General features: G+C 48.0%; 1 protein-coding gene and 2 non-coding genes across 3 annotated transcripts; all 3 read left to right on the top strand.

Annotated features, from left to right (window-relative positions):
- Window positions 1-23,510: 23,510 nt before the first annotated feature.
- On the top strand, window positions 23,511-23,583 carry trnak-uuu (transfer RNA lysine (anticodon UUU)). Its single transcript has one exon. It is a non-coding gene; the product is annotated as a tRNA-Lys (tRNA).
- A 24,767-nt stretch (window positions 23,584-48,350) lies between these two features.
- trnav-uac (transfer RNA valine (anticodon UAC)) lies at window positions 48,351-48,423 on the top strand. Its single transcript has one exon. It is a non-coding gene; the product is annotated as a tRNA-Val (tRNA).
- Window positions 48,424-64,992: 16,569 nt separating this feature from the next.
- Window positions 64,993-70,635, top strand: LOC139252453 (probable G-protein coupled receptor 139; the record flags this gene model as incomplete). The annotated part of the gene is made up of 2 exons (XM_070873430.1): window positions 64,993-65,071; window positions 69,734-70,635. Coding segments are annotated over 2 exons (981 nt in total), but the record flags the coding sequence as incomplete, so codon positions are not given.
- Window positions 70,636-72,089: the final 1,454 nt, after the last annotated feature.

Genomic DNA, 72,089 nt, shown 5'->3' with positions numbered 1-72,089 from the left:
GTTGATGTTACCAGCAATTAACATTTTGACCCAGACCCCGAAAGCACAGTGTGTAAAATGGTTTATGGTTTCAGAGTTCACTTGCAGAGCACAGTAGAAATGATTCAATTATGGAATTCCTAAATTAGCATTTCTTTACTTGTGCAAAAGAAGATTGTGGGTTCATTTATGATGATTCTCGATGAAAGCAATATTAAATTAAAATAAATGCAATCGCCCAACATGGGGCTCAAACCCACGACTCTGTAATTAAGTTTTTCATGTTCGACTGACTGAGCACTCCGGGCTTCTGGCTAACGCTGGATTTAATCGCTCATTGCAGCCAGGCAACTGTTGGCCACCCGGAGCCTGAATACACTAACGTCCCAACAGCAGATTGACTGTCGGAGTGCGACCGCGCGGTGCTTCAGAAGACAGGTCGAAAAAGCAAAGTCACTGATTCCGTCCCATGTGCTCCTCCGATCAAGAATAGCAACACACTAAAAATGCTTCAATAATGGTTAAACCTGAGCTCCACATTTGTCAATTAGTTGACTCGTTGGCCTAGGGGTATGGTGTTCGCTTTGGGGTTGTTACTTGACATTTGCGAGAGGTCCCGGGTTCAGATCTCGGACGAGCCTTCAGTTTTGCTATGAATTTTGAAATTGCATCGAACTTTTGCAAAGAAGGACTTGCATTTCTGCAACACCTTTCAGGATCTCATGACGCCCCAAAGCGCTTTGCAGCCGTTGAGTTATGTTTGAAGTGTTGTAGTGTGGGAAAATGTGTGCCCAAATCACCCCACTCTTTGCGAAGGAGTTCGGTGCAAAGAATCAGGTATCTCAGGGACTTGGACTTTCTCTGAATGAGTTCTGCTTGTACCTGCATTCAAGCTTGAAACAGCAACTGGGCTTCCATCTCACGGAAGCAATGAGTAGCGGTTAGTGAGTAGGTGACCTGGTTGATGTGCGCCGCTTTCAATCTTTGAAATTTCACCAAACAAAGAAACGATGAATCCAACTGTCCCTGTAAGCGACAGATTGAAGGGATCGGTGCTCCAAACAGAGCTGGAACACGCGCAGTGCAGGAATAGGGTCCGCAACATTAAATGTCAGAGTTATTAAGCAGACAATAATTAAACATACACTAACAACTGTACTTACACCCAAACCTTGCAAATGTTAGCCGAAGAACTCAAACACGTTACAGTTCCCAGCTCGGTGTACAAATTGATCAAACATTAATCGGATTCTGAACTATCTGTTCCAAATGCAGCATTTTATATATTTTCCTTACCCCTGCTACGTGACAATTGAAACTTTTAATTGTATTACCGAACACAAGTGCCCAACTTCTGATGGAAGGTCATTAACCTGAAACGTTAACTCTGTTTCTCTCTCCACAGATGCTGCCTGGCCTGCTCAGTGATTCCAGCATTTACTCTTTTTATTCTCCAAACTTATAATCAGAGTATCACTTCCCTTGTCATCTAACTACACTCCTTCCTGAAATGTAGCCTTGTCCTACAAACAGGCTCCTTTCGCACGATTCAGGCATTCATTGGAATTATAACTTCTTAACGATATCAATTATGTGATGTATGTAACTATGTAATACTTGCCACCAGAGGGCGCGACTGCTGGAGTCCTATTGGTCACCTGCCCATACGTACCGGGCCAGTATAAAGGGTTGGCTGCCATGTTGTTCAGGCACTCTGGAATTGTAATAAATAAGACTAAGATCACACTAAGATTAGCTCTCAGTACTCAGCCTCGTGGAGTTCTTCTTTTCACAACAATTGGCGACGTGTAACAGAATACAAACCTTCACACAACCATGGCTGCTGTTGGAATATTGCAGAGATTCATAGAGTGTGAAATAAATGAGGGCAGCAGGCGGATCTCTGCCTGACACCGGGGAAACAGGGAGACAGACCTTGGAGCAAAGGGATATGGATTGAGTCGGCAAAACTAGAGGCATCTGATCCAGGAGATTCGCGGGGCGCGGAAAATCGGGATTTTAATGACTTTGAAAGGAACATTTTTGTTTTGTGCCGTTTTGTTCAGAGAAATGTTTGTGAAAGGAATATTTTGCAGAAAGGAATGCAGCATTTAACATTTTGCCTTTACACTTCTTTCTGGGTGTCAGAATCACATTTTGTTTCAATGTTATTCTTCCAGAAAAAATATTTAATTTGATGTTTAGCAATAACCAGATCCTTGCTCCAAGGTCTGTCTCACTGTTTCCCCGGTGTCAGGCAGAGATCCGCCTGCTGCACTCATTTATTTCATGTGACAGGACACAAAAGTTCAAAATCAACCTGCAGGTGGCCACACATAGTACTTGATAGTCAGGATTACTGAGTGGTCTAAGGTGTTGTGCTCAGGTCACTATCTCATCTCGAGATAGGGTTCGAATCCTATTTCTTATATTTAATCATTCGGCAGAACCCATTTGTTTTGTCACCACCAACTCCTTAAAAGTGCGATTCAGCAGTCCACCTGCTCGCTTCACATTTCCGTCTGACCTGGTGCTGAAGTTTGTTCATTCTTTTGTGGAACGACAATCATATATTTTGCCCTGATCATGTGAGGAACTATTCTCCCGATCTCATTGGGTTTAATTTTGGTAATCTGGTGCTGAAAGTGGAGATGTTTCCGCAGTGTAACGGTTAACACCTTCTAGTTTTTTGAGTTCTTGCTCAACTTTCTCCTTGAGTGCATATGGTACGGAACGGGGCTTGTAGTAAACCAATCTAGCGTCCTTCTGTACCCTGACACTCGCCTTGAAGCCTTGGATCGGACTGCCCGTTTCGCAGAACAACTTTGGATACTTCTTGATGACCTCATCCATTGATGAAAATCTCGCTTCCACACAGAAAAGCTTACTCCAATCCATCTTCAGTGAGCATAATCAATTTCTTCCTTGTAAGGCAGACTTGTCTCCTTTCACTACTATTAGAGGCAAGTTCTGAAATTGATCTTTATATTTCACCGATCGGTACAGTGATACGACCTACCATAGGAATTTACTCTCCCGAGTAGCCTCGCAGACTATCTTGGGTTTCTCCAGTTGGAAATCACGCAATTTGTCGGAGTGCAGTGACTCCGGTATTACACTCACGGATGCACCCGTGTCAATTTCCATTGGCATCTTGAATCCCGCAACATCGATGTGGATTTTGATGCTTTCCGAATCGCTGTCCGTTAACATCCTGTTCCTGATGATGTGTAACTCTAACATCTCCTCGTCCTGTTGTTGTTCTTCCATACTATGTAGTCTCTTGTGATTTCTACTCATAGCTTTGAACGCTGGGCTCATAGTTTTAAAAACAGGTTTACCCTTCAGTCGGCATGCCTTCGCAAGATGCCCAGTCTTTCTGTCGAAGAAACACTCTGCCTTCACGTGTGGACAACTTTGAGCAATGTGTTGTCCCAGGCACCTACAGCATGACTTCGACGCTCTGGCAGAAGTTCCAGTTTTTGAGGCTTTGGGCTCCCTTTTTTATACCTTCAAATGCTCCGATAATGACTCCCCTACCAGTGGAAACAACCTGTCTGCCTCTATCTTGTCTAGTCCTTTCATTATTTTAAATGTTTCTATGAAATCACCCCTCATCATTCAGAACTCCAACGAGTAAAGACCCAGTCTACTCAATCTATCATCATAAACTAACCCCCTCATCTGCGGAATAAGCCGAGTGAATCGTCTCTGTATCCCCTCCAAAGCCAGTATATTCTTCCTTAAGTAAGTTGACCAAAACTGCACGCAGTACTCCAGGTGCGGCCTCACCAATACCCTATACAGTTGCAACAGGTCCTCCCTGCTTTTGTACTCCATCACTCTCGCAATGAAGGCGGACATTTCATTCGCCTTCCTGATTACCTGCTGCACCTGCAAACTAACTTTTTGGGATTCATGCACAACGACCAATCGTGGAGATTTGGAGGCGTGTCCTGCTCAGTTGGCTGAGTGAGCAGTGAGGAGAGCAGCTCCTGTTGTTGCTCCCAGCTGGGCCTGTGAATCAGCCCAGGAAGAGAAGGAAGGAAGGAAGGGGCTTCACCACCAACTTTCACCCAGAGGGAGAGGAGGAAAAAGCAGAAAAAATTGAACAACTTTAACATTTCAACAAAGAGTTGGAGAGAGGGGGAAAGACCAACAACAACATCCAGTGTGGAAGGAGGGAGACTCTACCATGCTACAGGTGGGTGTATTGGTGCAGTCCCTAAAAGACGTTGTTGTATCGGTGGGGGGAGGAAAGAAGACAAGTCGTGGGCCGGAACATCGCGGGTGGTGTGTGTGTGTGGAAGTGTGTGTGGGGGCCTTGCTTACAACTAAGCCTCACACACAATTGAAGCACCCCTCCCCCATTGCCTATCCTGGGATAGCTGGAGCGACCTGGCTGAAGAAGCTTTAATAACCCTATTGAACATCGTTGGGAGTGTGTGCCTGTGTGGCTCCAGCTGCACCAGGTGAAGACATCTTCTCCCCTCACCCGAAGACCACCCCAAAGACTATTTTTGTTTGCCATCTGGGGATTGCACCCACCCACACCTGCGAGGGGAGACATGCCATCGCAGTTTCCCCCCTTCCCACCCCCCACTCACTTTCTCTGTTACTCTCTGTTTCTCCCCACTCTCTCTGAGAGCCATTCCTCCGAAATTGATTGGAAAAATATAAAACAATTAAGACAACTGAGCAGAGGGAGCATGGCCCCTCCCCAATTGTCAACTACGGGAGATGTGTGCCTTGTGAAGAGCTCCTCTGCTCAGTCGATAAACGAGGCCATTTAAAGACCATTAAGGCCTGTGACTTTGGGGTGGGTGTAGCCCTTAAAGGGACCACGTGATGGCGACCCCATCTACGCCGGTGTCAGGGCCAGCTCGGATTTATGCGCAGGCGGCATCCACATCCACGGCACCTCCTGCGCTACCTGCTGCCCTGACACTATTCAGACTTATAACTAAGAAACACGGGGTCAAGACCGACACTCACCCCACAATGAGCATCGAGGAGTGCGTGCGGGCGATGGCTGGGGTAGTCGGCCCCTAGGCCATTGTCGCAGCCTCCAAGGTGTCTGGGAAGGCCGTGTTCTTCCTGGGGTCGGAGCGGGCGGTGTCCCTGGCCCACGAAAAGGGGCTCACGGTGGGCGGGACGTTCCGGCCGGTGGACCCTCTCGAGGCCACAGCGCAGAGGTTCATCATATCGAACGTCCCGCCCTTTGTTCGCGCTGAGCTCCTCCTCCCTCACCGACACCAACTGGCGGAGGTAAGGTCGGGGATTAACCCCATACCGCTCGGCCTCATAGAGAACAGCCTGCGCCACGTGTTCTCCTTCCGCCGCCAGCTTTTTGTCCGGCTGGCGCGGGAGGAGACGACGGAAGGGCATTTTAATGTGGTGCACGAGGGGACTGCCTACCACGTCTTCTGGAATTCGGACGGCGTGCGGTGCCATGCCTGTAGGGAGGTAGGGCATGTTCGTAAGAACTGCCCCGCCTCCAAGGCCGCCAAACCACCGAGGGCGGCCAAGGCTGGCGCCGCCGCCACCCCTCCCCATAGTTGCGTCCGCGTGCCAGGAGCCGTAGGGGCACGGGCATCGTCGGAGGCCTTTGTTTTCACGGCCTCCGGCGGGGGGGAGGGAGAGCGTCCGACCGGAAAGAGGGCACGGAACAGGTGAAACATATAGAGGTGGGTCCCCTCGTAGCGCCAAACAACTTGTTTACCGCGCTCGGCTCAACCCAGTCATCGGCGAGTGCGGGCTGCCCTGAGCCCGTGCCCGAGCCCTTGAACAATACCACAGAGGGGCCCGGGCGCGGGCAAGAAAAGGAAAAGGGGGGGGTGGAGCGGGAGGACCGGCAGACATGGGGGTCTACCTGCCTCCGCGCACCCCCAGGAAAAAAAAGGAGGCGCCACTCCAATGACGTTGAGGGGCAACAACATCCCTCCGTGGAGGAATCAGTGCCCGCCGCGTGTGCCGCGTCCAGCACCGGCGCCCCCAAACTGCGCCGTGGCACAAGGAATCTGTCCCCGGGGAGCGTGAGGCAGTCGAAGCTGCCAGCCTCTGCCTCCCGGGGATGGCGTGAAAGATCTGCCCGTCGTTGGCGGCGTGGGGCCAGCGGAGGAATGCCTTGGCGCCGGGCCGAGCGTCCCGGGGACTGAGGCGGGCGGGGCCGAAAAGACCGCACCTGAGCCCGTCCAGCCAATAACCGACTTCCCCCGGGACTTGCTCGACTCGGCACAAACGGAAATTTTGAATTTTAATGATTCTGTACACGCTGGGCCGGGGGTTGGCGGCGGGGAGGGGGAAGAACAGCAACCCTCGCCCCTTATTTTGGAGCTTAGGGACTTGGTGGTCCTGGAGAATTTCCTAAACCGGGTCTCTCCGTGTTCCCCGGCTCCTGGGGAGGAGGAGGAACCCATTCCGCTGTCGCTTCCCGAACCAGCATCAATTTTAAAAGAGCCCAGTGGGGACTCTTCTGCTGACGATCCTGGGGGTGGGATCGTGGCGGAGCCAGGGCCGGATGGAGCGGCCGGGCCGTTTGCCGTAACTCTTGCGGTCGACGGACCGGCTGCTAGCGGCAACCTCCCGGAGGGGGACGGGGACTCGGTGGAGGACGCGTGAGAATATCTCGAGTCCAGCGCCAGTGAGGTGGTGGATCTGCTCGCGTCCGCCGCTGAGACCCTCCTCATTCCTGCAAAGGAACTCCAGGACTTTTTGGTCCAGTGCCGGGGTCGCCGCGACCAAGCCCGTCTGGCCCTGGAAAGATGGTCTGAGCCGGTGTTGCTCGTCGCTTCCGTCCGCGCCGCCGCTAAAACCATGGCCGCGGGCGGGCCCTTATCAAAAGTTCCTCGCTGGGCTGCTGAAGGAGGGGAGGTCAACAAACGACTCCACTCTCACCACCACAATAGGTTAGGTAGAGGTTGCAGTATGCTTTTGTCATGAAGATTACCATCGCCAGCCTCAACATCAACGGCAGCAGAGAGGCACGCCGTAGATTTAACAATTTTTCGATCCTGTGGGAGGGGAAATATGTGGTGTGCTTCCTGCAAGAAACCCACACCGTTCCGGGAGACGAAGCCACGTGTCTCCTGGAATGGCAATGTGAGCACCGCATGAGCCACCTCACCACCACTTCTAGTGGGGTGGCCATCTTGCTGGCCCCGCATTTTCAGCCGGAGATCTTGGGGGTCGAGGAGCCCGTGCCAGGCAGCTTGCTGTACGTAACGGTTCGCCTGGGGGACGTGCCGTTCCATCTCGTGAACGTGTATGCCCCTCAGCCCGGCCTGCAGCAAACGCGCTTCTTCGAAGAATTTTCCGCTCTTGGCTCCGTTGACGTCGGCGACTGCATTCTCCTCGGGGGGGGATTTTAACTGCACTCTCGAGGCGAGGGACAGCTCCGGTGCCCCGCAGTGCATGACGGCGATGGAGAAGTTGAGGGACCTGGTCGGGTCCTTTGTTTCGGGCGTACGTTTCCTGCGTCCCGGCGTGTTCGGACCACCACCTGGTGTGGGCGGAGCTCGCTTCGCTCCGCGCGAGGACGGGGTCCGCGTACTGGCATTTTAACAACCAGCTGCTGGAGGACGTGTGGCTCCAGGACTCGTTCCGTCGTTTCTGGGCCGACTGGAGAAGGAAGCAGGGGGGCTTCCCCTCCTTGAGTTATGGTGGGATGTGGGCAAGGCTCACGTCCGCGTCTTCTGTCAAGTGTACACGAGGGGGTCGACAAAGAGGCGGGCGGCCAGGGGCGGGCGCCTAGAAAAAGAGCTGCTCAACCTAGAGTCCCGTCTCGGTCAAGTCGTTGGGGACCCGGCCCTTACGGACGGTGTACCAAGCGAAGATAGCAGTGCTGAAGGACCTGCAGCTCGTCGGGTCCCGAGTCGCGTTCGTGAGGTCGCGGATCCGATTCCTGCGGGATCTGGACCGTGGCTACCCCTTCTTCTACTCGCTGGAAAAAAGACAGGGTGTCCGTAAGCAGCTCTTGACGATGCTGGCCGACGACGGCTCTCTCGTCTCGGATCCGGAGGGCGTCAAGAACAGGGCCCGTGAATATTACGGGGCTCTGTTCTCTCCGGAGCCGTCAAGCGAGGAAGCGCGTAAAGTTTTGTGGGAGGACCTGCCGAAGGTCGGCCCGGAGGGCGCCGAAAATCTGGAAGCTCCACTAAGCCTGGCGGAGCTAACTGGCGCCCTCGACCGGCTCTCGAGGGGAAAATCCCCGGGGCTGGACGTGCTGACCGTGGAGTTCCACAGCGCGTTCTGGGACATTCTAGGGGGCGACTACGCGCGTGTCCTGGGGGAAAGTCTGGCGACCGGGGAGATGCCCCTCTCTTGAGCGCAGGGCAGTCATCGTCCTGCTGCCAAAGAAGGGCGATCTCCGCTTCCTTAAGAACTGGCACCCGGTCTCCCTCCTCAGCACGGACTACAAAATCTTCGCTAGGATGATGTCTGCTCGCCTTGGTGCTGTGCTGGACCACATAATCCACCCCGACCAGTCCTACACGGTCCAGGGCCGGACAATCCACGATAACATCCATCTGGTCCGGGACCTCATCCATTATTCCCAGGAGCCTGGTCTGTCGGTCGCCTTCCTATCCCTCGACCAAGTGAATGCGTTCGACAGTGTGGATCACTACTATCTGCTCGGAACTCTGCGTGCTTTCGCGTTCGGGACGCATTTCTTCGCCCGGATCCGAATTTTGTACACCGCCGCGGAATGTCTGATTAAGGTGAACGGGTCCTTGACGGCGCCCCTTCACTTATGGAGAGGGGTGCGCCTGGGATGCCCCATGTCCGGCCAGATATACGCCGTCTGCGTGGAGCCTTTCCTGCGCCTCCTGTGGACGAGGTTGACGGGACTGGCTCTGCAAGGGCCGGGTGTGGAGGTCGTCCTCTTGGCTTACGCGGATGATGTGCTCCTCGCGGTAGAGGATCCCGCTGACCTGCGGAGGATGCGTGAGTGCCAGTAGATTTACTCGGACGCATCCTCCGCCAGAATCAACTGGGAAAAATGTTCCGGACTCCTGGTGGTCAGTGGCGGGTGGACTTCCTGCCGGAGGAGCTCAGGCCTTTTGCCTGGAGCACGACCCATCTCCTCTATCTGGGAGTCTACCTTAGCCCCGACGAGGAAGCCTGGCTGGCGAACTGGCAGGAGCTGGAGGCCAAGGTCACCGCTCGTCTAGGGCGCTGGACAGGACTGCTCCGAGTGCTGTCCTACAGGGGTCGAGCGCTAGTCATAAATCAGCTGGTGGCCGCCATGTTGTGGTACCGGCTGGTCACTTTGACCCTTCCCCCTGCGTTTGTCGCCAAGATACAGAAGAAGCTGGTGGACTTCTTCTGGAACAACAGGAAGCACTGGGTCTCTGCCGCGGATTTGAGGTTGGCGGTCAGTCGTTGGTGTGCATCAACACCCAGCTCGCGACTTTCCATCTTCAGACCCTGCAGAGATACCTTTACTTTGAGCCCCCTCCTAGGTGGCGTGCTCTGGCGATGTAGTTCTTCCGCCAGCAGCACGGCCTCAACTACGACATGCAGCTTCTGTTTGTGAGTGTGGGGGGCGTCAGGACCGCCCTCCGGGAGCTGCATGTCTTTTATAAGGAACTCATCAGGGTCTGGAACAAAGTCTCCACCAAGCGCAGCTCTCCACCGGCTGGAGTGGCGGCCGTCCTGCAGGAGCCGCTGCTCGGGAATCCGTACCTCCACGACCGAGGTTTTTTGTGGCGGTCGGACGAGAGGGCTGTGGCTGGTGAGGTGACCAGGGTCAGGGACCTGCTCGATGGCGGAGGAGCGGGCTGGATGGCGGCATACACGCTGGCGCGGCGCCTAAATTCTGCCAACGTCCGATATGCTGCCGATGCCATCGAGTCGCTACAAAGAGCTCTGGGCCCCGACTCCGTTAGGTGCATCGAGGAGGCTCAAGCACGTGGGGAGATCCCATCCGAACTGACCCCCGTCCGGACGGAATTCCTCATCGGCGCCAAACCCCGGAACCTCCCTCGGCGGCCGGCGCCTCATAACTTGAGCCGCCTCGGGGAAATCCCCTCCGTGCCTTTCAGCTCCGCGCGGAGGGGTTTCCTGTAAGGGCTGCTCCTGCACACTCTCTACTTTGCCATCCTCGCCTGCCGTCCGGACACGCCATGGCGTACCATCTTGCCGTCCGGAGGAGGCGGGGGTCCCCGGTGGAGGGCACTCTACGCAGGGGTCCTCCCACTATTTGTCAGATACTTGGCCTGGAGGGTGGTGCACGGAGCAATGCCGTGCAATAAATGTTTAAGCCGGATCACGGGCTCCCAGGCCGCCTGCAATTTCTGCGGTCTGGAAGAGTCCGTGTTCCATGTTTTTATTGAGTGCACGAGGTTGCAGCCCCTGTTTTGCTATCTACAGGGGCTGCTACTGAAATTCTGGCTGCACTTCAGTCCCACACTCCTGATCTTTGGGCACCCTGTGCGGAGGGGAGCGGGCAGTTCCGAGGGCCTCCTCATAGGACTGCTCCTGGGCACGGCCAAGGGTGCCATCAGCCGGTCCAGACAGCGGGCGGTCGAGGGGGTCGTTCAGCCAGGCTGCCTTCCTCTCTTCCGCACATACATCCGGTCCAGGGTGTCCCTGGAGATGGAGCACGCGGTATCCACTGGTACGCTCGTGGCCTTCCGCGAGAGGTGGGCACCAGAGGGACTGGAGTGCATCATCACGCCCGGCAACAAAATTTTAATTGGATGTTATCTTTTTAAGTTAATTTGTTTTAATTGCCGGTGCTTTTAATGTCCCCTCCCCTTTTATAGGGGGCACTTGGAGAAAGGATATGTTTTTGTGCCCCCCCAAAAAAACCAAAAATACCACAAAAAAAATAAAAGGGCCTGTAAATGTTTGGTGTTTCCCCCAGATCGGTGGGGGCACGGTTTAATGTTTTTTGTTTACTCCCAAAAAGATTTTCCTGCACAAGGACCAATCGTGGAGCTTTGGAGGCGTGTCCTGCTCAGTTGACTGAGTGAGCAGTGAGGAGAGCAGCTCCTGTTGTTGCTCCTGGCTGGAACTGTGAATCAGCCCAGGAAGATAAGGTAGGAAGGGGCTTCACTACCAACTTTCACCCAGAGGGAGAGGAGGAAAAAGCAGAAAACTTGAACAACATTACCATTTCTACAAAGAGTTGGAGAGAGGAGGAAAGACCAACAACAACATCCAGTGTGGAAGGAGGGAGACTATCCCATTCTACAGGTGGGTGTATTGGTGCAGTCCCTAAAAGACTTTGTTGTATCGGTGGGGGTAGGAAAGAATACCAGTCGGGGGCCGGAACATCGCGGGGTGTGTGTGTGTGTGTGTGGAAGTGTGTGTGGGGGTCTTGCTTACAACTAGGCCCCACAAACTTTGAAGCACCCCTCCCTCATTGCCTAGCCTGGGATAGCTGGAGCTACCAGACTGAAGAAACAATTAATCCACCGTAATTAACATTGTTGGGAGTGTGTGCCTGTGTGGCTCCAGCTGCACCAGGTGAAGACATCTTCTCCCCTCACCCGAAGACCACCCCAAAGACTATTTTTGTTTTGCCATCTGGGGATTGCACCCACCCACAGCTGCGAGGGGAGACCTGCCCTCGCAGATTCCCCCCCCCCCCGCTTCCCACCCCCCTCTCTCTTTCTCTGTTACTCTCTGTTTCTCCCCTCTCTCTCTGAGAGCCCTTCCTCCCAAATTGATTGGAAAAAAAAAATAAAACAATTAAGACAACTGAGCAGAGGGAGCAAGGCCCCTCCCCAATTTTCAACTAGGGGAGAGGTGTGCCTCGTTAAGAGCTCCTCTGCTCAGTCTTTTGAACGAGGCCAATTAAGACCATTAAGTCCTGTGACTTTGGGGTGGGTGTAGCCCTTAAAGGGACCCCATGATGGCGACCCCATCCACGCCGGTGTCAGGGCCAGCAAAGACATATGCGCAGGCGGCGTCGACATCTACGGCACGTCCTACGCCTCCTGCTACCCTGCCACCTTTCAGATTGATTACGAGAAAACACGGGGTCACGAGCAACACTCACCCCACAATGAGCATCGAGGAGTGCGTGCGGGCGATGGCTGGGGTAGTCGGCTCCTCAGCCATTGTCGCAGCCTCCAAGATGTCTGGGAAGGCCGTGTTCTTCCTGGAGTCGGAGCGGGCGGTGTCCCTGGCCCTTGAAATGGGGCTCACGGTGGGCGGGAGTTTCCTGCCGGTGGACCCTCTCGAGGCCACCGCACAGAGAGTCATCATATCTAACGTCCCGCCCTTTGTTCCCACTGAGCTCCTCCTCCCTCACCGACAACAACTGGGGCAGGTAAGATCGGGGATCAACCCCATACTGCTCGGCCTCACGGAGAGCAGCCTGCGCCATGTGTTCTCCTTCCGCCGCCAGCTCTTTGTCCGCCTGGCGCAGGAGGAGACGACGGGGGGCTATTTTAAAGTGGTGCACGAGGGGACTGCCTGCCGCGTCTTCTGGACGTCGGATGGCGTGCGGTGCCATGCCTGCAGAGAGGTGGGGCACGTTTGCAAGAACTGCCCCGCCTCCAAGGCCGCCAAACCACCGAAGGCGGCCAAGGCTGGCGACGCCGCCACCCCTCCCACTAGTTGCGTCCGCGTGCCGGGAGCCATAGGTGCGCGGGCATCGTCGGGGTCCTTTGTTTTCCCGGCCTCCGGCGCGGGGGAGGGAGAGCGTCCGATTGAAAAGAAGGCGCGGAAGAAGACGAGATATCTAGAGGCGGGTCCCATCAGTGCGCCAGAAAGTTTGACCACCGTGCACAGCCCAACCCAGTCACCGGCGAGCGCGGGGTGCCCTGAGCACGTGCCCGAGCCCTTGACCAATACCGCAGAGGGGCCCGGGCGAGGGCAAGATAAGGAAAAGGGGGGGGCGGAGCGGGAGGCCTCGGCAGACATGGAGGTCTCCCTGCCTCCGCGCACCCCCAGGAACAAAAGGAGGCACCGCCCCAATGAGGCGGAGGGCGAACAGCATCCCTCCGCGGAGGAGGCGGTGCCCGCCGCGTGTCCCGCGTCCCCCACCAGCGCCCCCAAGCTGCGCTGTAGGCGAGAGGAATCTGTCCCCGAGGAGGGGGAGGCAGTCGAGGCTGCCCAGCCGCTGCATCCCGGGAATGGCGTGGAAGATCTGCCTATCGTGGGGGACGTGGGGCCAGCGGAAGAATGCGTAGCCGCCGGGTCGAGCGTCCCGGGGACTGAGGCGGGCGGCGCCGAAAATGCCGAACGTGAGGCCGCCCAGCCAATACCCAACTTCCCCCGGGACTTGCTCGACTCGGCAGAAACTGACACTGCAGTCAATTCTAATATACATCCACATGCTGGGCCGGTGGGTGGCGGCGGGGAGGGGAAGAACAACAACCCTCGCCCCCTACTTTGGAGCTGAGGGACTTGGTGGACCTGGAGAATTTCCTAAACCAGGTCTCTCCGTGTTCCCCGGCTCCTGGGGCGGAAGAGGAACCCCTTCCGCTGTCGCTTCCCGACCCAGCACCAATTTTAAAAGAGCCAAGTGGGGATTCCTCTGCCGACGATCCTGGGGGTGGATCGGGGCAGAGCCAGCGCCGGATGGAGCGGCCGGGCCGTTTGCCATAACTCGTGCGGTCGACGGGCTGGCTGCTAGTGGCAACCTCCGGCAGGGGGACGGGGACTCGGTGGAGGAAGCGTGAGAAGATCTCGAGTCCATCGCCAGTGAGGCAGTGGATCTGCTCGCGTCCGCCGCTGAGACCCTCCTCATTCCTGCAAAGGAACTCCGTGACTTTTTGGTCCAGTGCCGGGGTCGCCGCGACCAAGCCCGTCAGGCCCTGGAAAGATGGTCTGAGCCGGTGTTGCTCGTCACTTCCGTCCGCGCTGACACTAATTCCATGGCCGCGGGCGGGCCCTTATCAAAGGCGCAAGGCCTTGAGCTGTGCCGACTCAAAAAGCTCCTCGCTGGGCTGCTGAAGAAGTGGAGGTCAACAAACGACTCCACTACCCCCCTCAATAGGTTAGGTAGAGGTTGCACTATGCTCTATTCATGAAGATAACCATAGCCAGCCTCAACATCAACGGCAGCAGAGAGGCACGCCGTAGATTTAACAATTTTTCGCTCCTGCGGGAGGGGAAATATGCGGTGTGCTTCCTGCAAGAAACCCACACCGTTCCGGGAGACAAAGCCATGTGGCTCTTGGAAGGGCAAGGAGAGGTCCGCCTGAGCCACCTCACCACCATTTCTAGTGGGGTGGCCATCTTGCTGGCCCCACATTTTCAGCCGGAGATCTTGGGGGTCGAAGAGCCCGTGCCAGGCCGCATGCTGCACGTAACGGTTCGCCTGGGGGACGTGCCGCTCCATCTCGTGAAAGTGTACGTCCCTCAGCCCGGCCCGCAGCAAACGCGCTTCTTCGAAGAGGTGTACGCTCTTCTTGGCTCCGTCGACGTCGGCGACTGCATTTTCCTCGGGGGGGATTTTAACTGCACCCTCGAGGCGAGGGACCGCTCCGGTGCCCCGCAGTGCATGACGGCGATGGTGAAGTTGAGGGACCTGGTCGGGTCCTTCGATTGGTGGACGTCTGGCGAAATCTCCATCCCGACACCAGCGCCCTGACTTGGGTGAGGCCTGGAGTAGGATGGTCCAGAGTCGACCGCCTTTACGTGTCTCGGGCGTACGTTTCCTGCGTCCCGGCGTGTTCGGACCACCACCTGGTGTGGGCAGAGATCGCTTCGCTCCGCGCGAGTACGGGGTCCGCGTACTGGCATTTTAACAACCAGCTGCTGGACGACGTGCGGTTCCAGGACTCGTTCCGTCGTTTCTGGGCCGGCTGGAGAAGCAAACAGGGGAGCTTATCCTTCTTGAGGCTATGGTGGGACGTGGGCAAGGCTCACGTCCACGTCTTCTGTCAAGAGTACGCGAGGAGGTCGACCAAGAGGCGGGCGGCCAGGGTCGGGCGCCTAGAAAAAGAGGTGGTCGACCTAGAGTCCCGTCTCGGTCAAATCGTTGGAGACCCGGCCCTTACGGACGGTGTACGAAGCGAAGATGGCCGCGGTGAAGGACCTGCAGCTCGTCGGGTCCCGAGGCGCGTTCGTGAGATCGCGGATCCGGTTCCTGCGGGTCTTGACCATGGCTCCCCCTTATTCTACTCACTGGAAAAAAGACAGAGTGTCTGTAAACAGCTCTTGACGCTGCTGGCCGACGACGGCACTCTCGTCTCGGATCCGGAGGGCGTCAACAACAGGGCTCGTGAATATTACGGGGCCCTGTTCTCTCCGGAGCCGTGCAGCGAGGAAGCGCGTAGAGTTTTGTGGGAATACCTGCCGAAGGTCAACCCGGTGGGCGCCGAAAATCTAGAAGCTCCGCTAAGCCTGGCAGAGCTGACCGGTGCCCTCGACCGGCTCTCGAGGGGAAAATCCCCGGGTCTGGTCGGGCTGACCATGGAGTTCCACAGGACATTCTGGGACGTGCTGGGGGGCGACTACGCGCGGGTCCTGGGGAAAGTCTGGCGAACGGCGAGATGCCCCTCTCTTGGCGCAGGGCAGTCATCGTCCTGCTGCATAAGAAGGGTGATCTCCGCCTCCTTAAGAACTGGCACCCGGTCTCCCTCCTCAGCACGGACTTCAAGATCTTCGCCAGGGCGATGTCTGCTCGCCTTGGTGCCGTGCTGGACCACATTATCCACCCCGACCAGTCCTACACGGTCCCGGGCCGGACAATCCACGATAAAATCCATCTGGTCCAGGACCTCATCCATTATTCCCAGGAGGCTGGTCTGTCGGTCGCCTTCCTATCCGTCGACCAAGAGAAGGCGTTCGACAGGGGGGATCACGACTATCTGCTCGGAACTCTGCGCGCTTTCGGGTTCGGGACGCAATTCTTCGCCTGGATCCGACTTTTGTACGCCGCCACGGAGTGTCTGATTAAGGTTAACGAGTCCTTGATAGCGCCCCTTCCCTTTGGGACAGGGGTGCGCCAGGGATGCCCCATGTCCGGCCAGTTATACGCCGTCTGCGCGAAGCCTTTCCTGCGCCTCCTGCAGACGAGGTTGACGGGACTGGCTCTGCAAGGGCCGGGCGTGGAGTTCGTCCTCTCGGCTTATGCCGATGACGTGGTCCTCGCAGGAGAGGATCCCGCTCACCTGCGGAGGATGCGTGAGTGCCAGGAGATTTACTCGGCCGCATCCTCCACCACAATCAACTGGGAAAAATGTTCCGGACTCCTGGTGGGTCAGTGGCGGGTGGACTCCCTGCCGGAGGAGCTCAGGCCTTTTGCCTGGAGCACGACCCATCTCCTTTTTCTGGGAGTCTAACTTAGCCCCGACGAGGAAGCCTGGCCGGCGAACTGGCAGGAGCTGGAGGCCAAGGTCGCCGCTCGCCTAGGGCGCTGGACAGGACTGCTCCGAGTGCTGTCCTACAGGGGTCGAGCGCTAGTCATAAACCTGCTGGTGGCCGCCATGTTGCGGTAACGGCTCGTCACTTTGACCCCTCCATCTGCGTTTGTCGCCAAGATGCAGAAGAAGCTGGTGGACTTCTTCTGGAACAACAGGAAGCACTGGTTCTCTGCGGCGGTCTTGAGACTCCCGCTTGGGGAGTGCGGTCAGTCGTTGGTGTGCGTCAGCACCCAGCTCGCGACTTTCCGTTCACACACCCTACAGAGATACGTTTACGTCGAGCCCCCTCCAAGGTGGGGTGCTCTGGCGACGTATTTCTTCCGCCAGCAGCATGGCCTCAATTACGACACGGAGCTCCTGTTTGTGAGTGTGGGGGGCGTCAGGACCGCCCTCGGGGAGCTGCCTGTCTTTTACAAGGAACTCATCAGGGTCTGGAACAAAGTCTCCACCAAGCGCAGCTCTCCACCGGCTGGATTGGTGTCCATCCTGCAGGAGCCGCTGCTCGGGAATCCATACCTCCACGACCAAGTTTTTAGGTGGCGGTCGGATGAGAGGGCTGTGGCTGGTGAGGTGACCAGGGTCAGGGACCTTCTCGATGGCAGAGGAGCGGGCTGGATGGCGCCAGACCGGCTGGCGCGGCGCCTGAATTCTGCCAAAGTCCGCCACGCGGCCGATGCCATTGAGTCGCTAAAAAAAGCTCTGGTCCCCGACTCTGTTAGGTCCATCTTGCCGTACGGAGGAGGCGGGGGTCCCCGATGAAGGGCACTCTACATGGGAGTCCTCTCAGTATTTATCGGGGATTTGGTCTGGAGGGTGGTGCACGGAGCAGTGCCGTGCAATAAGTTTTTAAGCAATTTCTGCGGTCTGGAAGAGTCCGTGTTCCATGTTTTTATGGAATGCACGAGGTTGCAGCCCCTGTTTCATTATTTAATTGGGCTGCTCCTGAAATTCTGTCTGCACTTCAGTCCCACACTCCTGATCTTTGGGCACCCTGTGCGGAGGGGAGCTGGTAGGTTCGAGGGCCTCCTCGTAGGACTGATCGTGGGCATGGCCAAGGGTGCCATCAGCCGGTCCAGGCAGCAGGGGGTTGAGGGGATCGTTCAACCTGACTGCCTGCCTCTCTTCCGCGCGTACATCCTCGCCAGGGTGTCCTTGGAGATGGAGCATGCGGTGTCCACCAGTCGGCTCGAGGCCTTCCGCGAGAGGTGGGCACCGGAGGGACTGGAGTGCATCGTCATGCCCGGCAACCAAATTTTAATTTGATTTTATGTTTTTAAGTTAATTTGATTTAATTGCCGGTGCTTCTAGTGTCCCCCTCCCCTTTTATAGGGGGCACCTGAAGAAAAAATTCGATTCTGTGCCAAAAAAAAAAAGCAAAACCAAAATGGCATTGTAAATGTTGGTGTTTCCCCCAGATCGGAGGGCACGGTTCAATGTTTTTCCGTTAACTCCCTAAAAGAGTTTCATGCACAAGGTCCCCAGGTCCCTCTACACCGCAGCATGTTGTAATTTCTCCCCATTCAAATTATATTCCCTTTTACTATTTTTTTTCCAAAGGTGGATGACCTCACACTTTCCGATATTGTATTCCATCTGCCAAACCTTAGCCCATTCGCTTAACCTATCCAAATCTCTTTGCAGCCTCTCTGTGTCCTCAGCACAACACGCTTTCCCTCTAATCATTGTGTCATCTGCAAATATTGTTACACTACACTCTGTCCCCTCTTCCAGGTCATCTATGTATATTGCAAACAGTTGTGGTCCCAGCACCGATCCGTGTGGCACACCACTAACCACCGATTTCCAACCTGAAAAGCACCCATTTATCCCGACTCTCTGCTTTCTGTTCGCCAGCCAATTCTCGATCCATGCTAATACATATCCTCTGACTCCGCGTACCTCTATCTTCGGAAGTAACCTTTTGTGTGGTACCTTATCGAATGCCTTTTGGAAATCTAAATACACCACATCCATCGGTACACCTGTATCCACCATGCTCGTTATATCCTCAAAGAATTCCAGTAAATTAGTTAAACATGATTTCCCCATCATGAATCCATGCTGTGTCTGCTTGATTGCACGAAGCCTATCTAGATGTCCCGCTATTTCTTCCTTAATGATAGTTTCAAGCATTTTCCCCACGACAGATGTTAAACTAACCGGCCTATAGTTAACTGCTTTTTGTCTGCTCCCTTTTTTAAACAGAGGCGTTACATTAGCTGCTTTCCAATCCGCTGGTCCCTCCTCAGATTCAAGAGAATTTTGGAAGAATATAACGAATGCATCTGCTATAACTTCCGCCATCTCTTTCATACCCTGTGATGCATTTCATCAGGACCAGGGAACTTGTCTACCTTTAGTCCCATTAGCCTGTCCAGGACTACCCGCCTCGTGATAGTGATTGTCTCAAGGTCCTCCCTATCCACATTCCTGTGACCAGCAATATCTGATATGGTTTTTGTGTCTTCCACTGTGAAGACCGAAGCAAAATAATTGTTTAAGATCTCAGCCATTTCCACATTTCCCATTATTAAATCACCGTTCTCATCTTCTGAGGGACCAACATTTACTTTAGTCACTCTTTGCCATTTTCTATATCGGTAAAAGCTTTTTCTATCTGTTTTTATGTTTTGCGCAAGTTTAATTTCGTAATCTATCTTTCCTTTCCTTATTGCTTTCTTAGTCATTGTTTGCTGGCGTTTAAAATTTTCCCAATCTTCTAGTTTCCCACTAACCTTGGCCACCTTATACGCATTGTTCTTTAATTTGATACTCTCCTTTATTTCCTTGGTTATCCACGGCAGGTTATCCCTTCTCTTACTGCCCTTCTTTTTCACTGAAATATATTTTTGTTGTGCACTATGAAAGAGCTCCTAAAAAGTCCTCTGCTGTTCCTCAATTGTGCCACCGTTTAGTCTGTGTTCCCAGTCGACTTTAGTCAACTCTGCCCTCATCCCACTGCAGTCCCCTTTGTTTCAGCATAGTACGCTCGTTTGAGACACTACTTCCTCACCCTCAATCAGTATTACAAATTCAACCATACTGTGATCACTCATTCCGAGAGGATCATTTACTAGGAGATCGTTTATTATTCCTGTCTCATTGCACAGGACCAGATCTAAGATAGCTTGCTCCCTTGTAGGTTCTGTAACATATTGTTCTAAAAAACTATTCCGTATGCATTCTATGAATTCCTCCTCCAGGCTACCCCGTGCGATTTGATTTGACCAATCAATATGTAGGTTAAAATCCCCCATGATTTCTGCCGTTCCTTTTTCACATGCCTTCATTATTCCCTTGATTATTGCCCACCCCACCGTCAAGTTATTATTTTGGGGCTTATAAACTACGCCCACCAGTGACTTTTTCCCATTACTATCTCTAATCTCTACCCACAATGATTCAACATCTTGTTCATTAGAGCCAATATCATCTCTCACAACTGCCCTGATATCATCCTTTATTAACAGAGCTACCCCACCTCCTTTCCCTTCTTGTCGATCTTTCCGAATTGTCAGCTACCCCTGTATGTTTAATTCCAAGTCTTCGCCACCCTGCAACCAAGTTTCTGTAATGTCCACCAAATCATACCCATATTTCATCATTTGTGCCGTCAACTCATTTACTTTATTTTGAATGCTGCGTGCGTTTAGGTAGAGTGTTTAATACTAGTTTTTAAACCATGATTTTTAGTTTGGACCCCTTCTGCAGCCCTTCATATTCACACATATTGTCCCTTCCTATCACCTTGTGGTTTACACTTACCCCAGTGCTACTCTGCTCTGTTGCCTCCTGCCTTTTGCATTCTTTCTTGGGATCCTGTTCATCTGCGCTCTCACCCACTCTAACTAGCTCAGAGCCCTCTCCTGCGTTCTAAATACTCCTCGCATTGAGGCACCGAGCTTTCAGGCTTGCCTTTTTATTACACTTTAACCATTTAGAATTTTGCTGTACAGTGGCCCTTTTTGATTTTTGTTTTGAGTTTCTCTGCCCTCCACTTTTACTCATCTCCTTTCTGTCTTTTGTTTCTGTCTCCATTTTTTTTCCCTCTGCCAACCTGCATTGGTTCCAATCCCCCTCCCATATTAATTTAACTCCTCCCCAACCGCACTCGCAAACAGGACATTGGTTCCGGTCCTGCCCAGCTGCAGACCGTCTGGTTTGTACTGGTCCCACCTCCTCCAGAACCGGTTCCAATGCCCCAGCAATTTGAATCTCTCCCTGCTGCACCACTGCACAAGCCACGAATTCATCTGAGCTATCCTGCGATTCCTACTCTGACTAGCACGTGGCATTGGTAGCAATCCCGAGATTACTACTTTTGTGGTCCAACTTTTTAATTTAGCTCCTAGCTCCTTAAATTCATCTCGTAGGACCTCATCCCTTTTTTTACCTAAATCTTTGGTACCAATGTGCACCACGATAACTGGCTGTTCGCCCTACGTTTTAGAATGTCCTGCACCCACTCCGAGGCATCTTTGACCCTTGCACCAGGGAGGCAACATACCATCCTGGAGTCTTGGTTGCGGCCGCAGAAACGCCTATCTATTCCCCTTCCAATCGAATCCCTATCACTATCGCTGTCCCACTCTTTTTCCTGCCCTCCTGTGCAGCAGAGCCAGCCACCGTGCCATGAACTTGGCTGCTGCTGCCCTGCCCTGATGAGTCATCCCCCTCAACAGTACTCAATGTGAGGCCAACGTGACATACGCTGCACTGCAGCCCTTCAAAGGGCGAGAAACCACTGAAAACAAAGGATGAGCTCACAAATATTAGGGGCAGTGCAGTCTGGTCAACGTCAAACCCTCCTTTCTTATTCAGCAGTGGCATGAACGGGAGTCAGACTTAACAAAATTTAATTAAAGATACAAATACAAGCAACACTTGAACATCTTTTCAGTGTAAAATTCTTTCACTTTATTTGAAATGCTACTGCGTTGAATCTGAAAATACGCATGTTGGGATTTTATCTTCACTACTGATTGTATTTTGTGTGCACGGCAGGAATAACTGGTGCTGTTAAATTTGATAAAAGTTGCCCCAGATTCGTGGTGTCATCGGCAATGAAGATTTTGAACCATAAAGCTCTAATACAGTGAGTAAAATGGGATATGGTTTTCGAGTAAAGATGCAAAGCACAGGACAAATGATTGAAGTATGGACTGTTCCTGAGTTAGCATTTGTTTGATGGTGCTTAAGAAGGTGAGGGGTTAATTAATGATGGTTTCCCGTGAAAGCAAGAGAAAAGTTTAAGAAGAAACCAGACGGTGCCTGTCAGGTGAGCGTTGCTTGTGATACCTGGTGGGAATGGGCAGGGATTTTAAAGCCCCTTGTATTTCAGAACCTTCATATAGACGAACATCTCGAGCTCGTTGTGCAGGTATCAAGGTGCAACGGTAGTGTGTCTGACTCCAGATCCGAAGGTTGCGTGTTCAAATTACTTCGGGATCACTCATCTTTTGGATATTGTTCTTCCAGAATTAATATTTCCTTTGCTGTTTGGCAATAACCAGACCCTTGCTCCAAGGTCTGTCTCACTCTTTCCCCGGTGTCAGGCAGATATATTTTTTTTATTAAAAAAATACTTTATTCGTATAAAAATTTGTACAGTACATTCAAAAGCAGTTCAGTACATTTAGCTGCGGTCAGTAATCCCATACACTACATTTGGGTGCTGACGGCAGTTCCTGTCGATATATTCCCTTGCTTTTCAGTTCCAGTACAATTCGGTACAATACGGGATACCTTGTAGTACATTCAACAAATTACATCATAAGTGTCACAATGCAGTACATGGAATGGGTGACGGTACACTTACACTTTTTTTCAACGTGCATCACGAAACAGACCTTACATTGTACATGGCACTACATAGGGGTTTACAGATCATGGTGCACCATCTACCCAATAAAGCAGTTACAAGTACGGCCCGAGGGGAGTTTTATACTGATTCCTGCCCCGGGGTTTACCGTGTCAGAAGGGCTTTAATCTGTGGCCCTTCCCCACCCTGCCTTTGCAGCAACTATACCAATTTCAAGTGCGTCCCTCAGCACGTAATCCTGGATCTTGGATTGCGCCAGTCTGCAACACGCAGACGTGGACATCTCCTTGCTCTGGAAGACCAGCAAGTTTCGGCAAGACCAAAGAGCATCTTTGACTGAGTTGATGGCCCTCCAGCAGCAGGTGATGTCTGTCTCGGTGAGTTTCCCTGGGAACAGCCCGGAGAGCACAGAGTCCTGTGTTATAGATCTGCTCGATGTCAACCTCGATACAAGCACTGCATCGCTTTTCAAACTAGGTTCCCTGATGGTCGAGTGTTTAGGGTTTGGCGCTCTCACTGTCGCGGCTCGTGTTCGATTCTCGTTCAGAGAAATTGTACTTCTCATTCAAAAACTTATAAACAAATAGTTCATCATTTTACACATCTTTATGCATTTCCGAAGTAAAAAAAAAGAAGCATTGAATTAAACATCATGAATTAATTCATAAAATTCGATTGTCATATGATATATTTTGCTCTGAGCATATGAGGACATTTTCTCCCGATCACATTGGGTTTTATTCTGGTAATCTGGTGCTGAAAGTTGAGATGTATCCGCAGTGTAGCGGTGAACACGTTCGCCTCACATGCAAATCATAGACACCATCAGAGGCAATCCTTCGGGATCGAGGAAGATTTGCTTCCACTCCCAAAGTGAGTCTTTTGATGGCTGAACAGTCCGATACGAGAGCCACAGACCCTGTTGCAGGTGGGACAGACATATGTCGAGGGAAGGGGTCGGTGGGACTTGTTTGCCGCGTGCTCCTTCCGCTGCCGACGCTTGGTCTCTTCATGCTCCTTGCGTCGAGACTCAAAGTGCTCATCGCCCTCCCGGATGGACTTTCTCCACCTCGGGCGGCCTGCGGTCAGGGTCTCCCAGGTGTCAGTGGTGATGTCGCACTTTACCAGGGAGGCTTTTTTGGTGTCCTTGTAACGTTTCCGCTGTCCTCATTTGGCTCGTTAACCCTGAAGGAGCTCCGCATAAAGATGTAAAAATAAACACGTAAGGATTAGGGGCCGGAGTTGGCCATTCGGCCCCTCGAGCCTGGTCCACCATTCAAGAAGACCCTGGCGGTTCTTCAACAGCAAGTTTAAACATCTGGGACGGAGCCAACAGGCGCCTGGCTGCAATAAGTGCTAAAAACCTGCGTGGGACAGAAGCTTGGCTAGTTCAGTCGGTAGAACATGAGACTTTTAATCTCAGCGTCGTGGGTTCGAGCCCCACGTTGGGCCATTTCTTTTCATTTAATGTTGCTTTCATGGAAACCCTCTGACCGAAACGGCACAAAACAAAAATGTTCCTTTCAAAGTCATTAAACTCCGAAATTTCCACGACCCGCGAATCTCCTGAATCAGATGCCTCTAGTTTTGCCGACTCAATCCACGTCCCTTTGCAATGTTGTGCTCCCACCCGCACTATGCAATGTGCCACTAACTTATCGAATCATGGAATGGTTACAGCACGGAAGGCCATTCCGCCCATCGAGCCCGTGCCGACTCTCAGCGAGTCCCACTCCCCTGCCCGTTCCCCGTAGCCCTGCAATTGTTTTTCCTTCAGACAATTATCCAACTCCCGTCTGAAAGATAAGATTGAGTAAGCCACCACCGCCCTTTTATGCCGTGCATTCCAGATCCTAACCACTCGCTGCTAAATGGCCACCTCCTGTTCCTGTGTGTAAAGCCTGGGAAACACTCGATCAATTATTGCCACATTCACAGCCTTCCTAAATATCGCACCGTAAAACCTTCCATTCTCGTAAAACCAGCTCCTGATGAATCCGCCAGTTGTGTAGGTTAGAGCTCTGGTTATATACCTAACATGACTTTCAGCACAGTGTTTCTGTAGTGTAGTGGTTATCACGCTTGCTTCACACTTGAAATGTCCCCAGTTCTAGCCCAGGTAAAAATATCATTTTGGAGATCTTTTTGCTGTGAAATAAATTCAACACAAGTCGCCCAAGGTTCCTTGTCGCATGAGCACTGGACATTTTAAACCAGTCTCCAACACACAGAGTGAGTAAAGTCAGATAGGGGAGAAAACTTCATCAATGATTCAAAATCCTTAAATAATTAAAGTTCAGTTATTGAAGTTTCCACTGTCCCTCAGTAACATTTCTGCAAAACAACGCTGTCGGTGAATGAATGGGGAATAAAACAAATAATCTTCACCCATCCCTATCTCCCGACACACAGTTTAATTAGTTCCATGTAATTATTTTAAAGATTTTGAATGAAAGAGTTTATTTCTGAATCCGGGCTCCCTCTGTGAGCACCGCAGCACGAAAAGAGCAGGAAACACATTAAAGAGTTCACCACAATTGCTGACATTTCTTAGCTTTTTTCTTGTGTTTTTTCAGCTCTTCGTCCTTTTCAGCTCCTGACTGCAGATATTGCTGTGAATAAACCTGAACACAATGCAATGTCTGTCTCACTGTTTCCCCGGTGTCAGGCAGAGATACGCCTGCTCCCCTCATTTATTTCAAGTGACAGGACACAAAAGTTCAAAATCATCTTGCACGTGGCCTCACACAGCACTGGATAACCAGGATGGCCGAGCGGTCTGCGGTGCTGCGTTTAGGTTACTGTTTCATCTGGAGATGTGGGTTCATGTCTCACTTCTGATATTATTTTTGAACCAAAAACTAATGTGCGATAAAATGGAACAAGAGCAGTCCGGGGTGTATTGTCACATGATGCAAGCTACCTCGGACCCAACAAAGCTCCCTGCACATCGAGCACAGGCTCAGGAAAACCCCGAGGGAGAGGATATCCCGGTCACTGGGCCTTCCAGTAACACTGAACAAGTGCCCGGTCTGAAACTTTCCAGAGTAATAACTTGTAACTGGAGCTTCCAACAATCAGGATGGCCAAGCGGTCTTAGGTGCTGTGTTCAAGCCTTCGCTGCTGTGTTCAGGTCACAGTCTCATCTGGAGGTGTTGGTTTAAATCCCACTCCTGACATTCAGTGTTTTTAATTACAAACTCATTTGTTTGGCCACCACTCTCAAGTGCTTTGGGACATCCTTTGCCTGTTGGCAAATGACCCCACTTCAATTACAAACAATGATATTAAAGTTACTTCTCAAACCGGGAATCGATCCTGGATGGCTGTTGCGAAAGGAATGGTTTTGTGAAGCATTGAAATGTGCCCTCTAAATATCTTGCACTGCTCATTTAAAAACACGGTTATAATTTGTTTCAGTGCAAAAGAAGGCAGGCTCGAAGGGCCAAATCGCCGACTCCTGCTCCTGGTGCTTGTGTTCTTATACAGAGCACAGAACAAATGATCAAATGATCAACTCTCCCTCAGTTCGCATTTCTTTCATTGTGCAAAAGAAGATTATAGGTTCATTAATGATGTTTTCCTTTGAAAGCACCATAAAAGTTTAAGGAAAATAATTCACCCAACATGGGGCTCGAACCCACGACCCGGAGATAAAAAGTCTTAAATTTCCCGACTGAATTAGCCGTGCCTGCTGACGTTGCAGCTTCCTGTCGCTGATTGCTGCCAGGCTCCTGTTGGCATCGCCCCGTGGGTTTATATCTAGCTTCAAATCACGAAACCAGTTCTCCTGAATTTCAAGGCTTGTACGGGGATCAATCTTCAAAAGCCGTGTCATTAACCACAGCTGGGCCGTCAATTTTCTGATCGCAAAGTGCTTTCAGTCCTTGTCAATATCACTTGTCTATTTGCCGGTGTTTCCCGATTCTGTCGGTCTCTCTGGCTCTTTAATCTGTGTGTGGTCACCTGCAGGTTGATTCTCGAAGAATGCCTGTGTTTGTGTCTTCAACAACAATAGAAAATGTTTCTTATATATTTCTTGCGTTCTCTCCAATGCCTTGCTATCCTTCCTAAATTGTGGTGCTCAGAACTGTAAACAGTTCTCTAAATGAGGCCTAAACCGGGATTGAAAAGGTATGGTATAACTTCCTCGCTGGTGTCCTCTATTTCACTCCATATAAAGCCAAGGGCCCTGTATTCTTTTTAAATAACTTAGCAAATTATCTACCCAGCTTCAAAGATTTCTGTGTGTCAATCACTCAATCCTTCTGCTTCCCTTTTAACACAATACCATTCAGTTTATGTTTTATCATATCACCTCCCTTTGGTTTCCAGACCTTACACACAGGTACAGGAGGAGGCCCATTCAGCCCCTTGAGCCTGTTACACAGGAACAGGAGGAGGCCCATTCAGCCCTTTGAGCCTATTACACAGGAACAGGAGGAGGCCCATTCAGCCCCTTGAGCCTGTTACACAGGAACAGGAATAGGCCCATTCAGCCCCTCGAGCCTGTTGCACAGGAACAGGCGGAGGCCCATTCAGCCCCTCGAGCCTGATACACAGGAACAGGAGGAGGCCCATTCAGCCCCTCGAACCTGTTACACAGGAACAGGAGGAGCACATTCATCCCTGCGAGCCAGTTACACAGGAACAAGAGGAGGCCCATACAGCCTGTCGAGCCTGTTACACAGGAACAGGAGGAGGCCCATTCAGGCCCTCGAGCCTGTTACACAGGAACAGGAGGAGGCCATTCAGCCGCTCAAGCCTGTTACACAGAGACAGAAGGAGGCCATTCAGCCCCTCGAGTCGGTTCTGCCATTCACTGAGATCATGGCTGATCTGTGAGTATACTCCAAATACCAGCCTTTGGGCCATATTCCTTAATACCTTTGGTCAAAATGCGATGTAAAATGAACAGCTGACCGAGCACCAACTGCCCTTTGCAGAAGGGAGTTCGAAACCTCTCCCACCCTGTGTGTGTAGGAATGTTTCCGACTTTCACTCCTGAAACATCTGTCTCTAACATTTAGACTATGGCCCGTAGTCTGCGACTCGCCAACCAGCGGGAATCATTTCTCTCTATCTAATCTATCTGTCCCCTTATTATCTTGAAAATTTTGATCAAATCACTGCTCGACCCTCTAATTTCCAGTTGGTGCAATCTCATATCTTAATTTAAAAATTGGAATCCAGGTATCATTCTGGGAAACCGACACAGTGCTCCCTCCAAAGCCAACATAGCCTTCCTAAGGCAAGTTCAGTTAAAACTGAATAAAGGGACGTGTTTACTCGATTTAATCTGATGGTTTCCAGCAGGCATTTGGTAAGGTCCCACACATCATCATCATCATCATCATCATAGGCGGGTCCTCGAACGAGGAAGGCTTACTTCCACATGGGTTCACAGGTGTTTCAATGAAGGACCCGATGTTCCAGTCCTGAACTCCAATCAAAGGGTGGAAGATGCATGTGGGTGGATTGTTTTAACATGGTGTGACCGTTGCACACCAGCCACCACACGGGGTTGACAGAGCGAGGCCTGAGTCCAGTGGCAAGGGTAAACTAGGACGGCTGGAGACCTGCCCTGCTGCACGTCATCAAAACCAAGGTCGCCGTTTGTTGCGTGGGCAGGAACATCGGCGGGACCCAGGTACAGCGGAGGAGCGGGAAGGTTTGTGTGGAGGAACGGTGAGAGGTCGTGGTGGAGGAGCGAAGAGAGATCGTGGTGGTGGAACGGTGAGAGGTCGTGGTGGAGGAACGGCGAGAGATCGTGGTGGAGGAACGATGAGAGATCGTGGTGGAGGAGTGACGAGAGATCATGGTGGAGGAACGGTGAGAGATCGTGGTGGAGGAACGGTGAGAGATTGTGGCGGAGGTGCGGCGAAGGTTAAACACAAGGGATGTTGGCAGAAATCAAAGTTGAGGCAACGTTTGTGTTGTGTATATGTAAAGCATGCACTCCCATTTTCCGCCACCAGGGAGCTCATCCCCTGAAGTCACAAGGGATCCCAGCACCACTTGGGAGCAGTGTATTTAAGCCGGCCCCTAGGCCAGTTCCTCACTCTAGAGTGTTTTATGAAAGACTAGGTCATTGTTACTTTAACCTCCCTGTATGCAGCATCATCTGTGTTAGGAGCACAATAACTGGCGACGAGTATACGAATCCAACACAAACTTGCAGCAAACTGTGGGCATCCTGGAGAAGTTCACGGAGCGTGAGGACTGGGAAGCCTATGTCGAATGGTTGGACCAGTACTTTGCAGCCAACGAGCTGGACGGATAAAGAAGTGTTGCAAAAGGAGAGTGGTCCTCCTCACAGTCTGTGAGGCTCAGACCCACAGCCTCATGAATAATCTTCTGGCTCCGGTGAAACCCACAGATAAATCGTATGAGGAGCTGTGTACACTGGTTCGGGAGCATCTTAACCCGAGGGAGAGCGTGCTATGGCGAGGTATCGGTTCGACACGTGCCAGCGATCTGAAGGTCAAAAAGTGGCGAGCTACATCGCCGAGCTAAGGCGACTTGCAGGATAATGTGACTTTGATGGTTACCTGGAGCAAATGCTCAGAGACTTTTTTGTATTGGGCATTGGCCACGAGACCATCCTACGAAAACTTTTGGCTGTAGAGACACCCACCCTCAGTCAGGCCATTGCGATAACACAGGTATTTATGTCCACCAGTGATAACACCAAACAAATCACTCAGCACACAAGTGCTAGCAATGTTCATAAATTAACTGGAACTGTGTTTGTGAGCAGAAATGTACAGGGCAGAACCCACGAGTCTGCAACTGCCAGGACGCCTCAGGTGACCCATATGACTCAGATTCCCCGACAACGGATTTAATGCAAGGCAACTTACAGCTTGTTGGTGTTGTGCACGCTTCCTTTCAGCCTATTCATGCCGCTTCAAAGGGTATGTTTGCAAGAGCTGTGGAACAATGGGGCATATCCAACGAGCTTGCGAATGAGCTGCAAGCTCTGCAAAACCTGCTAACCACCATGTGGCAGAGGAAGATCGGTCCATGGTGGATCAAAGCAATTTCGAGCCTCAGAGAGAGGAGGCAGATGCTGAAGTACACGGGGTGCACACATTTTCGACGAAATGTCCACCTATGATGCTGAATGTAAAATTGAACACCAAAGAACTTATCACTGTCCTGGTCAGCGCCATGGTCAAGGTCGCCTACGAGGGCACGGTGCATGAACTGCCACTCTGGATTGTCCCGGGCGATGGTCCCACACTGCTTGGAAGGAGCTGGCTGGGCAAAATCCGCTGGAAGTGGGATACCATCCGAACGCTATCACATGTCGATGAGGCCTTATGTCCCCAGGTTCTGAAAAAATTTCCTTCCCTTTCTGAGCCAGGCATTGGAAACTTTTCCGGGGCGAAAGTGCGGATCCACTTGGTCCCAGAGGCACGACCCATTCACCACAAGGTGCGAGCGATACCTCACATGATGAGGAAGAGAGTGGAAATCGAGCTGGACAGGCTGCAACACGAGGGCATCATCTCCCCAGTGGAATTCAGCGAGTGGGCCAGCCCGATTGTTCCAGTACTCAAAAGTGATAGCACGGTCAGGGTTTGCGGCGATTATAAAGTAGCTATTAATCGTTTCTCGCTACAAGACCAATACCGGCTACCTAAGACAGATGACCTATTTGGCGCGCTGGCAGAAGGCAAGGCGTTCACCAAGCTTGACCTGACTTCGGCCTACATGATGCAGGACTTGGACGAGTCTTTGAAGGGCCTCACCTGCATCAACACGCAAAAGGGACTGTTCAGCGACAGCAGATGGCCGTTTGGAATTCGTTCGGCTGCAGCGATCTTCCAGAGAAACATGGAGAGCCTACTCAAGTCGGTACCACACACGGTGGTCTTTCAGAATGAGATATTGGTTTTGGGTCTGGACACCGCCGAACACCTACAAAACCTGGAGGAGGTCCTCCAGCGACTGGATCGCGTAGGGCTGCGGCTGAAGAGGTCGAAATGCGTCTTCATGGCAACAGAAGTGGATATTTTGGGGAGAAAGTTCAAGGCGGATGGCATTCGGCCCACAGACGGCAAGACAGAGGCGATCATGAATGCACCCAGGCCACAGAACATCACGGAGCTGCGGTCGTTCCTGGGACTCCTCAACTATTTTGGTAACTTCCTACCGGGGTTAAGCACCTTTTAGAGCCCCTACATGTGTTATTGCATAAAGGTGAGAACTGGGTATGGGGAAAAAAAACAAGTAATTGCTTTTGACACAGCCAGCAACCTTTTATGCACCAACAAGCTGCTTATATTGTATAACCCGTGTAAAAGACTTGTGCTAGCATGTGACGCGTCGTCGTACGGAGTCGGGTGTGTATTAAAGCAAGCTAACATTTTGGGAAGTTGCAACCTGTCGCCTATGTTTCCAGGAGCTTGTCTAAGGCCGAGAGAACCTACAGTATGATTGAGAAAGAGGCATTAGCGTGTGTGTTCGGGGTAAAGAAAATGCATCAGTTCCTGTTTGGCCTAAAATTTGAGCTGGAAATGGATCACATGCCACTCACATCCCTATTCGCTGAAAACACGGGGATAAATACTAATGCCTCAGCCCACATACAAAGGTGGGCACTCATGTTCTCAGCGTATAACTCGACCATCCGCCACAGGCCAGCCACTGAGAACTGTGTGGATGCTCTGTCGGCTACCATTGACCACCACGGGGGTGGAAATGGCGCAGCTTGCAAACTTGTTGACGGTGGCACAGCCCGCTGACTTGTTGATGGTCATGGAAGCGTTTGAAAATGATACATCACCTGTTACGGCCCGCCAGATTAGGATTTGGACCAGCCAAGATCATCTGCTGTCCCTTGCAAAAAACTGTCGATTGCATGGGAGCTGGGCCAGCATCCCCGCTGAAATGCAAGAGCCAATCAAGCCGATCCAGCGGCGAAAGGACGAGCTGTCCAATCAGGCAGACTGCCTGTTGTGGGGTAACCGCGTAGTGCTACCAAAAAAGGGCAGGGAGACGTTCATCTCGGACCTCCACAGCACCCACCCGGGTATAGTAATGATGAAAGCGATAACGAGATCCCACACGTGGTTGCTCGGTATCGACTCTGACTTCGAGTCCTGTGTACGGCAATGCAGTGTATGTGCTCAGTTGACCAACGCGTCCAGAGAGGCACCATTAAGTTTGTGGTCCTGGCCCTCCAGTCCATGGTCGAGGATCCATGTCGACTATGCGGGCCCATTTCTTGGTAAAATGTTCCTGGTGGTGGTGGATGCTTTTTCAAAATGGATTGAACGTGAAATAATGTCGGGAAGCATCGCCACCGCCACCATTGAAAGCCTGAGGGCCATGCTTGCCATCCACGGCCTGCCTGACATACTGGTCAGTGCCAAATTTAAAGAATTCATGACCCGCAATGGGATCAAACATATCACCTCGACCCCGTTTAAACCAGCCTCCAATGGGCAGGCAGAGCGGGCAGTACAAACAATCAAACAGAGCCTCAAACGAGTCACAGAAGGCTCACTCCAAATCCGCCTGTCCCGAGTACTGCTCAGCTGCAGCACGAGACCACACTCGCTCACAGGGGTGCCCCCGGCTGAGCTGCTCAAGCAAAGGACACTTAAAAGCAGACTCTCGCAAGTCCACCCCAACCTGCATGATCAGGTAGAGAGTAGACATCAGCAACAAAATGTGAATGATGTTCGCGCCACTGTGTCACGGGAAATTGATCTGAATGTTCCTGTGTCTGTGCTAAACTATGGAAATGGTCCGAAGTGGATCGCGGGCACGATGTTCGCTGAAGAAGGGAGTCGGGTGTTTGTCGTCAAACTAGACAATGGACAAATTTGCAGAAAGCACCTGGACCAAACGAGGCTGCGGTTCACAGACTGCCCTGAACAACCCACAGCAGATACCATCTTTTTCGAACCCACAACGCACACTCAAAGGCTCAACGGCACCACCCCGGACCAGGAAATCGAAAACATCACACCCGACAGCCCAGCAAGGCCAGACTTACCCAGCAGCCCTGCAGGGCCAACAAAACGCCAGCCCAGCGAGGCACAGCCAACACACTAGAACAGACATTTGTACCGAGGCGGTCCACCAGGGAAAGAAAGGCTCCCGACCGCCTCACCTTGTAAATAGTTTTCACTTTGACTTTGGCGGGGGAGTGATGTTGTGTCTCTGTAAAGCCTGCACTCCCATGTTCCACCACCAGGGAGCGCATCCCCTGAAGTCCCAAGGGATCCCAAGAGACTGTTGGATGCTCTAGTTACAAGTCTTTACTCTGGAAAGTTTCAGACCGGGCACTTGTTCAGTGTTGCTGGAAGGCCCATTGACCGGGATATCCTCTACCCGGGGTTTTCCTGAGCCTGTGCTCGGTGTACGGGGAGCTTTGGCCCGGGTCCGGGATAGCTTGCATCATTTGACAATGTTCCCCGGACTGCTGTTGTTCTATTTTATCGTCCACAAGTTTTCATTTCAAAAATGTTTCCGCCAACAGGCGCTCAATCCCTCTCACTGCAAAACGTTCCTTTCACAAACATTTCTCTGACCGGAACTGCACCAAACAACAATGTTCCTTTCAAAGTCATTCAACTCCCCAATTTCCACGTCCTCAATTTTAAGGACAAGGACTGAAAGCGCATTGCGATAAGAAAATTGCCGGACCCCCTGTGGTTAATGACAGTGCTTTTGATGGTTGATCTCCATACACACCTTGGAATTAAGGAGAACCTGTTTCGTGGTTTGAAGTTCGAGGTAAACCCACGGGGCGGAGCCAGCAGACGCCTGGCAGCAATCAGCGACAGGAAGATGCAACTGAAGCAGGCCCGGCTGTCAACAGCATGACCATCGCCAAATCACCCGCCATCAACAGCCTGGGATCACTATTGACCACTAACTGAAGGGGATTGGCAGGCGTGATGTTGAGAAGCATGGCTAGCTCAGTCGATAGCACATGAGGCTTTTAATCTCAGGGTTATGCGTTCGAGCCCCACGTCGGGTGAATTCGTTTTCTTAAAATTTTATGTTGCTTTCACGGGAATTAATCTTCTTTTGCACAATGAAAGAAATGCTCACAGTTTTGGTCTCCTTATTTAAGGAGGGATATACTTATATTGTAGGCAGTTCAGACAAGGTTCACGATGATGCAGGAAAAATGTTCCCGATGACAAGTTGGCAAAAATTATTCAAGTCTGTGAGATACTCAATCATTATTTCAATCATTAATCCACCCAGAACATTTGAGATAAAATAAGGATCCATCGCTTTGCCAAGCCCAGCTAGCTCAATTGATCAACCATAAAACTCTTATTCTCAGGGTTGGGGGTTTGAGCCCCACGTTGGGTAAATAGCTTTTGTTGCAAGCCAGTAATGACATGGATTCTTTCACTAAACCACCCCAACTTACAGTAACACAGTCCCGCCTAAAGAATGAGGAATTGTGGGTGACTGCATGTAGATCAGAAGAGAACTTCCTCCTCTCCGATTCCACTGAGGCTCAGCCTCCCACGATCATCTCTCGACAGTACAGGCTGCTGTCCAGATCGATTATACAGAGGCTTTGAATACAAGAGCAGGGAGGTTATTCTTGAACTGTTGGGCCACAGCTAGAGTACTGCATGCAGTTCTGGTCACCACATTACAGCAAGGCGTTGATTGCACTGGAGAAGGTACAGAGGATGTTTATGAGGATGTTGCCGGGACTGGAGAATATTAGCTCTGATCACAGATTGGATAGGCTGTGTTTGTTTTTCTTGGAACAGAGGATGCTGAGGGGAGACCTGATTGAGGTGTATAACATTATGAAGGGCCAGGATAGAGTGGACAGGAAGGACCTGTTTCCCTTAGAAGAGGGGTCAACAACCAGGGGGCACAGATTTAAAATAATTGGTCGAAGGTTAAGAGTGGATTTGAGGGGAAATCACTAAAACTCACTGCCTGAAAGGGTGGTAGAGGCAAAAACACTCAGCACATTTAAAAAGTACTTGGACGAGCACCTGAAGTGCCGTAACCTACAGGGCTACGGACTGAGAGCTGGAAAGTGGGACTGGGCTGGGGAGCTGTTTGTCGGCTGGCACGGACACGATGGGCCGAATGGCCTCCTTCCGTGCTGTAAATCTCTCTGATTCCATGATGAGCAATTAACATTTTAAACCAGTCTCCTAAAACACAGAGTGAGTAAAGTCAGATAGGGGATAAACATACCTCAAGTATCACACAGGGTAAGATAAAGGAAAAAGGGAACCTTAGGACAGATAGTGAGAACTCGACACTGCAGAAACTCGAGAGGAGTATAAAAAGAGCAGGGGTGCAGGATCAGAACAGCCACGATATTTTTGGATGGTGGAGAAGGCTCGAGGGGCCGAATGGCCGACTCCTGCTCCTTCCGTACTTATGTTAATTGTTGAATCATTGCCCATTGCACGCACTTTACTTGAGGTGTCTGATTCAGAATGTTCATTGTAACATGTAATGAACATTTAATAGTGTAATATCTCCAAATTTGCAGATGACACTAAACTGGGTGGCGGTGTGAGCAGTGAGGGGGACGCTAAGAGGCTGCAGGGTGGCTTGGATAGGTTAGGCGAGTTGGCAAATGCATAGCAGATCCAGTATAATGTGGATAACTGTGAGGTTATCCACTTTGGGGGAAAAAACACGAGGGCAGAATATTATCTGAATGGCGGCAGATTAGGAAAAGGGCCGGTGCAATGAGACCTGGGTGTCATGGTTCATCAGTCATTGAAAGTTGGCATGCAGGTACAGCAGCCGATAAAGAAGGCAAATGGTATGTTGACATTCATAGCGAGGGGATTTGAGTATAGGAGCAGGCAGGTCTTACTTCAGTTGTACAGGGCCTTGGTGAGGCCCCACCTGGAATATTGTGTTCAGTTTTGGTCTCGTAATCTGAGGAAGGACGTACTTGCTATTGAGGGAGTGCAACGAAGGTTCACCAGACTGATTCCCGGGATGGAAGGACTGACATATGAGGAGAGACTGGATCAACTGGGCCTGTATTCACTGGAGTTTAGAAGGATGAAAGAGGGATCGAAAAGAAACATTTAAAATTTGGTCGGGACGGGACAGGTTAGATGCAGGAAGAATGTTCCCGATGTTGGGAAAGTCCAGAACCAGGGCACACCGTCTAAGGTTAAGGGGCAAGCCGGAATGACATATGAGGAGAGGCTGGATCAAGTGTCCTTTGTACCTTGGAATTTCGAAGGATGAGCGGGGATCTCATAGAAACATTTAACATTCTGATGGGACTGGTTCGTGCCAACTTTAGCTCAGGCGTTATTTCCTAAAACCAACTTTGTGAAAAGTTTGAATTTATCTTAATGTAGTCGCTACCTGGTGTTTTTGTTGTCATTTTCAATCTCCTTCTTTCACACTGAAACAAATGGTAGCCCTATTTGTAAATTAGGAATGCGAGATTTTTAGAGAGCATATTCAAATGCTTCACAAAAACATTCTGATCACGGCAGCTACCGGGGTTCGATTCCCAGTTAGAGAAGTAATTTTGCTCCCACCGTTTTTAATTAAAGCGAAGTAATTTAATTAAATTACACAGATGACCCAAAGCACTTCAGAGTGGTGTCAAAACAAGTAAGTTTGTAATTAGAAATAAGGAATGTCAGAAGTTGGATTTGAGTTTCTGGGATGGAGTATAAATAATCCTCTGTGCACTGGAACTAGGAAGGGTGAATAATGAATGAGTTGTTTCCGGGTTTGAAATGCGCCTTGTATCTGCTGGTATTAACCGATAGCATTGTTTAGCAGAATGAAAGAAATGCTAACATGATCACTGAGGGACAGTCGAAACTTCAACAACTTAATTTTAATAATTTGTGAAACTTGAATCATTGAGGAAGTTTTATTTCCTTTCTGATTTTACACACTCTGCATTTTAGGAGACTGCTTTCAAATGTTCATTGCTCATCATGGAATCAGATAAGTTTATAGCACGGAAGGAGGCCATTGTCACATGAACAATGAACATTTAAAAACTCTTTTTGTTTCAGAAATAATGTTTCCGCCCGGGCTTGAACTGGGGACTTTTCACGTGTGAGGCGAATGTGATAACCGCTACACTGCAGAAACTGGTGCCTAGCTCTGTGCCCAGAGAGAAGTGTTCAGCAACAAGCTGAAATACTCAATCCCTCTCTCTGCAATAAGTGCCTTTCACAAATCTCTCTGACCGGAACTGCACCAAACAATAATATTGCTTTCAAGTGTGCAAATTATTTTCGTTTATCTTTAATTTTGCTTTCATGGGATAACATCGTTGAGGAATCGATAATCTTCTTTTGCACAATGAAAGAAATGCTAACTGAGGGAACGTCAGTCGGTCAATAATTGGTTCTGTGCTCTGCATGTTGGTAATGTAGCCAAGATGATCCAAAGATCGGTGGGAAAGCAAGTTGTGAGGAGAACACAAACAATCTGCAAAGCGATATCGATAGGCTCAGTGGCTGGGCAGTAATTTGTCAGATGGAGTATAATGTGGGAAATATGAGGTTATCCACTGTGGTAGGGATAATAGTCAGTCCATCCTGACTATTCAGTGCTGTGTGTGGCCACCTGCAGGTTGATTTTGAACTTTTGTGTCCTGTCACATGAAATAAATGAGGGCAGCAAGCGTATCTCTGCCTGACACCGGGGAAACAGTGAGACAGACCTTGGAGCAAGGGTCTGGTTATTGCCAAACAGCAATGGAAATATTAATTCTGGAATAAAAATGTCTGAAAGAAAAGTGATCTCGACCTGATTTAAACACACAACCGACGGATCTAGAGTTAGACACATTACCGTTGCGCCATGAGGCCTCCACAGTGAGTTGGAGATGTTCGTCGAAATGAAAATTCTGCAATACAAGGGGCTTGGAAATCAGGAGAACCAGTTTCGAGGTTGGAAGTTCGAGATAAACCCATGGTGCGGAGCAAACAGATCCCTGGCAGCGATAAGTGACAGGAAGACGCAACTTAAGCAGTCCTGACTAGCTCAGTCCGTAGAACATGAGACTGTTAATCTCAGGGTTGTGAATTCAAACCCCACGTTGGACGAATTATTTTCCTTAAACTTTTCTGGTGCTTTCACAGGAAAACATCATTAATGAACCCATAATCTTCTTTTGCACAATGAAAGAAATGCGAACTGAGGGAGAGTTGATCATTTAATCATTTATTCTGTGCTCTGTATAAGAACACAAAAACCAGGAGCAGGAGTCGGCCATTTGGCCCTTCGAGCCTGCCTTCTTCTGCACTGAAACAAATTTTAACCGTGTTTTTAAATGAGCAGTGCGAGATATTGAGAGGGCACATTTCAATGCTTCACAATACCATTCCATTCGCTCCAGCCACCCAGGATCGATTCCCGGTTTGAGAAGTAACTTTGATATCACTGTTTGTAATTGAATTGGGGTCATTTTATTAAGTTCGATGCATGTCCCAAAGCACTTCAGAGTGGTGTTCAAACAAATGAGTATGCAATTAAAAACACTGAATGTCAGGATTGGGATTTGAACCCACGCCTCCAGAGGAGACAATGACCTGAACCAACGCCTTAGACCGCTCGACCATCCTGACTATTGGATGCTCCAGTTGCAAGTTATTACACTGGAAAGTTTAAAAACTGGCACTTGTTCAGTGTAGCTGGAAGGCCCAGTTACCGGGATATCCTCTCCCCCGGGGTTTTCCTGAGACTGTGCTCTGTGTACGGGGAGCTTTGGCACGGGTCCGAGGTAGCTTGCATGTGTAGGCTGCTTGCTGGCTTCAGGTGGTCTCTTACCAGTGTGATCAATTCTTCAAACGACTTGCTTGCTGGTTTCTCGTGTGCCAGCAGGTCCTTCATTAAAGCGTCTGTTTTCGAGCCACAGCTGGTCAAGAGATGGGCTCTTCTCTTGTCTGCCTTATTGTCGCCTAACCAGTCTTTGGTTACAAAGCTTTGCTGGAGCCTTTCTATAAAGTCCTCCCAATTATCTCCAGCATTGTATTTTTCATCTGAGCCGTTGGTCGCCATTCTCTGGATTCTGTAATCCCGTAACTCGTCGCCACTGAAAAGTCCTGACCCTGTAATACAGACTCACACGAGGCACATACTGAAGTCAAGTTCACTCTGGACCTGCACCTTTATACACAGCTCTCAAATGCCACAGTTGCCTGAGACCTGTCCTTATATACCTGTCTGGGAAAGGTATCCAGTGTCTCCTGCAAATGCACCCTGGTGTTGAGGTAAGTTTGTGGTTACAGGTCATCTCTGGTTACAGTCATGTATGGCATGGTAAGTTACAGTTATGTACAGTGGTGTGAGATACATGACAGTATTGGTATTTATGGTGATTACAGCAATTATTAATCGTCTCACAGACCTCAATTATTTTTATGCGATGAATTGATCGAGGATTGAAACCAGGTTAGTGCGCCAGATCTTAACCCCTCGACCACCAGGGAACAGTTACGATACATGTCGATATACTTATATATATTTAGATATGAACCTGAATATCAACGGCTACCTACCTAGACCTCGTAGTGCAACGGTAGTGTGTCTAACTTTGAGTGAGAGAAATTGTTCCACAGTGGCACCCATCTCATCTTTTGTTCACTTTTAAACACTAGAAACTGAGACAGGGGAATAAAGAGAGAAACCAAAGCACAGGGTTATAGACAAGAGGAAGAGAGAAGGGGAAAAATACTGTCCCCACCCAGAACGAATGCAGAAACCCCTCTGCTGCGCTCGGGGTGACAACCCACAGCCTGGATACACTAACGTCCCAACAGCTCATTGACTGTCGGAGTGGGACTGTGCGGTGCTTCAGAGGACAGCTCGAAAAAGCAAAGTCACTGATTCCGTCTCATGTGCTCCTCCAATCAAGAAGAGCAACACACTAAAAATGCTACAATAATGATTACACCTTATCTTCAGATTTGTTAAACAGTTGGCTCGTTGGTTAAAGGGTATGATTCTTATTTCGGGGTTGATGCTTGAAATTTGCGGGAGGTCCCGTGTTCAAATCCTGGACGAGACCTCAATTTACCCAGTATTTTGAAATTGCATCGAAATTTTGCAAAGAAGGTTTGCATTTCTTCAACACTTTTCAGGAACTCATGACGCCCCAAAGCGCTTTATAGCCGTTGAGTTTTGTTTGAAGTGTTGAAGTGTTGTATTGTGGGGAAAGATGTGCCCAAATCACCCCACACGAACCGCAACTCTTTGCGAAGGAGTTCGGTGCAAATAATCAGGTGCCTCAGGGACTTGGACTTTCTGTGAATGAGTTTTGCTTGTACCTGCGTTCAAGCTTGAAACAGTAACTCGGCTTCCATCTCACGGGAGCAGTGTGCAGCGGTTAGTGAGTAGGTGACCAGGTTGATGTGTTCCGCTTTCAATCTTTGAAATTTCACCAAACAAAGAAACGGTGAATCCAACTGTCCCTGTAAGCGACGGATTGAAGGGATCGCTGCTCCAAACAGAGCTGGAACACGCACAGTGCAGGAATAGGGTCCGCAACATTAAATGTCAAAGTTATTAAGCAGACAATAATTAAACATACACTTAACAGTACTTACAGCCAAACCATGCGAATGTTAGCCGAAGAACTCAAACACGTTACAGTTCCCAGCTCGGTGTACAAATTGATCAAACATTAATCGGATTCTAAACTATCTGTTCCAAATGGCACATTTTATATATTTTCCTTACCCCTGCTACGTGACAATTTAAACTTTTAACAGTATTACCGAACACAAGTGCCCAACTTCTGATGGAAGGTCATTAACCTGAAACGTTAACTCTGTTTCTCTCTCCACAGATGCTGCCTGACCTGCTCAGTGTTTCCAGCATTTACTCTTTTTATTCTCCAAACTTATAATCAGAATATCACTTCCCTTGTCATCTAACTACACTCCTTCCTGATATGCAGCCTTGTCCTACAAACCAGGCTCCTTTCGGATGATTCAGGCATTCATTGGAATTATAACTTCTCAATGATAACATTAATGTGAAGTATGTAACGATGTAATACTTGCCACCAGAGCGCGCGACTGTTGGAGTCCGAATGGTCACCTGCCCACACGAACAGGGCCAGTATAAAAGGTTGGCTGCCATATAGTTCAGGCACACTGCAGTTGTAATAATGTCGACTAAAGTCACACTAAGTTTAGCTCACAGTACTCAACCTCGGTGAGTTCTTCTATGCACAACAATTGGCGACGAGTAACAGAATTCGAATTTTCACGCAACCATGGCTGCTGTTGGAATATTAGAGAGATCCAAAGAGGATGATGATTGGGAAGCCTTCGTCGAGCAGCTTGACCTGTACTTTGTGGCCAACGAGCTGGAAGGAGACACTAACATGGCTGAGCACAGGGCGGTTCTCCTCACCATCTGTGGGCCTAAAATATAGAGCCTCATCAAGAATCTGCTCACACCGACAAAACCAAAGGAGAAGGAATATTCAGCGTTGTGCACACTGGTTTGGGGCTACCTAAAGCCGAAGGAGAGTATCCTCATGGCCAGATATCGTTTTTACACGCACCATCGCTACGGGGACCAGGACCTGGCAGATTATGTCACCGACCTGAGACACCTCGCGGGACTTTGCTATTTTGGAGCTGCGTTGGGGCAAATGCTGTGGGACTTTTACTTGCTGGGCATGAGCCACGAGGTCATTCTTCGAAAGCTGCTGGCGGCTGAAACCCGAGACCAGAGCAGGGCCATCGCGATCGCCCAGGCATGCATGGCCACGGACGATAACACCAAACAGATATCTTCTCAACATCGAAGCTCATCGGCAAGTACTGTGCATAAAATGATGTCGCTAGCAGGCCGAACTGCATATGGCAGGGAATATACGTCTCTGGCTGCAAGACCTGTGATGACTCATAGTCCGCCATCGGGGATCGATGTGAATCTATTCGCAACGTGTTGGTGCTGCGGGGATAATCATCGGGCCCATCAATATCGATTCAAGCACTACGTGTGCAAAGGCTGCACAACGGTGGGGTACCTCCAGTGACATACCACGTGGCAGAGGATGATCGATCCGGCACGGATCATGCAGCACAGGCAACTCAACCCGAGGAACAAGGACTCCCAGGTGCCGCTGGGGATGTTGCATTTTATCAGGGAGGCTTTGAGGGTGTGCGCGAAACGTTTCCTCTGCCCACATGGGGCTCGCTTACCGTGTCGGAGTTCTGAGTAGAGCGTTGGCTTCGAGAGTCTCGTGTTGGGCATGTGGACAATGTGGGCCGCCCAACGGAGCTGGTCGAGTGTGGTCAGTGCTTCAATGCTGGGGATGTTGGCCTGATCGAGAACACTGATGTTGGTGCGTCTGTCGTCCCAGGGGATTTGCAGGATCTTGCGGAGACAGCTCTGGTGGTATTTCTCCAGTGATTTGAGATGTCTGCTGTATATAGTCCATGTCTCGGATCTATACCGCGGGGCAGTTATCACCACCGCCTTGCACACCATAAGCTTGGTGCCAGATTTGAGGTCCTTGTCTTCAAACACTCTCCTCCTCAGGTGATCGAAGGCTGTGCTGGTACACTGGAGGCGGTGTTGGACCTCGTCTTCGATATCTGCCCTTGCTGATAGTAGGTTCCCCAGGCGTGGAAAATGGTCCACGCTGTCGAAGGCCACACTTATAGCCTTCTTAAATATAGCACCCTTATTCTATTCTCTTGAAACAAGTTCCTGAATTCTCGGCTAGCTGTGTGGGTTAGAGCTGTGGGTTTATCCTGAGATAGATTCTATCATAGTGTTTCCGAAGTGTAGTAGTTATCACATTCGCCTCACACACGAAAGGTCCCCGGTCCGAAACCGGGCGGAAAGATCTTGAAAACTTGAAAATGGGCCGAATGGCTGACTCCTGTTCCTAACTCTTACGTTCTTATGATTTCGTGACCTTTCACAGGAGAACAAACTCTCCTCTGAACATGCATGAGAAAGCTCCAGAAAATATTTCTGTCCGAGGTGCTTTCGCGTGTGAGGCGAACGTGTTAACCGTTATACAGCGGAAACATCTCCACTTTCAGCACCAGATTACCAAAATTAAAACCAATGAGATCGGGATAAAAGTTCCTCACATGCTCAGGGCAAAATATCTGATTGATGGTCCACAAAAGAATGAACAAACTTCAGCACGAGGTCAGACGGAAATGTTAAGCGAGCAGGTGGATGCTGAATTGCACTTTTAAGGAGTTGGTGATGACAAAATAAATGGGTTCCGCTTAAAGATCAGAAAAGTCACAAGTGGGATTCGAACCCTCACCTTCAGAGAAAACTGCAATTTGAACACAGCACCTTAGACCGCTCGGCCATTCTGACTATGCAGTGTTTTGTGTGGCCACCTGCAAGTTGATTTTGAACTTTTGTGTCCTGTCACATGAAATAAATAAGGGCAGCAGACGTATCTCTGCCTGACACCGGGGAAACAGTGAGACAGACATTACAGCAAAGGTCTGGTTATTGTCAAACAGCAAATGAAATATTAATTCTGGAAGAAAAATATCAAAAAAAACACTGACCCCAACGTGATTTGAACACTCAACCTTCTAATTTGGAATCAAACACACTACCGTTGCACCATGAGACCAACACAGTGAGCTCGAGATGTTCGTCGATATAAAGGTTCTGCAATACAAGGGGCTTTAAAATCCCCGCCCATTCCCACCAGGTATCACAAACAGCGCTCACCGGACAGTCACCGAATGGTTTGCTCGAAAACTTTTCTTTTGCTTTCACGGGAAACCATCATTAATTAACCCTTCACCTTCTTTTGCACTATCAAACAAATGCTAACTCAGGGACATTCCATACTTCAATCATTTGGCCTGTGCTTTACATCTTAACTCGAAAGCCATATCCCATTTTACTCACTGTATTTTAGCTTTCTGGTTCAACGTCTTCAGGGATCTGGGGCAACTTTTATCAAATTTAGCAGCACCGGTTTTTCCTATCGTGCACACAAAATAAAATCAGTAGTGAAGATAAAATCCCACCGTGCGTATTTTCAGATTCAATGCTGTCGGATTTCAAATAAAGTGAAAGAATTTTACAGTGAAAAGATTTGCAAGTGTTACTTGTATTTGTGTCTTTAATTAAACTTTGTGGCGTCTGACTCCCGTTCATGCCACTGCTGAATAAGAAAGGAGGGTTTGACGTTGACCAGCTCATCCTTGATATTCAGTGGTTTCTCAGCCTTTGATGGGCTGCAGTGCAGCGGATATCACGTTGGCCTCACACGCAAAAGGTCCCCGGTGGATCCGTTTTCTCTCAATCAAAGTTATCTATTTATTGAAGTGAAATAAAGAGCAATTAAGGAATAAGGGAGCCCTTTTACCAGGAGAATAAATAGCAAATGCTGGAAATCTCAGCAGGTCAGGCAGCATTTGCCAGGAGACTAAACACGGGATTAAACCAGGGACTTTTCCCGTATAAAGCAAACGTGAGAACCACTACACTACAGAAACCTCTGGTACAATAACCGAAACAGAGGGGAGGTGACCAGTGAGCTTCCTCTGTGCTGATCGGCATTCTGTGTCGGCTCACCTTGAACAACTTCTGTCCCACACTGAAAGTTCTCAATCCTTCTCCTCCGCTGCCCTTTGCAGAAATGTCAGGGATCACCCCAGCCACCGTGTTCACTTCCACATCCTCACAGTGGGGCCGCAGAGGCTCCTACCTTTCAAACCGCGATCAGCGAACTCACCCAGTTTAAAAATTAAACCTGGAATACGTGCCCGGCAAAGGGCAGGAGAAGCCAGATAGTCTGTAAACTCGGTCTATCACAGAAAGTATTGGTATTCATGGTGGTTGCAGCAATTATTAATCGTCTCACAGACCTCAATTATTTTTACGCGATGAATTGATTGAGGATTGAAACCAGGTTAATCTGCCGAATCTTAACCGCTCGACCACCAGGGAACAGTTACAATACATGTCGATATATTTATACAAAGTTATATGTGAACCTGAATTTCAATGGCTACCTACCTAGACCTCGTGCTGCCCACGGTAGTGTGTCTAACTTTGAGTGAGATAAATTGTTCCACAGTGACACCCATTTCATCTTTTGTTCCCTTTTAAACACTAGAAACTGAGACAGGGGAATAAATAGAGAAACCAAAGCACAGGGTGAAAGACAAGAGGAAGATAGAAGGGGAAAGATACTGTCCCCAACCAGAACTAATGCAGAAACCCCTCTGCTGTGCTCGGGGTGACCAGCCACAGCCTGGATACACTAACGTCCCAACAGCTCATTGACTGTCGGAGTTGGACCGTGCGGTGCTTCAGAAGACAGGTCGAAAAAGCAAAGTCACTGATTCCATCTCATGTGCTCCTCCGATCAAGAATAGCAACACACTAAAAATGTTTCAATAATGGTTACACCTTATCTCCACGTTTATCGAGTAGTTGGCTCGTTGGTCTAGGGGTATGATTCTCGCTTCGGGGTTATTGCTTGAAATTTGCGAGAAGTCCCGGGTTCAAATCCCAGACGAGTCCTCAGTTTACCCAAGAATTTTGAAATTGCATCAAACTTTTGCAAAGAAGGACTTGCATTTCTGCAACACCTTTCAGGAACTCATGACGCCCCAAAGCGCTTTGCATCCGTTGAGTTATGTTTGAAGTGTTGTCGTGTGGGGAAAGATGTGCCCAAATCACCCCACACGAACCGCAACTCTTTGCGAGGGAGTTTGGTGCAAAAAAATCAGGTGCCTCAGGGACTTGGACTTTCTATGAATGAGTTCTGCTTCTACCTGCGTTCAAGCTTGTAACAGTAACTGTGCTTCCATCTCACGGGAGCAGCGTGTAGCGGTTAGTGAGTAGGTGACCAGGTTGATGTGCGCCGCTTTCAATCTTTTAAATTTCACCAAACAAAGAAACGGGGAATCCAACTGTCCCTGTAAGCGACGGATTGAAGGGATCGGTGCTCCAAACAGAGCTGGAACACACGCAGTGCAGGAATACGGTCCGTAACATTAAATGTCAGAGTTATTAAGCAGACAATAATTAAACATACACTTAATAGTACTTACACCCAAACCTTGCGAATGTTAGCCGAAGAACTCAAACACGTTACAGTTCCCAGCTCGGTGTCGAAATTGATCAAACATTAATCGGATTCTAAACTATCAGTTCCAAATGCCACATTTTATATCTTTTCCTTACCCCTGCTTCGTGACAATTGAAACTTTTAAAAGTATTACCTAACACAACTGTTCAACTTCTGATGGAAGGTCATTAACCTGAAACGTTAAATCTGTTTCTCTCTCCACAGATGCTGCCTGGCCTGCTCAGTGTTTCCAGTATTTACTCTTTTTATTCTCCAAACTTATCATAAGAGTATCACTTCCCTTGTCATCTAACTACGCTCCTTCCTGATATGTAGCCTTGTCCTACAAACCAGGCTCCTTTCTGATGATTCAGGCATTCATTGGAATTATAACTTCTTAACGATAACAATTATGTGAAGAATGTAACTATGTCATACTTGCCACCAGAGGGCGTGACTGTTGGAGTCCTAATGGTCACCTGCCCACACGTGCAGGGCCAGTATAAAAGGTTGGCTGCCATTTTGTTCAGGCACTCTGGAGTTGTAATAAAAAGACGAAGATCACACTAAGTTTAGCTCACAGTATTCAGCCTCCTGGTATTCTACTTTTCACAACAATTGTGTCGATTAACAGAATACAAACCTTCACATAACCATGGCTGCTGTTGGAATCTGAGAGAGATTCACAGAGAGTGAAATAAATGAGGGCAGCAGGCGGATCTCTGCCTGACACCAGGGAAACAGGGAGACAGACATTGGAGCAAAGGGATATGGATGGAGTCGGCAAAACTTGAGGCATCTGATTCAGGAGAGTCGGGGGGCCTGGAAATTTAGGAGTTTAATGACTTTGAAAGGAACATTTTTGTTTTGTGCCGTTTTGTTCAGAGAAATGTTTATGAAAGGATTTTTTTGCAGGAAGGGATGCAGCATTTAATCTTCTGCCTTAACACTTCTTTCTGTGTGTCAGGATCACATTTCGTTTCAATGTTCTTCTTCCAGAATTAATATTTCATTTGCTGTTTGACAATAACCAGACCCTTGCTCCAAGGTCTGTCTCACTCTTTCCCCGGTGTCAGGCAGAGATCCGCCTGCTGCCCTGATTTATTTCATGTGACAGGACACAAAAGTTCAAAATCAACCTGCAGGTGGCTACACACAGCACTGATGGCCGAGTGGTCCAAGGTGATGTGCTCAAGTCACTATAGATAGTGTTAGAATCCTATTGCAGACATTTCTTATAATGAATCATCAGGCAGAACCCATTTGCTTTGTCACCACCAACTCCTTAAAAGTGCGATTCAGCAGTCCACCTGCTCGCTTAACATTTCCGTCTGACCTGGTTCATTCTTTTGTAGAACGACAATTATTTATTTTGCCCTGAGCATGTGAGCAACTTTTCTCCCGATCTCATTGGGTTTAATATTGTTAATCTGGAGCTGAAAGTGGAGATGTTTCCGCAGTGCAACGGTTAACACCTTCTAGTTTTTTGAGTTCATGCTGAACTTTCTCCTTGAGTGCATATGGTACGGAACGGGGCTTGCAGTAAACCAATCTAGCGTCCTTCTGTACCCTGACACTCGCCTTGAAGCCTTGGATCGGACTGTCTGTTTCGCAGAACACCTTTGGTTACTTCTTGATAACCTCATCCGTTGATGAAAATTTCGCTTCCACACAGAAAATCTGACGACAATCCAGCTTCAGTGAGCTTAATCAATTTCTTCCTTGTAAGGCAGACTTATCTCTTTTCACTACGATTCGAGGCAAGTTCTGAAATTAATCTTTATATTTCACCGATCGGTACAGTGATATGACCAACCACAGGAATTTACTCTTCCGAGTAGCCTCGCAGCTCTATCTTGGGTTCCTCCAGTTGGAAATCACGCAATTTGTCGCGGGACAGTGACTCAGGTATTCCACTCTCGGATGCACCCGTGTCAATTTCCATTGGTATCTTGAATCCAGCAACATCTATGTGGATTTTGATGCTTTCCGAATCAATGTCCGTTAAACTCGTGCTCCTGATGATGTGTAACTCTAACATCTCCTCGTCCTGTTGTTGGTCTTCCATACTATGTAGTCTCTTGGGATTTCGACTCAGAGCTTTGAACGCTGGACTCATAGCTTTAACAACAGGTTCACCCTTCAGTCGGCATGCCTTCGTAAGATGCCCAGTCTTTCTGTCGAAGAAACACTCTGCCTTCACGTGTGGACAACTTTGAGCAATGTGTTGTCCCAGGCATCTACAGCATGACTTCGACGCTCTGTTAGAATTTCCAGTTTCTGAGGCTTTGGGCTCCCTTGTTATACCTTCAAATGCTCTGATAATGACTCCACGACACAATGTGTCGTTCTTTAACTGTAGTGACCTGAGTCCTTTATTGTTAACCTTTATTGGTGGCCTGCCTTTTATACTGGGCCAGGCATACCTGTGCAGGTAAGCTACAAGTCTCCCACTGCAGTGCCCTCTGGTGGCACACCTTGTAATAGTACAAGCAGTAACCATGTCGAACACATGACAGGTGTCACTGTGGAACCGTTTCTCTCACTCAAAGTTAGACGCACTACCGTGGGCGCCACGTGGGCAAGGTAGGTAGCCATTGACATTCAGGTTCATATATAAATATATATAAATATATCGACATGCATCGTAACTGTTCCCTGGTGGTCGAGAGGTTAAGATCCGGTGCACTAACCTGGCTCGACATGAATCGTAACTGTTCCCTTGTGGGTGAGGGGTTAAGACCCGGCGCACGAACCTGGTTTCAATCCTCGATCAATTCATCGCAGAAAAATAATTGAGGTCTGTGAGACGATTAATAATTGCTGTAATCACCATGAATACCAATGCTTTCTGTGATAGACCGAGCTTGCACACTATCTGGCTTCTCCTGCACTTTGCCGGGCACATGTTTGGGGTTTAATTTTGTAAACTGGGTGAGTTCGCTGATCGCGGGGAGACGGTCGGAGCCTCTGTGGCCCCACTGTGAGGATCTGGAAATGAACACGGTGGCTGGGTGATCCGTGACATTTCTGTAAACGGCAGCGGAGGAGAAGGATTGAGAACTTTCAGTGTGGGACAGAAGTTGTTTCAGGAGTGCCAACACATTCCCGATCAGCACAGAGGGAGCTCACTGGTCAGCTCCTCGCTGTGGGGGCTGTTGTACAAGAGGTTTCTGTAGTGTAGTGGTTATCACGTTTGCTTTACACGCGAAAGGTCCCTGGTTCAATCCCAGGCAGAAACATTATGTTTAAACTTGCTGTGGATGAACAATCAGAGGCGAGTGTCGTCTCCCTGCAAATGCTGCCTGACCTGCTGAGATTTCCAGCATTTGCTGTTTTTATTTGCTATTTATTCTCCTGGCAATAGGGCTCCCTTATTCATTAATTGCTCTTTATTTCACCAATAAATAGATAACTTTGAGTGAGAGAAAACGGATCCACCAAGGACCTTTTGCGTGTGAGACCAACGTGATATCCGCTGCACTGCAGCCCATCAAAGGGCGAGAAACCATTGAATATAAAGGATGAGCTGACAAATATCAGGGGCAGTGCAGTCTGGTCAATGTCAAACACTCCTTTCTTATTCAGCAGTGGCATGAACGGGAGTCAGACGCCACAAAGTTTAATTAAAGACACAAATACAAGTAACACTTGCAAATCTTTTCAGTGTAAAATTCTTTCACTTTATTTGAAATGCTACTGCGTTGAATCTGAAAATACACACGGTGGGATTTTATCTTCACTACTGATTGTATTTTGTGTGCACGGTGGGCATAATCGGTGCTGATAAATTTGATAAAAGTTGCCCCAGATTCGTGGTGTCATCGGCAATGAACACTTTCAACCAGAAAGCTAAAATACAGTGCGTAAAATGGGTTAACATGCATAAGAACATAAGATCATCTGAAATAGGAGCAGGAGTGGGCCATACGGCCCCTCGAGCCAGCTCCACCATTTAATACAATCATGGCTGATCTGATAATGGACTCAGGTCCACTTCCCTGCCCGCTCCCCAAAGCACAGGTCAAATGATTGAAGTATGGAGTGTCCCTGAGTTAGCATTTGTTTGATTGTGTAAAGAAGATGAGGGGTTAATTAATGATGGTTTCCCGTGAAAGCAAGAGAAAAGTTTTCGTACAAACCATTCGGTGACTGTCAGCTGAGTGCTGCTTTTGATACCTGGTGGGAATGGGCGGGGATTTTAAAGCCCCTTGTATTGCAGAACCTTCATATAGATGACCATCTCCAGCTAACTGTGTAGGCCGCGTGGTGCAATGGTAGTGTGTCTGACTCCAGATCAAAAGGTTGTGTGTTCAAATCATGTTGGGGTATTGCTCTTTTGGATATTGTTCTTCCAGAATTAATGTTTCCTTTGCTGTTTGGCAATAACCAGACCCTTGCTCCAAGTCTGTCTCACTGTTTCCCCGGTGTCAGGCAGAGATAAGCCTCCTGCCCTCAGTTATTTCATGTGACAGGACACAAAAGTTCAAAATCAACCTGCAGGTGGCCACACACAGCGCTGAATAGTCAGGATGGCTGGGCGGTCGAAGGTGCTGGGTTCAGGTCACTGTCTCCTGTACACGTGTGTTCAGCTTGAATTCCAATTCTAACAATTATTATCATTAAACGGAACGCATTTTTTTGACACCACGGCCAACTCCTTCAAAGTGGGATTCAGCAGTTCAGCTGCTCGCTTAACATTTCCGTCTGACCTGGTGCTGGAGTTTGTTAAAGAGAGTCAGTGCGTAAGATTCAACCTTTCACCTTATTCCTGAGCACCACTTTCTTACCTGAGGCCAGAAAGTCTCAAGCCGTGCATTCCTGATCCTAAACACTCGCTGCTAAATGGCCAGCTCCTGTTCCGATGTGGAAAGTCTGGGAAACACGAGATCAATTCCTACCACACTCACAGCCTTCCTAAATATAGCACCGTCATTCTCTTCTCGTAAAACCAGCTCCTGAAGTATCGGCCAGCTGTGTAGGTTAAAGCTCTGGTTATGTTCCTCGCATTGTGTCAATTGCAGTGTTTCAGTAGTGTAGTGGTTATCACATTCGTTTAACACGTGAAAAGTCCCCGCATCGCAACCGAGCGTAAACGTTTTGAACATTGATCAATTGAAGATTAGAGAAAATGAAATAATTGACGTTAATGGTTCAATATTAACAAAGTTGGTGTTTGTTTCTGCTTAAGGATTAAAAATAATAAACACCAGAAGTGGGATTTGGACCCTTGTCTTCAAGATAGATTTTGAACTGAACACAGCACCTTCGACCGCTCGGCCATCTTGACTACTCACTGCTGTGTGTGGTCACCTGCAGATTGATTTTGAAATTTTGTGTCCTGTCACATGAAATAATTGAGGGCAGCAGGCGTATCTCTGCCTGACACCGGGGAAACAGTGAGACAGACCTTGGAGCAAGGGTCTGGTTATTGTCAAACAGCAAATGATATATTAATTCTGGAAGAACAATATCCAAAAGAACAGTGACCACGACGTGATTTGAACACGCAACCGTTGCGCCACGAGGCCGACACAGTGAGCTGGAAATGTTCGTCTCTATGAAGGTTCTGCAATACAAGGGGCTTTAAAATTACCGTCCATTCCCACCAGGTATCATAAGCAGAGCTCACCTGACAGTCACCGTATGTTTTTTTTCTTAACCTTTTGTCTTGCTTTCACGGGAAAGCATCATGAATTAACCCCTCACCTTCTTTTGCACAATCAAACAAATGCTAACTCAGGGACACTCCATACTTCAATCACTTCTCCTGTGTTTTGTGCAATGTATAGAATGACTCGACAGACTTGTTACTGTAAACTCACTTACCTGTAAACCTGGTTCAACTTTACTTATTCCCAAAGTGCCCACGTGACATAGTACTCGCTCTTATATACCAAGCCCGCGCACACGCGCGTACAGCCCGATGACCTCCGAGCATCAATACATGACACTTTGCATGTGACTGTTAAACCATATCCCATTTTACTCACTGTATTTTAATGGGCGGGAAATTTAAATTCCCTTGTATTGCAGAACCTTCATATCGACGAACATCCCTTAACTACTGTGTAAACCTCGTGGTTCAACGATAGTGCGTCTGATCCTCGATCAAAGGGCTGCTTGTTCAAATCATGTCGGGGTCAGTGTTCTTCTAGAATTGTTGTTTCACAATAACCAGACCCTTGCTGCAATGTCTATCTCACTGATTAGTAGTGGTAAGGTTGGGGACAGCATCAAACAAGAAATAAGGGATGTGTGCAGTGGTGGTACAGCAGTTATCATGGGTGACTTTAATCTACATATTGATTGGGTTAACCACATGGTCGTAATGTGGTGGAGGAGGATTTCCTGGAGTGTATTTGGGATGGGTTTCTCGACCAATATGTTGAGTAACCAATATGAGAGCTGGCCATCCTATAATGGGTGATGTGTAATGAGAAGGGACTAATTAGCAATCTTGTTGTGCGGGGCCCCTTCGGGAAATGTAACATAATATGGTAGAATTCTTCATTAAGATGGAGAGTGTCACAGTTAATTCAGAAACTAGGGTCGTGAACTTAAGGAAAGGGAACTTTCACGGTCTGAGGTGTGAATTGGCAATTCTAGAATAGACTGGCCAAGGATACTAAAAGAGTTGACAGTGGATAGGCAATGGTAAACATTTAAAGATCACACGGGTGAACTTCAGCAATTGTCCATCCCTGTCTGGAGTAAAAATAGAACGGAGAACGTTGCTCAACCGTGGCTAACAAGGGAAATTAAGGATAGTGTTAAAACCAAGGAAGAGGCACATAAATTGGCCAGAAAAAGCAGCAAACCTGAGGACTGGGAGTAATTTAGAATTCAACAGAGGAGGAATAAGGGTTTCATTAGGAGGGGAATCTTGCTTTGAACGTAAACGCTTCTGTAATTATGTGAAGAGAAAAAGATTAGTGAAGACAAACGTAGGTCCCTTGCAGTCGGATTCAGGTGAATTTTTTATGGGGAACAAAGAAATGGCAGACCAATAGAACAAATAATTGGGTTCTGTCTTCACGAAGGAAGACACGAATAATGTTCCGAATGCACTTGGGGACCGAGGGTCGAGTGAGAAGGAGGAACTGAAGGATATCCTTATTAGGCGGGAAATTGTGTTGTGCAAATTGATGGGATTGAAGGCTGATAAATCACCAGGGCCTGATAGTCTGCGTCCCAGAGTACTTAAGGAAGTGGCCCGAGAAATAGTGGATGCATTGGTGGTCATTTTCCAATATTCTATCGAGTCGGGATCAGTTCCTATGGACTGGAGGGTAGCTAATGTAACACCACTTTTTAAAAAAGGAGGGAGAGAGAAAACGGGTAATGATAGAACAGTTAGCCTGACATCAGCAGTGGGGAAAATGTTGGAATCAATTATTAAAGATGAAACAGCAGGGCATTTGGAAAGCAGTGACAGGATCAGTCCAAGTCAGCATGGATTTATGAAAGGGAAATCATGCTTTACAAATCTTCTGGAATTTTTGAGGATGTAACTAGCAGAGTGGACAAGGTAGAACCAGTGGATATGGTGTATTTGGACTTTCAGAAGTCTTTTGACAAAGTCCCACACAAGAGATTGGTGTGCAAAGTCAAAGCACATGGTATTGGGGGTAATGTACTGACGTGAATAGAAAACTTGTTGGCAGACAGGAAGCAGAGAGTCGGGATAAACGGGTCCTTTTCAGAATGGCAGGCAGTGACTCGTGGAGTGCCGCAGCGCTCAGTGCTGGGACCCCAGCTCATTACAATATAAATCAATGATTTGGATGAAGGACTTGAGTGTAATATCTCCAAGTTTGCAGATGGCACTAAACTGGGTGGCGGTGTGAGCTGTGAGGAGGACGCTAAGAGGCTGTAGGTTGACTTCGACAGGTTAGGTGAGTAGGCAAATGCATGGCAGATGCAGAATAATGTGGATAAATGTGAGGTTATCCATTTTGGGGGCAAAAACACTGGGGCAGAATATTATCTGAATGGCGGCAGATTAGGAAAAGGGGAGGTGCAACGAGACCTGCGTGTCATGGGTCATCAGTCATTGAAGGTTGGCATACAGGTGCAACAGGCAGTGAAGAAGGCAAATGGTATGTTGGCCTTCATAGCTCGGGTCTTTGAGTATAGGAGCAGTGAGTTCTTACTGCAGTTGTACAGGGTCTTAGTGAGGCCTCACCTGGAATATTGTGTTCCGTTTTGGTCTTCTAATCTGAGGAAGGACGTTATTGCTGATGAGGGAGTGCAGGGAAGGTTCACCAGACTGATTCCCGGGATGGCTGGACTGTCATATGAGGAGAAACTGGATCAACTGGGCCTTTATTCACTGGAGTTTAGAACGATGAGAGGGTATCTCATGGAAACGTATAAGATTCTGACGTGACTGGACAGGTTAGATGCGTGTAGATTGTTCCCGATGTTGGGAAATTCCAGAACCAGGGGACATAGTCGTAGGATAAGCGGTAGGCCAATTACGAAGGCGATGAGGAGAATATTCTTCACTCAGAGAGTTGTTAACCTGTGGAATTCCCTGCAGAGGTGTATGGGGAACTTTGGCTGATATTTGGCTGGACCCCAGCACACAAACATCAGCATTTGATGTTTTGCTAAATGTCTTGGTTCCTGCAACAAGGTGGCCGCACATGCGCCATTAACCGTCCAAGATGGCGGACAGTGACCCCGCTGACCCGGGCCTCTCACCACGGGGCCATCCCAGGGCCTGTGGCCTGTGATTGGGGCCTGGGACCTAAAGCAGATGTTTATGAGGCTCACCAGCCCACTTACGGCTCCAATTCCTGCCCCGCACCGACAACCGACCGTCTCCTGTCCAATATCATCTGGGCTCCACCAATGTAACAAACAGGGTGGATAAAGGGGAACCAGTGGATGTGGTGTATTTGGACTTCCAGAAGTCATTGACAATGTGCCACATAAAAGGTTACCACACAAGATAAAAATAAACATGGGTTTGGGGGTAATATATTAGCATGGATAGAGGATTGGCTAACTAACAGAAAACAGAGAGTCGGGATAAATGGTTCATTCTCGGGTTGGAAATCAGTAACTAGTGGGGTGCCACAGGGATCAGTGCTGGGACCCCAACTATTTACAATCTACATTAACGACTTGGAAGAAAGGACCGAGTGTAATGTAGCCAAATTGTTGTGGTAGAAACTATGTTAAAGAATATGACTCAGACACCCATCTGCTCAAGTGGAAAACACCCAAGTTTATTATATGTATACAGAGACTCGGCCGAGTTGGAGATCAGTCTAAAAGCTCCGCTGCCTCTTGCCCCCGAACTTGCCCGGCCGTTCCATATTTAATCTCACAACCCACAAGCACGTGCGTCATTGTGGTTACAATGGAAGAAGAAAAACCTTTCTCAATAAAGTACATGGGGCCCTGAGTTCAGCGTTTAGGGCATTCGGTTCCTCCTTATCAGAGAAAAAACATGCATACATCTTTTTGCACTACAACCATACTTTGTCCAACCAACTTCTTCTTTCCCCATGACTCAGAATCAACAGACTTTATTTGACCATTTTAACATCGCCAGAATGCATAAAACGGGGTTTCTAAAAATTCCCACTACACTGATGATACAAAGATGGGAGGAAAAGCAATGTGTGAGGAGGTCACAAAACATCTGCAAAAGGACATAGGAAGGCTAAGTGAGTGGGCATAAATTTGGCAGATGGAGTAAAATGGGGGAAAGTGTTAGGTCATGCACTTTGGCAGAACAAAAATTCAAAGAGCAAGTTATTATTTCAATGGAGAAAAATTGCAAATTGCTACAGTACAGTCGGACCTGGGGGTACTTGTGCACGAAACAAAAGTTTAGTATGTAGGTACGGCAAGTGAACAGGAAATCCAATGGAATCTTGGCCTCTATTGCAAAGGGGATGGAGTATAAAAGCAGGGAATTCATGCCACAGTCATACAGGGTATTAGTGTGGCCACACTTAGACTACTGCGTGCAGTTTTGATTTCCACATTTATGAAAGGATATACTGGCTTTGGAGGCAGTTCAGAGATGGTTCCTAAGTTGATTCCGGAGATGAGGTGTTGAATTATGAGGAACGTTTGAGGAGCTTGGGCCTCTACTCATTGGAATTCAGAAGAATGAGAGGTGATCTTATCGAAACGTATAAGGTTTTGAAGCAGCTTGACACGGTCGATGCAGAGAGGATGTTTCCACTGATAGGGGAGACTAGAACTAGGGAGCATAATCTCAGAATAAGGGACCTCTCATTTAAAACAGAGATGAGGAAAACTTTCTTCTCCCAGAGCATTGTAAATCTGTGGAATTCACTGCCTCAGAGAGCTGTGGAAGCTAGGTCATTGAATAACTTTAAGAGATTGACAGTTTCTTAACCGATAATGGATTAAAGGGTTATGGGGAGTGGGCAGGGAGGTGGACCCGAGTCCTATTAAGCCATGATCCTATTAAATGGCGGAGCAGGCTCGATGGGCCGTGTGGCCTACTCGAGCACCTATTTCTTATGTTCTTATGTTACCCTCCCCTTCAGTGCTGACTCTGGCTGGATTCAGTTCCGCTCACTGGTTCCCCTCTCTTCCCCTGAAGGTGCTGACTCTGTCTGGGTTCAGTTCTACACTCACCGGTTCCCTTCCCCTGAAGGTGCTGACTCTGTCTGGGTTCAGTTCTACACTGACTGGTTCCCCTCCCCTGAAGGAGGGAGATATACACCGTATCTAACCAGAGTTGTACATGCCCTTGGAATGTCTGGTGGACAGTGTTGAGGACGCTTTACTCGGTATCTAAGCAAGGCAAGAAAATCCTTCCTTCGATAAAGAGACCTAAACTGTGCACAGTACTCCAAGTGTGGTCTCACCAAGGCCCTGTACAATTGTAGAGTGAGATTTGAGAGGATTACCCTTTATCTAAATTAAGCTGTACCCGGCCCGAGGAGTGTTTATTTGGAAAGTGTAGAAGGAGCTTTACTTCGTATCTCACCAATGCACTACGTACCCTGGGGGTGTTTGATGCGACTGGGTAGAGGGAGCTTTACTCTATCGAACGCGTGCTATACCTGCCCTGGCTGTGTTTGATGGTACAATGTAGTTGGAGCTTTACTTTGTATCTGAGTCAGGATAAATGGGGTCATTTTTCCATTGGCAAACTAGCTCCAGCATTGTCATAGGCGTCGGTGCTCAGTCCTCAATCTATATTAATGACTTGGATGAAGGGACCAAGTGCAATCTCGAAAAGCTTGCTGATGATACAAAGATGGGTTGGAAAGCAACTTGTGAAGAGGTCACAGAAATCTGTAAAGGGATACAGACATGCTAAGTGAGTGGGCAAAAAATTCGGCAGATGGAGTATAATGTGGGAAAATGTGAGGTTATCCACTGGGGCAGAAAAAATAGAAAAACAAATTATAATTTAAATGGATAAAAATTGCAAAGTGCTGCAATACAGTCGCAACTTGGGGTCCTTGTGCATGAAACACAAAAAGTTAGTATGCAGGTACAGCAAGTAATCAGGAAAGCAAATGGAATCTTGGCCTTTATTGCAAGGTGGATAAAGTATAAAAGCAGGTAAGTCCTGCTACAACTGTACAGAATATTGGTGAGGGCAAGCCTAGCGTACTGCATACAGTTTTGGTCTCTTTATTTAAGGAAGAATGTACTTGCTTTGGAAGCTGTTCAGAGAAGGTTCACTAGGTTGATTCCAGAGATGAGGGGGTTGATTTATGAAGATAGGTTGAGTAGGTTGGGTCTGTACCCATTGGAGTTCAGAACAATGAAAGGTGATCTTATCAAAACATATAAGATAATGAAGACATGAAGCCTGTCAGCATGTTTTACCATGCTCCCTTTGGTCGGGGTTGCTCTCTCATTCTCAACTTTGTTTTTCCACCAAGGTAATGCCATGCGCATGTTAAGCACTTCCAACAGTAATTTTCTTTATCTCTTCCCATTGCCTTCCACCACCAACATCGGGACATTGAACTCGTCATGCATATCTTACCTGTGTGTGCATACCCGTGCTATACACTCAGTAGGTGTTGTCGGATACACCCTGGGCTATCACATTACAATCTTTTCTCCAGATTCCATTCATTCCTTGTTTAGCTTCCTGCCTTTTCCATTCAACATTTCCCTGCTGTAGGTTTGCCTCCTGTACGTTATACATATTTATTTCTTCTGGCACAAGCGCACAGGTGCTTATTTTAGCCCATAGGCCCCTTGCTTCTGGCAATTTCCAACCTGCCTCATCTGCCTATGCATTGCCTTGCTGATGCCGGTCTGTTATTTTCTTATGGGCTTTGATTTTTATTATTGCATATTCCTGGGGCTGGAGGGAAGTCTCTACCTGTTCGGTAAATATGTTCTCGTGTCGAATTGTTCCTCGCCTCGATGTCATGTCACCTCACGGACTCCAGGCTATCATGTAATTGTGGACCACCCCAAATGCGTATCGGTTGTCTGCACATATATTTACCCTTTTATCTTTTGCCTCTTTGAGGGCTTGCGTTAGGGAGACTAATTCAGCCACTTGGGCTGAGAGGCTCGATTCCGATTAAGCTACTCCCCGTGTTTGCCCTTCACCATCTGTGGTCCGCTACGATTCTCAATTTCTTCACTCAAATGTTCCAGTGGGGGGTATATTGTTATCGGTGCAGGCAGTGCAGGTTGCGCTGTCAGTCGCCCAGTTACTGCTGCACATATTGTAACATTCCTACTGCTTAATTCTGCCTCTTCCATCTATTTTATTTTAGCTTTTAGCTCCTGTATTATCTGATCCTTTCTTTCCATCACTTCATTTTGTACCCGATAGCAGGCTAATACTACCGTGTGAGCCCGGTCTCCTTTATTCCTTGGCTTGCACCTCAATCATTTTGCCTGCCTCTCCATTGTGTCGTCTGGTTGCCATTCCTATTTCTTCATTCCCTCATTGAGTCTTATGTTTTTACCTGCTAGCATTTTCCGTTAGATCCTGAGAATCACCAGTCGTATTCCCCGCCATTTCTAAGATTGCTAAGAGACTACCATTCCCTTAGTGGGCTACTCTTGAACCTCCATCGTGTCTTTGTCCGATTCTTGGTCGTTAGTACCGCACGCCGGTTAAACTCATTTTAGCCTACTCACACCCCAAATTTTCCTTATTCCTTGACCTCCGACCTCTCCTTGTCGCGTTTATTTGTTCTCTCTGTAGATCTCCTGCTTTCCCGTAAACAGTTGAACAGCTCCAACTTGGAGGTGGTATTTCATAAAAGATATTCACCCCAACAGCTGCCACATTGTTTCGGGTTTGCATTTCAGAATCCTGCAAACTACGCCAATTGATGGGGAGGATCGCCCTTCTACTCAATTAACAAACCCGGAATCAACAGACTGATACCTTCAATAATGTTCAACGATTTTTTATTTCAGAACGGACAGGGGGAGCATTTCACTTCCCATCCGCCTGAGAGGATCTCAAACGAACTGTACAAATTAGACGTTAATTATACAGGTTTTGGCACATGAGTGACCTCGTGGACAGACCTTAACAGTGACGTGATTGGTTTTTTTAAAAGCATGATCGAGAACCCAATTGGTCGCTTCTTCCAGGTGTCACTTGCCTTATATTGTTATATTGTTGTACAAGTTTATATTTGGATTTTCTTAATTGTTCCTTTGAGTCCGAGGTCAACGCGTGGTCATCTGGTGTGTTTATGCGGAGGTGTGGTTTTAAGCATAGCTCTTGTTGAGATAGCTCAGGGCCTTCACAATAGCCAGATAACATATTTGCTAATCAACCACGCCCTTGCAGATGGTCAATAGAGTCGTTCCAGAATGAAAGTCGATTAATTTATATAGAGTGGGCGACAGAAGGAGGAATTGAAATCTCGTCATGGATCGCATGGGGAGACTGCAGCAAAGCAGCCCAGCGAGGGGAATCACTGAGGGAGGGGAGGCAGTGATCATTGCGAAAGTCTGTTACTGAATCCAGGCTGGTTCTGAGTTCGGCTGATCTCACACACAGTGAGGGTCTGAGCCCAACACACACCGAATGGGACATTGTAGAGAGGGATTTATCTGTGTCTAACCCGTGTGCACCAGCTCTGGGAAAGTTTGATGGGACAGTTAAGAGGGAGCGTTTCTCTGTATCAAACCAGTGATGGACCTGCCCTGAGTATGTTTGATGGGACAGTCTAGAGGGAGCTTTACTCTGCATCTAACCCGTGCTGTACCTGTCCTAGGATTGTTTGATTGGATATTGTGCAGGAGCTTACCTTTGTATCTAACCCGCTGTACCTGACCTGGGAGTGTTTGATCGGGACAGTGTAGAGGGAAGTTTACTCTATTTGTAACCGGTGCTGTACCTGCGCTGGAAGTATTTGATGGGCAGTATAGAGTGAGCTTTGAGCTGTATCTAACCTGTACTGTACCTGCCCTGGGAGTGTTTGATGGGACGGTGTAGAATGAGCTTTGCTCTGTATCTAATCCCGTGCTTTACCTGCCCTGGGCGTGTTTGATGGGCCAGTGTAGAGAGAAATTTATTGTGTGTCTAACTCGTTCTGTAACTGCACTGGGAGTGTTTGATGGGACAGTGTGGAGAGAAATTTACTGTGTAACTAACCCTGTGATGTCCTTGCCGATGGTACAAATTAACCTGAACTGGTTGTCATTCTCCATGCCTCAAATTGCTGAGCATTTAACGCAGATGCAGCATTTTTGTTGGTCAGTCGTATTATTACTAAACTCATTCTGTTCAGCCTGGTAGTTTCTGTCTCTAGCTGGGGTTCATGTTCCTCAGGCACTTCCTTCATTCGTCAGAGCTGAGTGTTGCGATTGAAGCAGCGGTGGCATCATGTTCTGTCTCCATCGTGATTTCCACCTTCATAACTTTGACTGTCTGTCCTCCTGCCCGAGCTTCTCTTCAGCTGCAACCTTCATCTGTGATTTGGTTACATTTATCAGTGAGATACTTAGAGGAAATAGATACAAATAATGTAATAGGTATCAGAGCAATGATTTATAATGCGTGGATTGAATCCCGGCGCGGGATGTGATCAGAGCGGGGCTCATGCTCCGCTAAGCAAATTATGTATCACGTACAGCACACAAAGCAGACAATCGGACGGGCTACTCCATGCTGGTGTTTATGCAGCACACAGACCACCACCCTACCCCCACACAACCCCCACAACTCTGCATCTTACCCTATTAGCAGAATCTTCTAATGTTTTCTGCCTGGTTTGTTGATCTTGCTTCCCATTAAATGGTTCTGTACTATTCGCCTCAACCACTGCCTCTGGAGGTTGGCTCCCCATTCTCGCTTCTCTGGTTAAAGAGGCTTCTCCTGAAATTATTATTGGATTTATTGGTGACGGTTTTATCATCATGGCCCCATTTTTGGTATCATAATTATTTCATGATTTCAGTTTTTTTAAACTCTATTTTAAACTGTGCTTGCTTTTCCGCTATTGCATTTATCACAGCATAAGTAACGATTAGAAACAGGCTCAAAAAGAGCACAGCATCGATTCTACACACGAGACAAGGACTCAATAGCTTCTGTTATCACAGGACCACAGAATCATACAGCACAGAAGAGACCATTCGATTCATGATGCTGCTCCAGGCTCTGTGATCGAGCTATTCAATCAGCCCCACACCCTTGTTCTGTTCCCAGATCCCTTCAAATACCGGAATTCCAGTATTGATTCCAATTACATAAGAACATAAGAACATAAGAATTAGTAACAGGAGTAAGCCATCTTGTCCCTCGAGGCTGCTCCGCCTTTCAACTAGATTATGGCTGATCGGACCGTGGACTGAGCATCACTTACCCGTCCGCTCCCCATAAACCTTAATTCCCTGAATTGTTAAAAATCTATTTATCTGTGATTTGAATACATTCAATGAGCTAGCCTCAACTGCTTCCTTGGGCAGAGCATTCCACAGATTCACAACTCTCTGGGAGAAGAAATTCCTTCTCAACTCCGTTTAATTGGCCCCCCGCGGTATTTTGAGGCTGTGTCCCCTAGTTGAAGTCTCCCCGACCACTGGAAAGAACATCTCTGCCTCTATCTTGTCTATCCCTTTCATTATTTTCAATTTTTCTAAAAGATCACCTCTCATCCTTCTGAACTCCAACGAGTAAAAACATCGTCTACTCAATCTATCATCATAAGGTAACCCCCTCATCTCCGGGATCAGCCTAGTGAAACGTCTCTGTATTCCTTCCAAAGCTAGTATATCCTACCTTAAGTAAGATGACCAGAACTGCACGCAGTACTCCTGGTGCGGCCTCGCCAATACCCTGTACAGTTGCAGCATGACTTCCCTGCTTTTGTATTCCATCCCTCTCGGAATGAAGGCCAACATTCCATTCGCCTTCCTGATGACCTGCTGCACCTGCAAACTAACTTTTTGAGAATCATGCACAAGGACCCCCAGGTCCCTCTGCACCGCAGCATGTTGTAATTTCTCCACATTCAAATAATATTCTCTTTTACTGTTTTCTTTTCCAAGGTGGATGATCTCACATTTTCCGACATTGTATTCCATCTGCCAAAATTTAGCCCATTCGCTTAATCTATCCAAATCTCTTTGCAGCCTCTCTGTGTCCTCCACACAACCCGCTTTCCCACTCTTCTTTGTGTCATCTGCAAATTGAAAAGTTATTGTTAAATCTGCTTCCATCCCATTTTCAGTGAGAACAATCCAGATAATGCAAACTCGCAGTGTAAGACAAATTCTCCTCATCTTCCCTCTGTTAATTTTCGTAAAACTCTTCCCTCTGGTTAACAACTCTTCTACCACTGGCAGAGTTTCTCTTCAGTTACTTTATGCAAAGCCCTCATATTCTTGAAAACCTTTATTAAATCTCTCGTTAATATTCTCTGATCGAACGGGAAAAATCACAGTTGCTTATATCTACTTATAACTCTTCCTGGTGGTACCAGTGCACCAGCGCAGCCTTCGGTCGCATGAGGAAGAGAGTGTTGGAAGATCACACCATAAAATCTGGCACCAAGCTCATGGTCTCCGAATATGTAGACATAGCCAGCCTACTGTACGGATCACAACCATGGACCGTATAAAGTAGGTACCACAAATTACTGGATAAATAACTATGTCTCCTCAAGATCCTGCAGATCCCTTGGGATGTCAGACGTTAGCGCCCTCGATCACGCCAGCATCCCCACAGCGAAGCACACTTGATCAGATCCGCTGGGCGGGCGACATTGTCCGCATGCCTGAATCGAGATACGCAAAGCAAGCGCTCTACTTGGAACTCCTACACGGCAAACGAGCCCCGCGTGGGCAGATGAAACGTTACAAGGACATCCTCAACGTCTCCTTGAAAAAGAGCAACATTCCCACTGACAGCTGGGAGTCCCTGGCCAAAGACTGCACTAATGGAGGAAGAGCATCCGGGAGGTCGCTGAGCACCTCGAGTCTCGTCGCCAAGAGCATGCAGCAAACAAGCGCAGAGAGCTGAAAGAGTGTGCGGCAAACCAGTCCCACCCACTCTTTCCCTCAACCATTATATACCCCACCTGGTACAGACACCGATATTCCCACATTAGACTGTTCAATCACCTGAGAACTCACTTTTAGAGTGCAAGCAAGTAATACCCGATTTCGAGGTACTGCCTATAATGATGATTACATCTCTTCCACACCTTCGCCAAGGCTTTCCTAATATGTGCTGCCGAATTGACATGCAGAGATTAACCGATGTTGAACAGATTTTTATTGTACCTTCATGATGTGTGAATCGGTGGTGTGGGCAGCATTTATTATCCATCCCAAATTCCACCGAGAAGCTGCTGGTGAATTCATCGGTACATCTAGAGGACTATTTAGAGTTGACCATATTGCTGTGGGACTAGGGTCATATAGCTGCCAGACTAGGTAAGGACGGGGGATTTCCATCCCGAAAACAGGTTATTGAACTCGATGGGTAATGACAATCCGAGATCCACACGGTCACCATTGCTGACACAATATTTTAATTCTAGATTTATTTAATTCACCTTAAATTGCACAGCTGCCGTGGTGGGATCTGAACTCATGCCCTTGGATCTTTACTCCAGGTCTCTGGATCATTAGTACAGTAGCACAATCACTTTGCTGCCATACCGATGATTCATAAAGTCAAAGATTCTTCCTCCGTTTTTAACAGTTTTATTAACTTGCCCTGCCACCTTCAAAGATTTGTGCACATCGACTCCCAGATGTCTCTGCACCCGCACGCCATTTAAAAAATATATTTTTTAACTTATATTGCATCTTGTCATGTTCCTTCACAAAAATGTATCACTTCACACATGATTAATTTTGCCTGTCATGTGTCTTCCCATTCAAGCAGACTATCGCAGTGCTCCTAATGTCTGCTATGCTCCCTACAGATAACTACATTAGTGTTTCGTGACATCTGCAAATTTGAAATTATGCCTTTAGACTTAGATCCTGGCTATTAATCTCTATCAGAAAGAGAACAGGCACTAATATAGAACCCTGGGTTTCACCACTCTATACTTCCCTTCTGTCTGAACGCCAACTTTTCACCGCCACTCTCAGTTATTTGTTCCGGTGCAAATGTTGTCTCCACACAGCCACTGTCCCTTTAATTCCATGAGATTCAGTTTCCCTATCAAGTCGACGAAGTGACATTTTATCAAACGCCTTTTGAAAGTCGATATATACAACATCAGCTGCACTACGCTCATCAAACCTTTAGGTTATTACATCAAAGAACTCAATCAGGTTTTTCTGACACACTTCGACATTAACACAATTTGTGCTGGTTGTCATTTATTAATCCATGTTTTTCCAAGTGACAGATAATTTCATACCGGATTATGGCCTCGAGAAATTTCCCCACCACAGACGTTATGCTGACTGGCCTGTAGCTACAGGTTTTATCACTCTCTCCTTTTTTGAACAGCGTGTACCATTTGCGAACCTGCAGTCCTCTGTCACCACTGTATATCCAGGGAGGATTAAAGATTCTGGCCTGAGCTATTTCCATCATTCCTTCACTCAGCAAGACTCATAAATCCCATTCGGACCAGTTATATAGAAACATAGAAATTTACAACACAGGAGGCCATTTCCGGCCCATCATATCCACGCCGGCCGACAAAGACTCAGGCCATTGGTCAGCAGCCCTGAAGATTACATGTAATCCTTTGAACCATTAACAATGGGGAAAAGTATCGAGCAGCAAGCACAAGCAGACTGCCCCACCCAACTGTGACACAACTTAAACTGAAACAGTATACACTCCAACCCAACCGGAGCAATGTGATCTCCAGGGAGAGGCAAAAAACAGTTTAAAATCCAGGTCAATTTCGGGAAAAGTATCTGGGAACCTTCCTCTCTTACCCATCCAGGTGATCAAAACTGCTCCAGGATATCTACTTTATTGTGATACATAAAGTGCTGGATTGAAAGGGGTGAATTGAAAATGTTTGTTCAGGGACTGTAATTAATATCAGTCTCCACGGGTTTACAGAAGCTATTTGTTCAGTGACTGTAATTAATATAAGTCTCTAATAACCGAATTGTGTCTCTGGAGTCATTCTCGCTCATATTGATAAGGCACTCCTTTCAAAGTGTTGCCCCATTGTCACAGTGAATACATCACCTCTGGCACGAACAGCGATCATCGCACTGCTCCACAGAGAGCGAGTCGGAATCTGAGAACAGTAGATTGGAATGATACAACAATGTATCAGAATCAGAAAATAATGGATTGGAATGTTACAACAAATGGCAGGAGTTTCATCTTGTATTTTAACTTTCTTGTTGCACATTATGAGGAATTATCATTGTTATTGCGAATCCGTTATGCATTTCGTATTATTCAATACATTTACTTTCCCGTCCTTGCTGGTGTTGGTTTTACTGGTAAGTCTATCTAATTATTCCAGTAATCATGGTTCAATGTATTACTGATCTTATATTTTACTCTCCCCTCCTTGCTGCAATTGTTTTTCCTGGTAGTCTCTGTATCCAACTATTAACTCTGCAACCAAATTTCGCTGTATTACAAGACTTTTAAATTGCTTTCTCATCTTTGATGCAGTTGTTGTTCCTGGGAAATCTCTTCATACAGCTGTAAACTATGCATACGTTGTTAATTGTACGAGTGATATTTTAATATATTCCACAATCTTTCCTGTAGTTGGTGTTCCTGGTAAGTCTCTATATCCAACAATTATAACTCTACTCTATATTTCACTGTATTACTGAGTATGTCACTTAATTCTTTGGAAGTCTTCGTCACATTGTATATCTACTGACTCAGTCCCCTCTGCGGCCAATGTCTGAGGCTGAACGAGATTGTTCACAAATTCGGCATTCTGTTTTTTCCCTGAGTTCAGTTCTGACCTCTTCTTCTCTGAATCACTGGTTCTGCCCATGATCATCTCCATAATACTGGTCACCTCATTCCTTCGCCTCAAGAGTTCCGAGTAGAGCGCTTGCTTGCGAGTCTTGTGTCAGGCATCCGGATGATGTGGCCCGCCCAATGGAACTGTCCAGGTGTACCAGCATCGAAGCACTGATAATACAAAGATAAGTGTGAAAGCATGTTGTGAGGAGGACGCAAAAAATATGCAAAGGCATATAGATAGTCTAAGTGGGTGGGCTACAACAATGGCAGATGGGGTATAATGTGGAAAATGTGACGCTATCTTCTTTGTTATGAAATACAAATAAGGAAATTATCATTAAATGGGGAGAGATACCAAATTGCTGTGGTCCAGATTGATCTGGGTGTTCTTGTACATAAAACACAGAAGGTTAGCATGTAGGTACAGCTAGCAATTAGAAAAGGCAGCAGAATGTCTGGCTTTATTTCAAGTGGGACAGAAAAGAGAAGTCCTGCAACTAATATACAGGTTGTCGATAAGACTACAGCTGGAGTATTGTGTACAGTTTTGGTCACTTTAGTGAAAGAAGGATTTACTTGCATTGGAGGCAGTTCAGAGAAGATTCACGACGTTGATAACTGGGATGAATATATTGTCATAAGAATAAAGGTTGAGCAGGTTGGGCGTGTATACATTGGAGTTTAGAAAACTACGAGGTGATCTTATTGAAATGTGTAAGATTCTATAGCGGCTTGATGGGGTCAACGCAGAGAAGATGTTTCCTCTAGTGGGAGAAATCTAGAACCAGTGGCCATAGGTTCACAATAAGGGATCGCCCATTTATATCACAATAAGAAGCAATTTATTCTCTCAGGTGGGCGTGAATCTTTGGAATTCTCTTCGACAGAAAGCTGTGGAGGCAGCTTCATTGAATCTTATTCAATGGAGATAGACTGAGTTTTAAACGAGAAGGGAGTTAAGGGAGAAGGGCACGGAAGCGGAGTTGCGGCCAAGATCATATGTTCATTCCAAAGAGTCAGGTCCAATCACAGAGGCTGGAGCGGAGTAATGTTTTTGGCTCTCGGAATGAAATCCCTGGACCGACGTGAGAGCACTGGAAGTTCGGCGAACCTGGGAATGAAATTTCTCGACAGAGGTGGGAGTAGTGTAATGTAGGCGAACCTGCTCATTAAATATCTAGACTGAGGGAGGGAGCAGTGTAATCTAGGCAGATGTTGGTGTGAACTCCTGGAGCGAGGTGGGAGCCCTCTCTGGGAAGTCGCATCATCGCATCACTGGAATCATCTCAGAGATCCTGAGGTTCATGAATATTTATTTATTGTGTATGTTTTACCGTTATTTTCTGTGATGCAATAATTCAGAAATCATATAAGAGGCAGTCCATTTTTTATTATTTCATTCCTTCATTTTATCAGCCAATTTCTCGTCTTTTGTTCTCACTTGGAGTTGAACAGAGGAAGCGAAACTCTGTTCGCTCTGTTCTGTCCACGCTATGTTACAGGCGGGTAAATATCCGCTGATCATTTAGTTCCAGTCAGTGTCTCCTTTGTTACCATCTCAAGTTCTGCATTAATGTCAGTGCTTCTAATGGGTGGAACAGGATTAAAAGCGTCATTAACATTCACAAACAAAATGTTCGTTCAGCCAGATTTCATTCATTTATTTCCAATCTTTATTTTGAATTTGCAATTTGGTCCCATGACGATCTGTCACAGTTCAGTCGGTCTCTCAGCGACAAACAGAGTAGATATATCTGTTGCCTCCGGCTGAACACTTCTGATATTTGGGCCCCTCGTGCGGAGGGGGAGCGGGAGGTCAGAAGGCCTCCTCGTCGGACTGCTCCGGGATATGGCCAAGAGGAGCATCAGCTGGTCCAGGCAGCGGGCGGTCGAGAGGATCGTTCAGCCCGGCTGCCTCCCTCTCTTCCGCGGATACGTTCAAGCCAAGGTGTCCCTTGAGATGGAGCACGCGGTGTCCACCGGAACGTTCGCGGCCTTCCACGAGAGGTGGCTGCCGGAGGGACTGAATTGCATCAACAACACCGGCAACCAGATTTAATTCGCTTCTTCAATGGTAAAAGTGTAATATCATTCCAGTTATCGGTTTTATTGCACATTTATATCATAGCAGCGCATTTGGAAAGAGGTGGCATGATAGTTCCAAGTCAGCATGGATTTCTGAAAGGGAAATCATGCTTGACAAATCTTCTGGAATTTTTTGAGGATGTTTCCAGTAGAGTGGACAAGGGAGAACCAGTTGATGTGGTATATTTGGACTTTCAGAAGGCTTTCGACAAGGTCCCACACAAGAGATTAATGTGCAAAGTTAAAGCACATGGGATTGGGGTTAGTGTGCTGACATGGATTGGGAACTGGCTGTCAGACAGGAAGCAAAGTGTAGGAGTAAATGGCTACTTTTCAGAATGGAAGTCAGTGACTAGTGGGGTACTTACAAGGTTCTGTGCAGGGGCCCCAGCTGTTTACATTGTACATTAATGATTTGGACGAGGGGATTAAATGTAGAATCTCCAAATTTGCGTATGACACTAAGTTGGGTGCCAGTTTGAAGAGCGAAGAGGATGCTATGAGGCTGCAGAGTTACTTGGATAGGTTCGGCGAGTGGGCAAATGCAAGGCAGATGAAGTATAATGTGGATAAATGTGAGGTTATCCACTTTGGTGGTAAAAACAGAGAGACAGCCTATTGTCTGAATGGTGACAGATTAGGAAAAGGGGAGGTGCAACGAGACCTGGGTGTCATGGTACGTCAGTCATTGAAGGTTGGAATGCAGGTACAGCAAATGGCATGTTGGCCTTAATAGCGAGGAAATTTGAGTACAGGGGCTGGGAGGTATTGCTGCTGTTGTCCAGGGCCTTGGTGAGACCACACCTGGAGTATTGTGTGCTGTTTTGGTCTCCTAACTTGAGGAAGGACATTCTTGCTATTGATGGAGTGCAGCGAAGGTTCACCAGACTGATTCCCGCGATGGTGGAACTGACATATGATGAAAGACTGGATCAACAGGGCTTGTATTCACTGGAGTCAGAAGAATGAGATGGGATCTCACAGAAACGTATAAAATTCTGACGGGTTTAAACAGGTTAGATGCAGGAAGAATGTTGCCAATGTTGCTGAAATCCAAAACCAGGGGTCACAGACTAAGGATAAGGGGTAAGCCATTTAGGACTGAGATGAGGAGAAACTTCTTCGCCCAGAGGGTGGTGAACATGTGGAATTCTCTACCACAGAAAGTTGTTGAGGCCAATTCACTAAATATATTCAAAAAGGAGTTAGATACAGTACTTACTACCAGGGGGATCAAGGGGTATGGCGAGAAAGCAGGAATGGGGTACTGAAGTTGCATGTTCAGCCATGGACTCAATGAATGGCGGTGCAGGCTCGAAGGCCCGAATAGCCTAATCCTGCAACTATTTTCTATATTTTCTATGTTTCTATAATGAGGGAGCAATTCATTTCTAGTTTCAATCAAAAATAGTTGTATTTCAGGATAAACAACCCCGGCTGATTGTAACTTAGGTACTTAGAATATGAACAAACTATCATATTTTCTCGTCTAATATTCTCTGCACAAGTGGAAACCAACAGGTGAAAAGCTACAACAATTGATCTCTTCCATTTGTGTTCAAATACTTCAAATGCTCTTTTCAAGGACACCCTCAAAGCCTTCATATTAAAACTAAACATTCCCACCGAAACATGGTAGTTCCGAGCCAAAGATCACCTGAAGTGGAGAAACTGCATCCGGAAGGGCGCTGATCACCTCGAGTCGTCGCCGAGAACATGTAGAAACCAAGCGAGGGCTGCGGAATGAGCATGCGGCAAACCAGACTCCCCACCCACCCTTTTCTTCAACCACTCTCTGTCCCGCCTGTGACAGAGACTGTAATTACCATGTTGGATTGTTCAAGTCACCTGATAACTCACTTTTAGCGTGGAAGCAAGTCTTTCTCGCTTTCGAGGGGCTGCATATGATGATGATGTTTCATAAGCATTTGGCGGCTCATTGACTGAGGGATGGATCGTCTGATTTCGTGCTGATAAATGAATTTTGTTGGTGATTATCTTTTTAAAGATTGTTAATTATTTTAGTTTGGAGTCTATTCCTTGCTCCCAAATTAACGTTTAATTTAACTGTTTATTTCCCTACCTGACAGTTAACATCCTGACGATTTTGATCCTGCCTCGTGGAAAGTGCGGTCTCTCCAGATGTGTCACTCGCTATCTGGTGGCCATGGCAGTGACAGATCTCCTGGTCATTATCCTCGACCTGATACTGAGGCACATTCCGATTCTTTACCAGAAAGAGTTCCATTTCGTGCGGTCCATCCATGTGTCTAATATTCAAGCCGTCTTACTTCACGCAGCCACAGATTGTTCTGTCTGGTTCACCGTCAGTTTCACCTTTGATCGCTTTGTGGCCATTTGTTGCCAGAAACTGAAAACTAAATATTGCACCGAGAGAACGGCGGCTGTGGTTCTGGGAACCGTGACTTTGCTGAGCGGGTTCAAGAACATTTTCTGGTATTTTATGTTGACAGGTTTCTATATACTTGACAACATGCCCTGGTTTTGCTATATAACAGAAGATGTTCTGAATTCACCGGTCTGGGGAGCAATCACATTCCTTCATTATATTCTCACCCCATGTATCCCATTTGCTCTGATTCTGCTGCTCAATACTGTCACCGCCAGGCATATTATATTGGCCAGCAGAGCCCGCAGGCAACTCCTGGGTGCCAGCAGTGGGGAGTGTCTCAGTGACCCAGAGATGGCGAGCCGCAGGAATTCCATCATTTTACTGTTTGTTATCTCCGGCAATTTCATCCTGTTGTGGGCGGTGCTTATGGTGAATTCTATCTGGACCCACATGTACTTTTTGGGGTGTGATTCTGTATATATACCTATTTATGTAATGGACGTTGGAATAATGCTGCAGCTGCTGAGTTGCTGCACAAACACGGCAATTTATGCCGTGACCCAGACTAAGTTCAGACAGCAGTTGAAGAATGTAGGGAAATATCCCTTCACACTGATTCTGAAATTAATTAAACGATGAGAGAATGCAGAAACGTTCCTGCATCAGACTCCCTGTGTCCTGATATTGTGAGCGAGCTGCTCTCCCCCGCGTGGCCAGTGATTCGCGTGAATAATAAAACTCTCACTCACAAACTGATGACAACGGGCGCCCTGTGAGGGGCCTGCAGTCCCGGTGAATCACCATCAGCATCATAAGCAGTGCCACGAAATATAGAAACATGGAATCATAGAAAATAGGTGCAGGAGCAGGCCAGTCTGCCTTTCGAGACTGCTCCACCATTCAATAAGATCATGACTGATCGTTCACCTCAGTACCCCGTTCCTGCTTTCTCTCCATACCCATTGATCCATCCGTAAGGGCCATAATTTGAATATATTTAACGAATTGGCTTCAACAACTCTCTGTGGTAGTGAATTCCCCAGGTTCACAACTCTCTGAGTGAAAAGGTTTCGCCTTATCTCGGTCCCAATTGTCTTATGCATTATCCATAGACTGTGACCAGTAGCTTTGGACTTCCCCAACATTGGGAGCATTCTTTCTATATCTAAAATATCCAGTCCCGTCAGAATTTTATATGTTTCGAAGAGGTCCCCTCACATTCATTTAAACTCCAGTGAATACAGGCCCAGTGCATCCAATCTCTTCTCATTGGCCAACCATGGCATCCCGGGAATCAGTCTGGTGAAACTTAGCTGCACTCTCTCAATAGCAAGACCGTCCTTCCTCAGATTAGGACACCAAAACTGATCATGATAATCCAGGTAATGCCTCACCAAAGCCCTGTACAACTGCAGTAAGACCTGCCTGCTCCAATACTCAAATCCTCTAGCTATGAACGCGAACATGCCATTTGTCTTGTTCACCACTTGCCAACTTTCAATAACAGATGCACCATGACTCCCAGGTCTCGTTGCACCTCCCCTTTTCCTAAGCAGCCACCATTCAGATAATATTCTGCCTTCACGTTTTCGCCGCCAAAATTGATAAATTCACAATTATCCACATTATACCTCATCTGCCATGCATTTTCCCACTCACCTAACCTGTCCAAGTTAACCTGCAGCCTCTTAGCATATTCCTCACAACTCACACCGCCACCCAGCTTGGTATCATCTTCAAACTGGGAGATATTACACACGATTCCTTCACCTGAATCATCGATGTATATTGTAAATTGCTGGGGTCCCAGCACTGAGGCCATCGCACCCCACTAGTCACTGCCTGCCTTTCTGAAAAGGACCAGTTCATCCCGAATCTCTGCTTCCTGTCTGCCAACTAGATCTATACCCACGTCAAAATATTACCACCAATACCATGTGCATTAATGTTGCACAACCATCTCTTGTGTGGGCCCTTGTCCAACGCTTTTTGAAAGACACCACAACCACTGGTTCCGCCTTGTCCACTCTACTCATTAAATCCTCAATAAAATTCTTGAAGATTGGTCAAGCATGAAGAGGGCGTACTTCCAC

Source organism: Pristiophorus japonicus, unplaced genomic scaffold (assembly GCF_044704955.1).
Source record: "Pristiophorus japonicus isolate sPriJap1 unplaced genomic scaffold, sPriJap1.hap1 HAP1_SCAFFOLD_47, whole genome shotgun sequence".
Classification (NCBI taxonomy): domain Eukaryota; kingdom Metazoa; phylum Chordata; class Chondrichthyes; family Pristiophoridae; genus Pristiophorus; species Pristiophorus japonicus.
Note: the sequence above shows the minus strand (reverse complement) of the source record. Positions and strands in the feature narration are given on the sequence as shown.